At 39.6% G+C, this 72,089-nt stretch overlaps 2 protein-coding genes across 5 annotated transcripts; one reads left to right on the top strand and one right to left on the bottom strand.

The window, feature by feature from the left end:
* The first annotated feature begins 17,418 nt into the window (after positions 1–17,418).
* LOC138086243 (olfactory receptor 2H2-like) lies at positions 17,419–20,775 on the top strand. Its single transcript, XM_068981041.1, has 2 exons — positions 17,419–18,345; positions 20,572–20,775. Exons 1-2 carry the CDS (start codon positions 17,476–17,478, stop codon positions 20,773–20,775), a joined length of 1,074 nt encoding a protein of 357 aa, XP_068837142.1. The 5' UTR covers positions 17,419–17,475.
* Positions 20,776–26,583: 5,808 nt separating this feature from the next.
* Positions 26,584–71,086, bottom strand: NLRP3 (NLR family pyrin domain containing 3). Of its 4 annotated transcripts, XM_068981197.1 has the most exons (9): positions 70,786–71,086; positions 66,563–66,667; positions 64,302–66,057; positions 58,499–58,666; positions 52,549–52,719; positions 51,343–51,513; positions 30,247–30,417; positions 29,605–29,775; positions 26,584–26,699 (listed from the first exon to the last, which is right to left on the bottom strand). In XM_068981197.1, exons 1-9 carry the CDS (start codon positions 71,084–71,086, stop codon positions 26,600–26,602), a joined length of 3,114 nt encoding a protein of 1,037 aa, XP_068837298.1. In that variant the 3' UTR covers positions 26,584–26,599. The 4 variants fall into 4 exon arrangements, with proteins under 4 accessions (XP_068837298.1, XP_068837300.1, XP_068837299.1 ...); XM_068981199.1 differs by lacking the exon at positions 51,343–51,513 and having other exon boundaries at positions 70,786–71,080; XM_068981198.1 differs by lacking the exon at positions 58,499–58,666 and having other exon boundaries at positions 70,786–71,080.
* Between the last annotated feature and the right edge of the window lie 1,003 nt (positions 71,087–72,089).

The raw sequence follows: 72,089 nt of genomic DNA, 5'->3' as shown, positions 1-72,089 counted from the left end.
CTGGGTCGGGAAGATCCCCTGGAGAAGGAAATGGCAACCCACTCCACTATTCTTGCCTGGAGAATCCCATGGACAGAGGAGCCTGGTAGGTTACAGTCAATGGGATCACAAGAGCTGGACACAACTTAGCGCTAACTTTCTTAGGAAAAAAATATGTATATAGTTGGCTTTGCATTTGTCCTTATGTATATACATAAAACTATGATGGTGACTACTGCAGGAAAACAGAATGGAGTTAGAATGAGAAAGTTTAATGCTTCTTTTTACATAAACTCAGTATACATGAGGGGGCTTCCCAGGTGGCACTAGTAGTAAAGACCCCTCCTGCCAATGCAAATTATGTGGGTTCAGTGCCTGGGTCGGGAAGATCCCCTTCTCCCCCCCCCAGGAGAAGGACATGGTAACCCACTCCAGCATTCTTGCCTGGAGAATCCCACGAACAGAGGAGCCTGGCAGGCTGCAGTCCGTAGGGTCCCAAGAATAGGACACAGCTGAAGCAACTTAGCACACACACACGCAATATGTGAATTTTCTTCTATAAGGACATATATAATTTATTTGTGCATGTGTTCAACTGCTTTTCACATTTTTCAGTTTCCATATCAAAAATTTTAATTTACACTTATAAACAATTTTTAGTTGCAAAAAAAAAAAAAAAAATACTTGGTTGGCCAAAAAGTCATTTGAGTTTTTCCTTAACATCTTACAGAAAATCTAAACAAACTTTTTGGCCACAGTAGCACTTTTCAGCTGACAGAATTTTTAAAAATATTTGGGTCAGTATTATAAACACAAAGATGACCCACCAGTTGAAGGATACATATAATTTAGAATATATATATATATATATATATATATATATGAAATACTTTCTCCTGAATCCCAGAATCTTTTCTGAGTATCTTTACATTTTTGTCCGTGAGGAATAAATCACCAGATTCTGAATCCAAACACCAGGCTAGGGAAAGCATGAGAATGGGACCCAAACTGAGAAGGCCCAAAGGTCAATAGGATTTATTGAGTTTTCTGCTTACTGAATGGTTTAAAAACAGTAAAATCTAACTTAGGTGAACAGAAAGACAGGGGGAAATACCCTTAAGGTGGATACCTATAAATTTTCCATCTCTAATAACTAGGAGCAGATATGGTTAGGTCCCAAGGTGATGGAGAACTCACCATAGGAGACATTCAGACACAAAGCTGATTTTCTTCTGGGAAGGGAGTCCCAGTTGCCTCATCAGTCTCAGCAAGCTGAGACTTCTTGAAATAGGCAGAAATTTTCCACAGCACTAATATTGTCATCTCTTCATGATTCTGTGCCCAGGATGCTAATAAAGACAGGTCTCTAATTTCAACCCTTCTTCAATGACCGTGGTGTCCTGGAGGTAAGTCATTTATACCCCTGCTCAGGCTGTGATCAAACTTGGGCTGAAATACTATAAAATGCACATGAGAAGGGAAAAGGAACATATATGATGCCTTTGGGAATGGCTATGATTAGGTACATCGAGGGGAAAAGTAAACCTATTCCATGTACAAAGAACAATATGAGCAAATCACACTGGTAAAAATAAAAATAAGAAAACCAGAACTGTCTTATGAAGTTTGAGGATGTGAAGTTCAAACACAATAGGATATTACTGAGCTATGAGAAAGAAGGAAATCCTACCATTTGCAACAACATAGATAGAATATAAGGGCATTCAGTTCAGTTCAGTTCAGTCGCTCAGTCGTGTCCAACTCTTTGCGACCCCATGAATCGCAGCACGCCAGGCCGCATTATGTTAAATGAAATGTTAAGAAAAATAGGTAAATACTATACGATATCACACGTGTGGAATCTAGAAAAACTGAACTCACAGAAACAGAGTAGAGTGGTGGTTGCCATGAGCTGATGGGTGCAGAAATTAGGGAGATGATGATCAAAAGGTACAAACTTACAGTTAGAAGGTAAATGACATCTAGGAATCTAATTTATAGCATAATTATAGTTAAAAGTATCATATATGTACTTGTAAGTTACTAAGTCTGTAGATCTTAAATGTTCTCACTAAAACAAAAACAAAAATTAATTATGTGACATCAGTTCAGTTCAGTCACTCAGTCGTGTCTGACTCTTTGTGACCCCATGAATCACAGCACACCAGGCCTCCCTGTCCAGCACCAACTCCCGGAGTTCACTCAGACTCATGTCCATCGAGTCCGTGATGCCATCCAGCCATCTCATCCTCTGTCATCTCCTTCTTCTCCTGCCCCCAATCCCTCCCAGCATCAGAGACTTTTCCAATGAGTCAACTGTTCTCATGAGGTGGCCAAAGTACTAGAGTTTCAGCTTTAGCATCATTCCTTCCAAAGAAATCCCAGGGCTGATCTCCTTCAGAATGGACTGGTTGGATCTCCTTGCAGTCCAGGGACTCTCAAGAGTCATCTCCAACACCACAGTTCAAAAGTGTCAATTCTTCAGTGCTCAGCTTTCTTCACAGTCCAACTCTCAGATCCATACATGACCACTGGAAAAACCATAGCCTTGACTAGACAGAACTTTGTTGGCAAAGTAATGTCTCTGATGTAATGGACCTATTATTGATGCTTTGGTGGTAAAGATTTGCAATATGTCAGCATACCAAATCAACACATTGTACACTTTAAACTTATGCAATGTTATATGTCAATTAAATCTCAATAAAGCTGGAGGGGCAGGGAAAAGAAGCAACTTCATCTGAAAAAAAAATTATGCCCAGAGTACTTCAAGGCAGAACAATGAGTCAAAGGATAAAAGCAAGATTTCTCTTTCTAAAAGACTAATTAACCTGGATTTAACAGGAGGAGAAGGCAATGACAACCCACTCCAGTACTCTTGCCTGGAAAATCCCATGGACAGAGGAGCCTGGTGGGCTGCTGTCTATGGGGTCACACACAGTCGGACACAACTGAAGCGACTTAGCAGCAGCAGCAGCAGCAGCTGAATGAAACCCAATGAGAATGATTACCATTTTTTGTGTGTGAAAGATATCAGCATACAAATATTGGGGGGGATGCTATTTTTTAATTAATAAAATTCATTTTCAGAGAAATTTTAGGTTCATAGCAAGATTGAGGGTAAAAAATTCCCATATATTCACTCCCCCTATACATGAATAATCTCCCCACTATCAACATCCCACACAACATCATTGCTACAACTGATGAATCTACATTGATAAATCATTATCATCCAAACCCATAGTTTACCTTGAGATTCACTCTTGGTGTTGTATATTTTATAGATTTTGATAAATGTATAATGATGCATATCCACCATTATAGTATTGTACTATAATTCCACTGCCCTAAATATCCAATATGCTCTGCCTGATAAAAATGATCTTTGTTTGAAAATTCTGTCAGCGATTTGTCTATCTTTTCCTGGATTTATAAAGTGAGGAAAACATACAAACCAACATTTTCTATAATCATTTTGGACATTTTTACTACCAATTAGCTTGTGTTATAACCAGAAGTTTATCACAATAGATACAGTTTATCTGTGCCTCACAGCATTATGATTTTTGTGTAATGCTTTGTATTCATTTCACAGTAAATTATTTTCCAAATAAGTAGTAAAGATAGATGTGAATTCACCAAGGATGAGCCCAGTTCCACTCAAACCAATAGGTTTTAAGATTGATGCTTTTGCATTGCAGTATTCTGACAATTCTCCCCAGATGATCAGCTCTACTGGTCATGCAGAGTATGTGGTCCAGGATGGGTGAATTTCTCAAAACCAAGAAGGGCTAAGGAGAGTTCATGGAGAATGGCAAAAAGGGGGGGCTTCCAGGCTGCTAGGACACGGCAACTGAGAACCAGAAAGGTGATAAAGTCAATCGACATTTTCCACCTCCTAGGATCTGTTATTGCCCCTCACTCTCTATAATCTCTGCCCCAGTACATGCCAGCTTTCAGCATCAATGTTGTCATTACATAACGGGAATACTTTATGGCAAGTGGATCTACGTTTGTTCACTCAAGAGTGCTGGAAAAAACATAGGTGCTGGTAAGAACAAAACAAGGAAAAGAAGTTTCCACAAATTCTTGGGTCCTCAAGGATTTGCACTAACCAGCATTGGGAGGATTGACTTGAATAGCTGGAGCTTTGCTTAGAAGGGTCACAACAGCTGTGAAAATAAAGAGTTTCAGCAGTTTATCACTGATAGTCTAAACATTGTATGACTGAAGATTTGCCATTATAGAACAGGATGCTGCAACACAGATAACGGATGATGGTTTCTGAGATTCAAGTACAAGGACCAGGGTTTCTAGAACAATATAATCCTAGACCTGGAAATATTATATTCCATTTTTATAAATTATTAAATTAGAGGCTGCAGATAAAGTGAATATATTTCAAATAAACACATAGTAAGTAAGTGTTAGTGCCTTAGTCATGTCCGACTCTTTGAGATCCCAGGGACTGTCACCCACCAGGCTCCTCTGTCCATGGGATTTCCCAGGCCAGAATACTGGAGTAGATAGTCATTCCTTTCTCCAGGGAATCTTCCCAACCCAGGGATTGAACTAGTTCTCCTAAATTACAGGCAGATTCTTTACTGTCTGAGCCACTAGGGAAGCCCCAAAATAAATAAACCACAAATAAACACATAGTGGTGAACAAAATAAACTCCTCATGGAGCCATTAAGTGATAGCTGAGTACTCCCCTAGAAGATAAAGTAGGATTACCACACAAATCTCATGACACCTAACATTAGAGGCTTCCCCTATCAGGAGTGCAGGGCATTTATCAATAGCATGTTATGTTGGAAAAGAGAAACTTGGAGCTACAAGGGAACAGAGATCATTTAGATGAATATATATATTATATATATATATTAATATATATATATATATATATATAACTAAGGAGTCAAGGAATATGCAAAATGGAAGGCGGAATTCACCAGAAGGAAACTCAATCTACCTTTGCCACATCCCTACTATAGCATGGCCCAGAAACTACCTATTCCCTTCATACATTTCCATAGTGCCATGTTAAGCTAGCACATTCCAGATTCAGCTTCCAGCTCCAAGGAGGTATCTCCTGCCTGAATTGATTAGAGGGTGATTAGAAAGTAAATGAAATATAAATTCCTCCTTGAAGATAATGACATTGATACAAAATAAATGCATCATAAGGATTGTTTTGGGGTAACTGATATCAGTTAGAAAGTAAATAAATGTAGTCACAAATATTGAACAATAATTAATATCGGCATTATTACTGAAAAGTATTAATGAGAAACAGATACTGTTATGATGTCTGCTTTGAAAACCAATGGCCAGAAATGGATTGTTCTCCTAAGTGTTAAAAAATGGGCAAAAAAAAAAAAAGAAATGGCATTGTTCTAACTGAAGTTGCAAAGTGATAAACATGTATGAATGCTTCACTTTGAAAATCCCTTAGAGGGATGCTGAAATGAATTGAGTAAAGTTGTTGTCTCAGTACAGTTCAGTCGCTCAGTCGTGTCCGATTTTTATTCATCTACTTTCATACTAATTTCAAATAATGCATTTTTTAAAATTATCAACTATTAATGTAAAAGAACTACAGTAGGAGTGCTTAGGTGATACAAACTGAAATTGTCAGCAATCCAAGTATTTAAGATTTAGACCAGGATAGAAATGTAAATATATTAAAGTCTTTGATAGCAACCAAGGGAACATCTTCCTAGATTCCAAGTAGCTGAAATAAAAATAATCTCCATTTGGCCTCAGAGGTGGCAGGCACCATGATGATATGATCATCAGAGTAGCCAGAGGGCATCGGAAAGAAGCTCGCTGCACTTGTACAAGGACAGGTTCAGCATGATGTCAGCTAATGGCAGGGCTGTGGGGAGGTATCAGAAGATGTGAAATAATCAGAGATCCCTAGCAGGGTGAAGAGGGGACCTAGTTATGACTGTTCATCTACTTAATTAAATTTATGCTATGGGAAAGTGAAGATCCTAAGCAGATGGAAGAGGAGGAGGAGGATAGAACAGCTATTTCCCAGAGGACTGTGTGAGAAGTTCAGGACTTGCTGCAGCATCCTAGCATGAGAGAAGCTAGACCTGCACTGCTAGTAGTTAGTAATGAAGAGGAAAGGGCCAGGGAGCACTGCCAGTAACACAAGGGAAAGTTTGGGCATGCACTTAACTTATGTGTTTAGCAGGGAGTGGAAAAGAGGGTGTTCTCAGCTTCATTATTTCTCCTATGCCATGCTTCATATCATTATATTATATCTGACTCAGAAACACTTTATGATTCCCCAAAATATGCACAAAGTCCAGGTGAGACATTGCCCTTCCGTCAGTGACTATCTCTTTTGTTGTTAGTTTTCTCTTTTATGTTTTCCTGGAATTTAGGAGCATATACATGGATTCTCTATTCTTCTCCACCACCTGTAACTATGACTTCCTTTAGTTTAGACCGTGAATGGGGTTTTCATGAATTATCAAGACTAGACAAGTAGAAAGACAGGGGAGGAAAGGCAAGTTAGAGACCAGCATCTTGAGGAGGAACCACAAAGCCGGCACCTCAGGGTTTTGGCAGAGGTTACATCCTAAGTGCAGCCCATTAGACCACCCAGTGCTGGTTACAGAGCAAAGACATGCAGTGAAGAGTAGGATGTCCTTACCCTTTTTCTAACCCACCTCCCACAAGCAAAGCCATCAGTAAAATCAATGTAATAATAGTAATAATGCCTCATACCTATAGAAATTCTCACACAGGGTCACAGGACAAAATGGAATTTGCAAAATCATCAGGGTCATATGGGCAGTTTCAAAATGTCCCTGAGTCAATTTTGATATTTATTGCTTAAGTTTTGAGAAACATCAGTTCAGTTCAGTTCAGTTCAGTCATTCAGTCATGTCCGACTCTTTGCAACCCCATGAATTTAAGCACACCAGGCCTCTCTGTCCATCACCAACTTCCGGAGTTCACCCAAACTCATGTCCATCGAGTCAGTGATGCCATCCAGCCATCTCATCCTTTGTTGTCCCCTTCTCCTCCTGCCCCCAATCCCTCCCAGCATCAGTGTTTTCCAATGAGTCAACTCTTCACATGAGGTGGCCAAAGTATTGGACTTTCAGCTTTAGCATCAGTCCTTCCAAAGAACACCCAGGACTGATCTCCTTTAGAATGAGCTGGTTGGATCTCCTTGCAGCCCAAGGGACTCTCAAGAATCTTCTCCAACACCACAGTTCAAAAGCATCAATTCTTTGGCACTCAGCTTTCTTGACAGTCCAACTCTCGCATCCATACATGACCACTGGAAAAACCATAGCCTTGACTAGACGGACCTTAGTTGGCAAAGTAATGTCTCCGCTTTTGAATATGCTTTCTAGGTTGGTCATAACTTTCCTTCCAAGGAATAAGCATCTTTTAATTTCATAGCTGCACATAGACATGTATTATTAGGAAAAAATCACAGGCGGCTCCATGGAGTTGGGAGTAAAATGGGACAAACATATCTTATAAGCTAAAATGTTTTGGAAGGAAGATCAGCTAGCCAAGGCTTTTCCAGATGTGGGAAGAGAGTATCTTAAGAGGCTGCTTGTTGCCTGAGCACTTGAGCACACACTGACAAAAAGTACATATCAGCTCACAAAATCTTGGTGGCTTCGTTACTGCTTGATAGAAATGCCATTCAGTGACACAGCATTAGATGTTGAATTCTGCTCACTAGCAAAGAGGTAGATATGCCTCAGGATGAGTACAGAAATGGATTGCTTTTGGGGGTAGGGGGTGGTACAGGGAGTGGCATGGGGGCAGAGTTCCAGTTAGAGTAAACAAATTTTAACCAAAATCACTTACATAGAAGCTAAAGGGCAGCCTTGATTCCAAAGAAGAGATTAGAAGAATCACTTAATGCTACTACTGAAGGATGGCAAGGGTTGAGGTGTTTTGTGGAGGCTTTATTGAAGTTTTACTGAGTTATAGTTAACATATATCACTGTGTATTTGACAGACATACATTATAAAATGATTACATGCTTCATCTCATGTAGATATAGAAAGAAAAAGGGAGAAAAAAGTCCTATCCTTGTGATAAGAACTCTTAGGATCTGTTATTAGTAACTTTCATGTACATCATAAAGTGAGAGTCTAAGTTGCTCAGTCATGTCCTACTCTTTGCAACCCTATCGACTATAGCCCACCAGGCTCCTCTGTCCAAGCAATTCTCCAGGGAGTGGATAGCTATTCCCTTCTCCAAGGGATCTTCCAGACCCAGGGACTGAACCTGGGTCTTTTGCATTGCAGGCAGATTCTTTACCATCTGAGCCACCAAGGAAGCCCATCATAAAACAATGTTAACTATACTTATCATCCCTTACTATTCATTTATCTTATACTGGAAGTTGGTACATTTTGACAACCTTATTCCAATTCCTATTCCCCCAACCTCCACCTCTGATAACAACAAATCTGATCTCTTTTTATAGGAGCTGTGTTTTGTTCTTTTTGCATTCCACATTTAAATGATATCATACTGTATTTGTCTTTCTCTGTCTGACTTATTTCACTTAGCATAATGTCCTCAAGATACAATGAAATTGCTGCAAATGGTAGGATTTCCTCACTTTTTTTTTTGCTGAATAATGTTACTATATATATATATATATATATATATATATATATATATATATATATATATATATATATATATATCACAGTTTCTTTATCCATTCATTCAACAGAGAGGTTGTTTCTAGGTCTTGGCTATTGTAAACTCTGGTACTATTAACATAGGAGTGTAGATATCTTTTTGAGTTATTGCTTTCATTTCCTTTGGCTCTATTTCCAGAAGTGGATTTGCTGGATCATACAGTAGTTGTAATCTTAATTTTCTGAGGATCTTATATATGTTTTCCATTACATCTGCACCAGGTTACAATCACACCAACAGTGCACAAATGTTCCCGTTTCTCTATATCCTTGTCAGCATTTGTTATCACTTGTCTTTTTGTGATGGTCATTCTAATTGATGTAAGGGGATATATCATTGTAATTTTGATTTATATTTCCCTAATAGCTCGTGATGTTTAGCATTGTCTTGTGTTCCTATTGGCTTTTTGTATATCTTCTTTGAAAATATCTATTCAGGTTCATTACCTATTTTTAATTGGATTATTTGGTGTCTTTTTTTGTTTGATTGCTTGGTTGGGATTTTGGGCTGGGTGGGGTTTTTTTGTTTGTTTGTTTTTTGCTATTGAGTAGTATGAGTTCTTTATATATTTTGGATATTAACTTCTTATCAGATAAAGGATTTGCAAGTATTTTCTCCCATTTTGTTGGTTATCTTTTCATTTTGTTGAACATTTCTTTTTGCTGTGCTGAAGTATTTTAGTTTTATGTGGTCATGTTTATGTTTTATTTTGCTGTTTGTGCTTTAGGTGTCACATTTTTAATATTGCAAAGACCTATGCCGAGGTGTTTTCTTCCCTATGTTTTCCTCCAGGAGTTTTATGTTTCAAGTCTTACACTAAAGTCTTTAATCTATTTTGGATTAAGCTTTGTGAGCTGTATAAAAAAGTTTCATTCTTTTTACATGTGAATATTCAATTTTCACAGCACCATTTATTGAGCTCTCTTATTGTTGGCTGTCTTGGCAAATGTTAGTTAAAAGTATATACTAAGTTTATTTCTGGGCTCTATGTTCTGTTCCAATTATTCATTAGTCTGTTTTTCTGCCAGTGTCATACTGTTTAATTTCCTAATTTTATACTGTAGTTTGAAACGGAAGTGTGCCACCTCTCACTTTGCTCTTTTTCATCAAAATGAAAGTGAAAGTGATAGTTGCTCAGTTGTGTCCGTACATTAACTTTGTATCCTGAAACTTTAATGACTTTGTTAATTTGATTGAATAGTTTTTAGATGGAGTTTTTAGGGTTTTCTATACATAAAATTCCCCTTCGTGGATCACTGTCTTGTTGTAGCAAAGGATCAGGCATAACTCAATGAAGCTAAGAACCATGCTGTCATGCAGGGCCATTAGGATGGGTCAAGACGGATGGGTCATAGTGGAGAGTTCTGACAAAATATGATCCACTGGAGGAGGGAATGGCAAACCGCTCCAGTATACTTGCTGTGAGAACTCCATGAACTGTATAAAAAGGCAAAAGGGCATTGTTGTAGCCAAACAGCCCAGGAAACAAACTCACTCAGAAGGACAGTGGAGATAGTGGAGTGCAGTTTATTACACCAGCAGGTCCAAGGTAGAGTTTCCTCTTTAGCCAGGGACCCTGACAATTTTTTGCGTCTACCTTTTATACCTAGTGTGTATGTACCCAAGCCTACATTCCCAATTTTCTCAAGTCTGCTCTGGAAAATGTTACAAGGAGATATAATTAACTTACAGTCATGTTTCACATTCTGAAGGCCAACTAGCCATGCAGTGTAGCCCACATCAATAAGTACTATTAAGATTACAGAAGGTATTTGATAACATAGTGAGTTATCATTTTCTTCTTCTCCTAAGAAGTCTAGGTATGAGGTCAGCCTGGTCTGGTGTTAATCCATCCAGGAAGCCTGCTCGGCCACTGGTATGTTATCTCCATGGTTACCAGATATGTAGTCCAGAGTTCATTAAAAGTATAAGGTGGAGTTAGTTCAGTCTGAGCGATCTGCTTCTTCCCTTCTTCAATATGATACCGAAGGATGAGCCCTCCAGGTCAAAAGATGTCCAATATGCTACTGGGGAAGAATGGAGGACAAATACTGATAGCTCCAGAAAGAAGTGGCTGGGCCAAACTGGAAACGACACTCACTTGTGGATGTGCCTGGTGATGAAGGTAAAATCTGATGCTGTAAAGAACAGCATTGCAAAGGAACTTGGAATGTTCGGTCCATGAATCAAGGTAAACTGAACGTGGTCCAGCAAGAGATGGCAAGAGTAAAATGACATCTTAGAAATTAGTTAACTAAAATGGATGGGAATGGGTGAATTTAATTCAGATGACCATTATATCAACTACTGCAGGCATGAATCCCATAGAAGAAATGGAGTAGCAAGAATCTGAAATGAAGTGCTTGGGTGCAACCTCAAAAATGACAGAATGATCTTGTTTTGTTTCCAAGGCAAGCCATTCCACATTACAGTAATTCAAGTCTATGCCCGAACCACTGATGCTGAAAAAGCTGAAGTTGATCAGTTCTATGAAGACCTTGGGCTTCCCTGATAGCTCAGTTGGTAAAGAATCCACCTGTAATGCAGGAGACCCTGGTTTGATACCTGAGTCAGGAAGATCTGCTGGATAGGGGATAGGTTACCAACTCAAGTATTCTTGGGCTTCCTTAGTGGCTCAGCTGGTAAAGAATCTGCCTGCAATGTGGGAGACCTGAGTTCTATCCTTGGATTGGGAAGATCCCCCAGAGAAGGGAAAGACTTACCCACACCAGTATTCTGGCCTAGAGAATTCCATGGACTGTATAGTCCATAGGGTTGCAAAGAGTCAGACACGACTGAGTGACTTTCACTTCACTTCATGAAGACCTAGAAGACCTCCGTTAACAGCAAAAAAAAATGTCTTATTCATCATAGAGGATTGGAATGAAAAAGTAGGAAGTCAAGAGATACCTGGAGTAACGGGTAAGTGTGGCCTTGGAGTACAAAATTAAGCAGGGCAAAGGCTAACAGAATTCTGCCAAGAGAATGCACTGGTCATACCAAACACCATTTTTCAACAACAGAAGAGACGACGTTACACATGGACATCACCAAATGGTCAATACCAAAATCAGATCAATTACATTCTTTGTAGCCGAACATGGAGAAGCATCATACAGTCAGCAAAAACAAGACCGGAAGCTGACTATGGCTCAGATCATGAACTCCTTATTGCCAAATTCAGACTTAAATTGAAGAAAGTAGGGAAAACCACTAGACCATTCAGGTATAACCTAAATCAAATCCCTTACAATTATACAGTGGAAGTGACAAATAGATTCAAGATATTAGATCTGATAACCAGAGTGCCTGAAGAACTACAGACAGAGGTTCATAATATCGTACAGGAGGCAGTGAACAAAGCTACCCCAAAGAAAAAGAAAAGCAAGAAGACAAAGTGATTGTCTGAGGAGTCTTTACAAATAGCTGAAGAAAGAAGAGAAATGAAAAGCAAGGGGAAAAGGGAAAATACACCCAACTAAATGCAGTTTCAGAGAACAGCAAGGAGAGACAAGAAGGCCTTCCTCGATGAATAATGCAAAGAAATAGAGGAAAACAACAGAAGGAGAAAGACTAGAGACCTTTTTAAGAAAATTGGAAATATCAAAGGAATATTTCATCCAAAGATGGGCACAATAAGGGACAAAAAAGGTAAAGTCCTAATAGAAGAAGAAAAGATAAAGAAGAGATGGAAAGAATACACAGAAAAACTGTACAAAAAAAAACTTAATGACCTGGATAACCATGATGGTCTGGTCACTCACCCAGAACCAGACTTTCTGGAGTGTGAAGTCAAGTGAGCCTTAGGACACACTGCTGTCAATAAAGTTAATGGAGGTGATGGAATTCCAGCAGAGCTATTTAAAATCCTAAAAGATGGTGCTATCAAAGTGTTCCTCTCAATATGTCAGCAAATTTGGAAAACCTGGCAGTAGTCACGGAACTGGAAAAGATAAATCCTCATCCCAGTTCCAAGAAGAGCTGTATTAAAGAATATTCAAACCACCAGACACTTGCACTCATCTTCCATGCTTGTAAGGTTATACACAAAATCCTTCATGCTAAGCTTCAGCATTGCATGAACTGAGAACGTCCAGATATTCAAGCTGGGTTTATTTTTTTTCACCATATATTTAAGGTTTCTTTATTTAAAAACACATAGGGGAGGCAAATAAGAAGATATACTTTGAATCTAAGCTTGCAGATTACACCTTTTCTTTAATAGCCTGATTTGCCGAAAAAATATATGATAAATTGCTGAAAATGAAAGATGTTTTTTCAGTAGTTACTGAGTTTTAAGGTTTCCCTGGTGATGGTAAATAATCTGTCTGCAATTCAGGAGACCCAGGTTTTATCCCTGGGTGGGGAAAGATTCCATGGAAAGGAAATGGCTATGCATTCCAGTATTTTTGTCTGGAGAATTCTATGGCCAGAGGAGCCTGGTGGGCTGCAGTCCACGGAGTCGCACAGAGCTGGACATGACTGAGCAAACATACTTTTACTTTTTCACTGAGTTTTAAATTCTAAGACAGATATTAACACCTCATATACATACATACACATACATACACATACATATATATATATGATATTAAAATAACAATTGATTCAGACTCATCAGATTCATATGTACATATATTAAAATAACATTTGATTCAGTATATACATATTTATTAAAATAGCAATTGATTAAAATAACAATAGCTTAGACTCATTAAAACAACTTTCTTGTTAAGTAATAATTATTTTTCTTCCCTCACACAATTCATTTCTCATCTAGATTTTTCCAAAGAAGGCTATGTTATTGTCAAAAACCCTTCTGTTATTAGAACTTAGGGGATCATTTCTTACAGAGCAAAATATCTGATACTTACATGGAGATTTCCAAAGATTTAGCATCTTTATTAGTTCTTAAAATCTACTATGATATCATTGCACAGAAAGTCAACTTCTAGTCAACAATTTTAAAATAATCTGACTCTGGATGTTCAGAACTTTCGTTAGCTCTCATTTGCTGTAACTGTGGATTTTTTTTACTCCTCTCTTGAAAATACATATCAATAAAACCAGAAAGCAACAATCATTCATTAGCAAGTAAATAGCTGCCACATTGTATATGTTTTATTTAGAACACCAATGTTTCGGTCATTAAATGGAGGCAAAATGATTTGTAAATACTAAGTGCCCAGCAAACAGGTATTAGCATCTATGAATTTTGCATGCCACTTGGACTAGTCTGTTAAGCTGGATTTAGAAAAAGCAAAGGATCCAGAGATCCAATTGCCAATATTTGTTGGAACATAGAGAAAGCAAGGGAATTCCAGAAAGACATCTACCGTTCTTTCATTGACTACGCTAAAGCCTTTGTCTGTGTGGATCATAACAAACTGTGGAAAACACTTAAAGAAACAGGAATACCAGAACATCTTACCTGTCTCCTGAGAAACCTAAATATGGGTCAAGAAGCAACAGTTAGAACTTTGTATGGTGCAACTGACTGGTTTAGAATTAAGAAAGTAGTACAACAATGTTGTTCATTGTCACCCTGTCATTTAACTTATACTCAGAGCACATTGTGCAAAATGCTGGGATGAATGAAACACGAGATGGAATCAAGATTGCTCGGAGAAATATCAACAACCTTAGATATGTGGATTATACCACTTTAAAGACAGAAAATGAAAAGGAACTAAAGAACCTCTTGATGAGGATGAAGGAGGAGAGTGAAAAAGCAAGCTTAAAACTCAATATTAAAAAAGCCAAAGCCAGGACATGGAAACAACCTAGATGTCCATTAGCAGATGAATGGATAAGAAAGCTGTGGTTCATATACACAATGGAGTATTACTCAGCCATCAAAAAGAATACATTTGAATCAGTTCTAATGAGGTGGATGAAACTGGAGCCTATTATACAGAGTGAAGTAATCCAGAAAGAAAAACACCAATACAGCATGCTAACACATATATATGGAATTTAGAAAGATGGTAATGATAACCCTGTATGTGAGACAGCAAAAGAGACACAGATGTATAGAACGGACTTTTGGACTCTGTGGGAGAGGGAGAGGGTGGGATGATTTGGGAGAATGGCATTGAAACATGTATACTATCATGTAAGAAATGAATCGCCAGTCTATGTTTGATACAGGATGAATGCAAGTCTGAGTGAACTCTGGGAGTTGGTGATGGACAGGGAAGCCTGGTGTGCTATGATTCATGGGGTTGCAAAGAGTCGGACACAACTGAGTGACTGAACTGAACTGAACTGAACTGACAGGATGCTTGGGGCTGGTGCACGGGGATGATCCAGAGAGATGATATGCGGTGGGAGGTGGGAGGGGGATTCAGGATTGGGAACTCATGTACACCTGTGGCAGATTCATGTCAATGTATGGCAAAACCAATACAGTATTGTAAGGCAAAATAAAATAAAAATTAAAATTTAAAAAAAAAAAAGGCCAAGATCATGACTAGAGAAGGAAATGGCAACCCACTCCAGTATTCTTGCCTAGAGAACTCCATGGACAAAAGAACCTGGTGGGATACAGTCCACGGGGTCACAAAGAGTTGGACACAACTGAGCAACTAACACTGAAGATCATGGCATCCAGTCCCATCTCTTAATGGAAAATAGAAGGGGAAAGAGTAGAAGCAGTGCCAGATTTCCTCTTCCTGGGCTCTAAAATCACTGTGGATGGTGAGTGTAGCCATGAAATTAAACATGATTGATCCCTGGGAAAAAAGCTATGGCAAAACTAGATAGTATGTTAAAAGCAAAGACATCACTTTGTCAACAAAGGTCTGTATAATCCGGGCAATAGTCTTTCTAGTAGTCATGTATGGATGTGAGAGCTGGACCATAAAGAAAGCAGAGCACCAAAGAATTGATGGTTTTGAATTGTATGTTGGACAAGACTCTTGAGAGTCCCTTGGACAGAAAGGAGAACAAATGAGTCAATCCTAAATAAAATCAACCCTGAATACTCATCGGAAAGACTGATGCTGAAGCTGAAACTGCAATACTTTGGCCATGTGATGTGAAAAGCCAACTCTCTGGAAAAGACTCTGATGCCGGGAAAGATTGAAGACAAGAGAAGAGGATGACAGAGGATGAGATGGTTGGATGGCATCACTGATTCAATAGACATGAATTTGAGCAGCCTCCAAGAGATGGTGAGGGACAGGGAAGCTTGGCATGCTGCAGTCCATGGGGTTGTGAAGAGTCAGATATGACTTAGCAAATGAACAGCAACACAGAATTAAATCATCTGCAAATTGGAATCCTTTCCAATTCTATTGCCTTTCGTATATCTTTCATGCCTGATTCCTCTGGCTAGGACTTATAGAACTATGAGTGGTAAGTGAGTGAACCCTTGTATTATTCCTGATCTTAAAGAAAAAGCTTTCAAACTTTTCACCATTGAGTATGATGTTAGCTGTGGACTTGGCATATATGGCCTTTATTATGCTGAAATAGGCTTCCCTGGTAGCTCGCTGGTAACCAATCCACCTGCAATACAGGAAAAGACCCTGGCTCAATCTTCCTTGAGTCAGGAAGATCCCCTGGAAAAGGGATAGGCTACCCACTCCAGTATTCATAGGCTTCTCTGGTGGCTCAGATGGTAAAAACTCTGCCTGCAGTGTGGGAGACTTGGATTCGATCCCTGGGTTGGGAAGACCCCCTGGAGGAGGACCTGGCAACCTACTCCAGTGTTCTTGCCTGGAGAATTCCCGTGGACAGAGGGGCCTGGCAGGCTACAGTCCCTAGGGTTTCAAAGAGTTGGAAATGGCTGAGTGACTAAACACAGCACAGCATGCTGAGATACTTTCCTTCTATACCTAATTTGCTAAAAAGTTTTATCATGAACAGATGTTGAATTCTATCAAATGATTTTCTGTATCTATTGAGATTGTCATATGATTTATCATTTCATTTTATTAATGGGGTGTATAACACTGATTGATGTACCTATGTTGAGTTATCCTTGCATCCCAAAGCCAAATTCCTTTTCATCATAGTGCATGATTCTTTAATGTGCTGCTAAATTTGATTTACCAGCATTTTATTAAGAAATTTTTCACCTATAGGTATCAAGGATATTGGTTTTCATTTTCTCTTCTGGTAGCATATCTGAAATCTGACTTTGGTATCAGGGTAATGCTGGCCTCATAAAATGAGTATGGGAGTTTTCCTTCACCTTTGATTTTTTGGAAGAGTTTGAGAAGGTTTGGCATTATTTGTTCTTCAGGCATTTGATAAGATTCACCAGTGAAGCCATCTAATCTTCAGTATTTCTTAGTTGGGAAATTTTTGATTACTCATTCAATCTCCTGACTAGTAATTGGTCTATTTTGATTTTCCATTTCTTCCTGATTCAGTCTTGGTTGTTTGTATATTTCTAAGAATTTTTCCATTTCTTGTAGGTTCTCCAGTTTTCAGCATGTAGTTGATCATAGTGGCAAGGGTTAATTTTGAACATTCACTTACCATATTCTTGGCTTCTAGGAAAATGCTAGAAATATCCAAGCTTGAAGAAAGGAACAGATGAAAATATCCAAAAATTAACAGGATGAAAAAAAAGTCAGCAAAACACCAGAAAAATTATTAATATAAGATAATAGAGACAGTTTTCTAAAATTACAAATCACTTTTCTCTGCCACCTCTAGGTGATATTCTAATTGATGTCTTGCTTCTTGCAGTCCTAGGTGGGCACTAGATGGACATGTCAATGGCACCATCCCAGATGACTTCATCCTTTTGGGTTTTTCAGATAACCCCAGCCTTGAAATGACCCTTTTTGTGACTGTGTCTGTCTCTTACATGATCACCCTAGTGGGCAACACCACAATCATACTTCTGTTCCACCTAGACCCTCACCTCCACACCCCCATGTACTTCTTCCTCACCAACCTCTCCATCCTGGACCTCTGTTTCACCACCAGCTGCATTCCCCAGATGCTAGTCCATCTCGGGGGCCCAGACAAGACCATCAGCTACCTGGGATGTGCAGTCCAGCTCTGTATCTTCTTGGAACTGGGAGCTGCTGAGTGTGTGCTGCTGCTGGTCATGGCCTTCGACAGATATGTGGCAGTATGCCGACCCCTACACTACACAGTCATCATGCAGCCTCACGTGTGTCACAAGCTAGCATTTTTGGTCTGGTCAAGTGGGATATTTGGCACCTTGGTGCAGTCACCCACCACCATGAAGCTCCCCTTCTGCCATCATCACCGGGTGGACGACTTTGTCTGTGAAGTCCCTGCACTGATCCGTCTGGCCTGTGGGGATACACACTCCAATGAGCTCCAGATTTCTGTTATTGGCTCTGTTTTCCTGATGGTGCCACTCCTGCTCATCCTTATCTCCTACGGTCACATTGCCCGGACAGTGCTGGCCATCCAGTCCCATGAAGGGAGGAGGAAGTCCTTCCAAACCTGTTCCTCTCACCTGGTGGTTGTTTTCCTCTTCTACTGCACAGTCTCTGCTGTCTACATCCAGCCCCGAAGCCATTTTTCCCAGAAGGGAGGAAAGTTTCTAACTCTTTTCTACACTGTGGTGACCCCCACTCTCAATCCTCTCATCTATACCTTGAGGAACAAGGACATGAAGGGGGCTCTCAAGAGGCTATTTGGGAAAGACCAGAACATCCAATGTGTAGTAAGCAAACCAGCTCAGATTCATGAGCTAATTTGTCAGCCTTTGTCCAGTTCAGTTGCTCACAGCATTAAATATGTGGTATTTCTTTTGTGGGAACTCTCAATTATCAACAAGAATGGGAAAGGTCAAAAGCCTGATTTGTCCAGACAAAAGATCTGTCAATACTAAAATCTGATGCATCCTGCAATGTTGTTCTTAAATTTAAATGAAAGTGCAACATTGTTCCCATCAGGCTACCAGCACATAATAGACACCATATTTTTTTTTCAATTTTTATTGGAGTATAGTTGCTTTACAATGTTGTTAGTTTCTGCCATACAGCAAAGTGAATCTGTTATACATAGACATATACCCCTCATTTTTAGTTTTCCTTCCCATTTAGATCACCACAGAACATTGCGTAGAGTTCCCTGTTCTATAGAGTAGCTTCTTATTAGTTTTCTATTGTATATATAGTGGCGTATGTATGTTAATCCCGATCTTTCAATTCATCCCATTCCCTTCCTCCTTGGTATCCATAAGTTCGTTCTCTATGTCTGTGTCTCTATTAACAGAGAGAACTTATTATAAGGAATTATTAACTAGCTATTGAAGGAGGGAAAGGCAAAAGGAAGTAGCTACAACCCCTAGCACTGAGGGAACACGAGAAAATGACTGAAATGGCTAAATCGGACTATTGAGAAGAGCAACCTTAAGATGCCGCCAAGCAACAAGCAAGGTCACCTGGACAGGCTTTTTCTACCTGCGAAGGTTTTCTTTCAGTGGAGACCAGTTAGACCAACTCCCGCTCATTGTCAGCACCATTGGGTTTACCTTCTGTGCTGTTTCTTTCACTAGTACCTGGTTGGGAGACCGCCTTGGAAGGGATAGTATCTATAATAGTAAGTGGAATTCTTGACCAATTTTCACAGCTAATGACATCACCTCAGTTTTGGCCCTAAAATGGATCAGGCTGCATCAATTCTGGCTGATAGGTCTCTGGGCCAGATATTCCAGGACTAGGAACAATTTGAACAACAGGAATTAAGAAGGGAAAAACTTATTAAGTTATGTCACCCAGTTTGGCCACAATATCAGTTAGGAAATTGAAAGTGGAGTGAAGTACACTGTGTTCAAATTTTCATGGCCTTGCATTTAGGTAATAGAACCCAAAAAGAATTTAAGTCATGTGTAACTTGGAGGGATAAATCCAGGAAGTACATAGAGGACATTTTAATAGATCCACCCTACAGGACCATTCAGTATACTTAGTAAGGAATGAGGCCATCCATGAGGAAAACCCACAATGGAATTACTTGGTGATTTCAATTGATAGAAATAGATGGGACCATATGATTACCTTTTTAATAGAAGGTATGAAGAAACTTACAGTAAAACTTGTTAAATATGAAAAGGCAAAAGAGGTCCAATAGGGGTAGGATGAAAATCCTGTGGTATTCCAAAAGAGACAAGTGGAGATTTTTTAAAAGTATACAGACAGATTCCTCCTCTCCTGAAGGACAGGCCCTTTTGGATTCCATAGGCCAGTCTTCCCCAGACCTCAGGCACAAAACTCAGAAAGTGATTTCTGAATCACTTCAATGAATGAGTTGTTCCAATTAGCTTATTCAGTTTCAATAATAACCATATGGCCTTAAATGCTGAATGCACCCAGAAAAATATTTTAAAGGCCCAAATGTTGGCAGTGGCTTTTTCTGCTCAGAGAGCCACAAAAGGGAAGCTGATTTTTCTGATCCAATCTGGCCCTGGAAGACCAGTCGGCATACAGGTACCCAGGCAGGACTAGTGTACTCCATGCAGACAAAAAGGGCACTGGAGGAAGGATTGCGATCAAGGTGCCCCTGGCAAACAAGCAGCACATTGAAAGAAAGAATGCCCCAGATGCCAGAGAGTGATGGGTGGCCCCTGGGCCATTGATAGTTTTGCAAACAGAAGACTGAAGGAATCAAAAAGTGGCTCTGACTAAAGATACCACCTACCTAAGTAATGTCAAGCCTTGGATAGTCTTTGATGTGATGGACCGCCTGATAGAATTCCCTATAGATTCTGGAGCAACCTCTCAGAATTAACCCAAAGAACTGGAAACCTTAGTAATCACAATGAATATGTAATGAGGGTGTCAGGGAGAGGCAGGGGCACACTTTCCTGGAACCCTTTTGTGCAGCATCAATGGCTCATTGTTTCTAAATTTCTTTCTGTTTGTGTCTGGCTCTCCCATCCCTTTAGTGGGATGACACTATGTTAGGGGCCACTCTGTTTCTCAAGGGGCAAGGGAACCAACCTCATCACCAAATAGTTCTAACAGAAGATAAAAAGGAACAGACGAAATCTGAAGCTAAAATAGAAGCCTTAATGGACCCTGCACTGTGGAATATCAATGTTCTGGGCTTGGCTGAAGATATCCAGCCAATGATTGTCAAATCAAAATGATTATATAGAGTATCTAAATACAAGGTGCAAATTTCTTAAACTTAGAGAAGATCCACAAAAATGTTTGTAAATTGAGTACCAAAATGAGAGGTCACTAGTTTGACTAACAATAGTTGATATTTGGAGCCTGATGGAAGTTTGGAGGGGACGTTTTCTCCCCTAAGCTAAATGAGGGAATGTAAAATCTTACACCATAGATGAATGGGTGCATCAGTCCTTTGATAATCATTGAAGTGGCTATCCGATTCTTTGAAAAAGGAAAAGGAAAAAAAAAAAAAACTGTCCTTATTTTACAAATGCAGTGTTTATAGGACCAAAGGTATGGCTTCAAAAATAATCCACAGCCCATCAATCCTTTTACCACTCCCAAAATCTTCCCTATTTATCTTAAGAGGGTTCTAAGCATTAAACAAAAGGGAAATAAAGTAAACCAAGAAGAAATTTGCCTGTACCTTTGAGATGTAAATGTCCTACCTGGTCTTCCCAGGAACCTTTATCTCCAACACCTTTTCAAGACAAATTTTGAAAAGCAAGTAAAATAATTTAGAACTTGACTTGTCAAGGATAAATAGAAATCCTAAGAGTCTTTTCTGTTGTTTAATTGCTAAGTCGTGTCCAACTCTTTTGTGACCCTGGGGACTGTACCCCTCCAGGCTCCTCTGTCTATGGGATTTCCCAGGCAAAAATACTGGAGTGGGTTGCCATTTCCTCCTGCAACGGATCTTCCTGACCCAGAGATCAAACCCACCTCTCCTGCACTGGCAGGTGGATTCTTTACCACTGTACCATCAGGTAAGCCAGTCTTTTCTGTAAATATTAGTAAAAAGATTTAGCCATCTAGAAAAATGAGTTTGATTTGTTCCATCTGCCAGAAGCCTAATTGCAATCCAACAGTTTGTAACTGATGAGTTTTATGATATTGTACCTGACTCAAGGCTGAAATTTTGTAAGAGGGACTATGAGACCTCTGTGCGTGTGTGATTGTCAAGAATTTGTATGTGTGTTACAGCTGCATGGTATTGCCAAAAATTAATTCAAAAGAGTTCTATTTAATTGGCTTAAAGGAAATTGAGTGCTTATACAAATACTCAGAAACAGAAAATAATCTGGCCAGAATAAATTTCAGGTTCATGTCATCTGGAAAATATTCAGTACTAAACTCATATTTAGTACTAAATGTGGCTTAAGCTTGTTGGATTAATACAGACATGTCTTTAGAATAATCAATGTTAAGTACAGAACTTCTGTTGTACCAATATTTACTAGAGATCAAATAAGACCTTATTCTGTTACAAATTTGTTAACAGGAAAGGTGAACTTAATGTGGAAAAAACTTTTAAAGAAAGTAGAATGTGTGTTTTCAGTAAAGAAGATATAAGGAATCGAATTCTATTTTATTGAGGGAGAAGGAAGTAACTCTGTCTTAAAGCTGACTGTTTCTGAATAGAAAAAAAATAAGTGATGTATATAGAAAATGACGGGAAGGTTTTTGGAAAGTGGACCCTGAGAAAAGCGTTTTGTGCATTGTCAGGATTGACTGAGTTTGGAATAAATTTAACTGAGTAATGAATTTTATTTTTTTTTTTTTTTGATTTTTTATTTTTTATTTTTTTTTTTTAATCTTTAATTCTTACATGTGTTCCCAAACATGAAACCCCCTCCCACCTCCCTCCCCATAACATCTCTGTGGGTGATCCCCATGCACCAGCCCCAATCATGCTGTATCCTGCGTCAGACATAGACTGGCGATTCAATTCTTACATGATAGTATACATGATAGAATGCCATTCTCCCAAATCATCCCGCCCTCTCCCTCTCTCTCTGAGTCCAAAAGTCCGTTATACACAGCTGTGTCTTTTTTCCTGTCTTGCATACAGGGTCGTCATTGCCATCTTTCTAAATTCCATATATATGTGTTAGTATACTGTATTGGTGTTTTTCTTTCTGGCTTACTTCACTCTGTATAATCGGTTCCAGTTTCATCCATCTCATCAGAACTGATTCAAATGAATTCTTTTTAACGGCTGAGTAATACTCCATCGTGTATATTTTAAAAGTAAGCTGATGTAAGACTTGAATGGGCTTCCCTGGTAGCTCAGACAGTAAAGAATCTGTCTGCAAATGCAGACCAGGGTTCAATCCCTTGGTTGTGAAGATCCCCTGGAGAAGGAAATAGCAACCCACTCCAGTATTCTTGAATGTGGCTTTTCTCTCTGTTAAGAAGAAGGAGACCCAGGTTTGATCCCTAGATCAGGAAGATACCCTGGAGAAGGGAATGACTGCCTACTCCAGTATTCTTGCCTGGAGAATTCCGTGGACAGAGAAGCCTGGTGGGCTACAGTCCATGAGGTCACAAAGAGTCAGTTAGCAACTGAGCATGCCCACATACATACATTGTGAAACAATCATCCCAATCAAGCTAATTAATGTATTCATTATCTCACATAGTTGCACTTTTCCTTTTGTGTATATATGTGTATTTGTGTGAGATGAGAACATTTAAAACCTACCCTCTTAGCAAACTTCAAGGATACAATTCAGTATTGTTAACTGTAGTCACATTGTTGTACATATAGCTTTGTTTTTTAAATGTGTTTTCATTATATTTGTAATTTATTTATATTATATAAGGCAGAAATATAATGTTTCTATATACATGGCTGCTTGTCCCAGTCAGATTCATTGACTAGTCTTTGCTTTTCTCAACATTTTTGGTGTCATAAATCATATTTCCATGCATGCCTATGCTTGTGCATGAATTCTATCCTGTCTATATTACATCAATCAGTTATTAATCTCTAGTGTGGCAAGTTCTGCTATGTTGTTGAGTTTCTCCCAGATATGCTTTGATTCTTATTTTTCACATTCATTTAAACATTATCTTGCTCAATTCTGTGGAAATCTCTTGTCAGTATGTTAATAACACTTGCATTCAATTTTAGTTTGAGGGGAGGAATAATGAGCAGTGAATGCTGCTGAATCTTCCCATCCATGAATATGACATATCTCTCAATCTCTCCATTCATTCAGGTCTTCTTTTGTATGATTTTTACATAATTTTTAAGAAATTTATTCCAGGTGAATATTGACTGAAAGAAAAATGTACAAGTTAAATTTTATTCAAGACCTCACTGAGGACTTTAGTCCAGGAGATAGCCTCTCAGATACCTCTGAGGAACTGCTCCAAAGAGGTGGGGAAAAAGTCAGTATACATGAGATAAATCCAAGACAAATTCTTAAAACTGAAGGCCTTAGGGAATGAGTATAGCTAAGAATACATCTTGGTAAAAGATTATTGCTAGTCATAAAGAAAAAATATCTCAAGTTAATGATTACCATGCTTTTTTATGTAAGGTAAGATGAAAAAAACTGGGTTTATTAAAATTCTTCCTGAGATACATCTAACTAAGAAACCTGTTTGCCCACACGCAAAGCATCTTATAGTCATCTTTAATTTCCTCTGTCTGAATCACAGAGTGCACTGTTGGTCAATGACTACAGTGGATGAATCTTTGTAGATTTGGATGGTGACAAAAAATTATCTTTGCTTTTCTTTTGCCTGTACACTTAATAACTTTTATTGCTATGATTAATAGGATTTTGTTATATTTTAAGTTGCAGGTATTTAGAAATACCATTTTTTTAATTATTTAAACTTTTTATTTGGAAATAACATCATATGTACATAAAAGATGCATGAAAAAGAACAGTTTAAAAGATAATTTAATAACTCCCTCACTCCAACATCTACCCATTATTAACACTGACATTGACATTCTTGAAGAATATAGTCTCCTTTCCCTTTTCATAGAACTTCCTCATTTGGAGTTTGTATGGTGTTTGCTAATTAAATTTTGGGTTCTCAACCAGAAACACACAATAGTGATATCAGTTTCTCCTCAAGTCATCTTACCCAAAAGAAGGCATCCATCTGCCCTCCCTGATATTTGTTATTAGATGGTCAGGGTACTGTCTAGTTTCTGCTTTTTATATAGTTAGTATTTTTCTTCTGGAACTGATTAGCCAATTTAAAAAGATAATTTCAGACTACATAAGAATCCTGCTCATCATTTAAATTTCCTACTAGGTTTTAGCACCCATTGCTGCTTCATGCCTGACCTAATTTTTACTATAATGATTGGAAAGAATGATTTCTTTCCAACTGCTTGTGTTGATGTTTGCATACTGATTTTCTATCCATCATCTTTACTTATTTTTTAGCTCTCCTAGTGAGGAAAACTTCATGGATTTTTCCAAGTTAATAGTTATACTGTGGGGTCTTTATTCAGATATTTCTTTTGACCTTTTAGAGGTAAACTCTTAATTCAATTTTGAAATCCTATTGCACAGAAATTTTTCTATCTTTCCAGCTTAGCTGTGTGTTTCTAATTATATTTTATCCTGAATGTCAAGGTATTTTCAGCAGAGAGGCAGTCTGCAATACCTCACTTTACTAAGATGCAAAAATACAAATATTGAGACTAGAGTTACTCAAAAGTGCTGGTCCTACAGAAGACAAAGACAAAGACTTTGCATCAGAATATAAATTACATACTGCTTCCCTATTGAAAGAGTCTTAACATGAAAAATATTAGCTCATCTGGAAAAGCAGTTTTGATCCCTGTGTCTGAAAGATCCTCTGGAGAAGGAAATGGCAACCCACTCCAGTATTGTTGCCTGCAGAATTCCATGGACAAAGGAGCCTGGAGGTCTATACTCTACGGGGTTGCAAAGAGTTGGACATGATTGAGTGACTAAATTTCACTCTTTTCAGAAATCCATAGGCTACACTTTGACAAGCAAGGTCTAGATGACTCACTTGAAAAAGGAAGTAGTATTCCTATCTTGAACAATTCCATGTGGTTCGAGAGTTTCTCCATGTGTGGAAAAGTAATTAATCAATACGTATTAATGAGTTAATGCTATGTGAAGTGTGATAGATGAAATGCTCTTGTGATGAGATAAATCCAAGACAAATTCTTAAAACTGAAGGCAAAATGCATTTTCTACGTAATACTTCTATTTATGAATATAGGCTCCATCTACCCTAAAATTTTCCTTTGCATGATTTTCAACCTCCTGTCTTACCAGAACTGAAATTTCAACCATCAGAGTTACAGGGACTTTTTTCCCTCATTCATTACAATTGAATCATTTGGCAAAGAGATTTTTTAAATACATGAAGCAATTTAATTTATCTTTAGTGGTTTAGATAAATAAGTAAAAGGCTTTCTAGGCACCCTCTCTTAAAACCAAGGAAAGGAAACAATTTAACTCAATAAATACAATAAAGTTTTTTCTATTTTCAAAATTTCCAACCAGCTACAATATAATAAACATCAATTATTTTATTAGAATATATAACAGTTCAAAAAATAAAAATAAATAAGTTGCTGCCACAAAATTGCAGCATAATATATAGTTAACTCATTCTGTTATGGTCAGTTAAGAGAAAGATGGCAGGAAAGATGATATAGTCAAAGAAAAAAAGTGGGAGAGGTACAAAAGAAAGGAGAGTTAGAGTAAAAAGAGAAAAAGAAAGAAAAAGTGTTTTCCTGAATGAGTTAGATACATGAGGTCACCAAGAGGAGAACATCCTCTGACTGAGCCACTGCGGTCAGAACTGTATCATTTGATGATTTTACTGCACTGTGTCTTCAACCTAGGGGTAAAGGAGAGTCTCACATTCACCAGGCAGAAGGACCATCAGCAAGTTTTCACTCTTCCTCACTGGACCAGAAGAATTGCAGAGATGATCTTAATGCTGAAGGAGGAATGCTCACTACCACTTGTCTACACCCGAATGACAAGAGCGTTTCCGCCACTACCGAGAAGGCTCAAAGACAATGGTTAATTCAGGCTTTTCTTCTTGAAGTGTTTCTAGGGCACGCTTTGTATCATAGTTGAAATACATTTCACACAACCTATAAAAGCAAAAAGAGAGCCTTGGATTACACTCTTCAAATGAACACTTTCAGAGTTCATTTTTCCTTTAAAAATCTCGTCTCCTCTCTTAACCTCACACTTCTAAGCTTTCCAGTGCTGCACATCATGCCTAATGTGGTTTCTGTTACATTTTTAACCTTCAAGTTTGGAAATGTTTAAACATGCAAATATAAAGAGAATAGTATAATTAATCCTGCCATCTAACTTTGACAGTTAACAACTCATAGCCAGTCTTGTTTCATCTATTACCCACCCGACTCCTCACATCAGTGGATTATTGTAAGCACAGCAGTTCAAGTATCTATAAATATATCAATGTGTGAAATGAAACAACTTTTAAAAGAGAATTACAATGCAATTATCACACCCAAAACAGTTAACAATAACTTTCACATATTAATATATGTGAAATCAGTGTTTCAATTTCCTCAACGGTCAGATAAAATTTTTATATTATGTTAATTTAATCAGGAGCCATATAAAGCCCACACATTGAGAATTCCCTGATGGTCCAGTGGTTAAGATTTGGTGCTTTCACTCCTGTGGTCTAGGTTCAATTCCTTGTCAGAGAAACAAGTTCCCACAAGCCACAGCCCACCCCTCCACTCTGCCAAAAAAAAAATCCATATATTGTAATTGCTTGGTACACCTATCAATGATATGAGTTCTTCTTCCATCTCTCTTTGTTTTTTTTAATCTCCCTTACAACTTAAATTGTATTATGCTATTTGTCTTGTATCATTTCTAGCAATCTTGATTTGGGTGTGTTATGGATAGTTTATGTTCCTTCAAAATTCATGTGTTAAAGCCTTAACCCTCAATGTGATGGTATTTGGAAATGGAGCCTTCAGGATGTAATGAGGGTTACATGAGTTCATGGGGATGAGTCCTCACGATGGGATTAGAGCCCTTATAAGAAAAGACACCATAGCACATTCTCTCTCTCTCTCTCTCTCTCTCTCTGTCTCAGTCTGTCTTTCTCTCTGTGTACCACATGAGAATACAACAAGCCCAGAAGAAAGCTCTCACCAGAAACCAAATCAGCCAGCACCATGATCTTGGATGTTCCACCCTCCAGAACTATGAGAAATGAATGACTATAATTTGCTTAAGGCATATAGACTATTCTATTCTGTTATGGCAGCCTGAGTTCACAAGGCAGGTTGACTACATCCATGGATTCCCCAGTCTGTGTTGAGCTTGTCCCTCATCTCCAGAGTGTCCTAAAGATATAGATAATAAGTAAACAAGAAAATTATATAAGATGTTGCTCAACACAGTGGAGGGAAATAAGCAGAGAAGAGGAAAGGCATTGCTGGGTTGCTATTTTCAGTAGGATGGTTATAGTCAGACTCACAGAAAAGACCTTTGAGCAAATAATTTAAGGATTCACAGGAATAAGACATGTGGACATCAAAGTGTAAGAAGTCCCAGGCAGAGGGAACAGCAAGAGTATAGTGTCAGAGGTGACAGAGATTTTTGAAACAGCAAAGAGAACAGTGTGAATGGAGAAGGAACTAGGGTTAGAAGATGACTACAGAAATAGCAGGACTATGTAGGGCCTTAGACACTGCCATGAGTTTGTGGCTTTTGCTTTGTGAAACAAGCATGTTAGTAGGAGTGATATGCTCTGACTCACGTTTTAGCTATACCTTCCATCTGCAGTGGTAGATGCAGAATAGCCTAGTAGAATGCCACCAGGACAGTCCAGATAAGAGGTGACAATGGCTTGAGCCAGGAAAGGAGATGTGAAGCTGGCAAAAAGTGGTCAATGAGTGGGCATGCTGTGAAAACAGAGTTAAAAGGATATGCCAATGGACTGGATATTCACATAAAGAAAAAGTGTCAAAGACAACACAAGGCTTTCTGCACCTGAACAGTTCAGACTGAGCTGCCATTGACTGAGATGGGTGAGAAATGGATTTTACACAGAGGGGAACAGCACAGGTTTGGGTTTGGACATGTCAAGTTTGGGTGGCTTATTAGATATCTAAGCAGAAAGGTGAGACAAGCATTTAGACATGGAATTCAGAGAGATATGAACTGGAGGGAGGGGTACAGCACATATGTGGTCAAACCAGAAGACTAGATGATATTAAAAAAAAAAAAAAAAGCAGAAAGTATAGAGAAGAAAAATTAACTCAGAGATTGAGTTCTGGGTATTTGGCATGCAAAGGTCAGATGATGAAGAGAAACCAGAGGAGACTGAGCAGAAATAGCCAATGTAATAGGAGAAAATTCAGAGCAGAGTATGTTGTCCCTAAAACCAAGTGAAGGAAATGTCTTTAGTGAAGGATGTGATTACCAATGCTAGCAGAAGTTACGAAGAGTTAGGAAGCTCTTACTAGAGAGGTAATCAATGAGCGGCTTAGTGGTATCAGTGATGATGGAAGGGAGCAGATGGTCCCAAAACCCTGAAGATAGGCCAGATTTTACGAATTTATGATCTTGATGTTGCTGGAGCACTTTTCAACTAGAAATTCTCATAAACGAGATGCACAACACCCTACTATGCAAGGACTTTTACAATAGACGGGTCTAATTTTACAAAGTACAATACCTTGTATAGAAATATAATTCTATTTAGCTACTTTCATTGGAAATTGTGTTTCTTTCAAGAATATTTCACACCCAACTGAAATTTTATTATTCCAAACATCTGGACAAAGTTGAATATGGAGTTCATGACTCACACACAGTATATATTTAAAAAAAAAATCTGCAGTTGGACAAGGCTCAGCCTTCAGACTGAGCAACTAAACTGAACTGAACTGAACAACCTTGCCCAGAGTGCAAATGAAGCCGTCCTGGATTTTGGAAACTGCAGAAACTTTCTTTAGCACTGTGAGCCCTGCCATACAAATCTCTGCAGGGCACACTTACCTCAGGCTTTTCAGGAGGCAGCCCTGCTGTTTGAGCACTTCACAGAGAAGCATGACCCCCAGATCACCCAGGTCGTTGTTGCCTAGGCTCAGCTTTCGCAGGCTCTGGTTAGAAGTTAGAAGTGTGGAAAGATCCCAGCAGCAGTGTGATGTGAGGCTGCAGTTGTCTAACCTGCAAGAAAGAAGGTGACTTTTTAAAAATGTCCCCATAATTATCCTACACAGGTCTCACAGATCTTAGCCTGTAATGTTTCAAATGTAGGGAAAGCTCAGGATTAACAAGCTTTGAACTGCTTTATATGCCAAGAGTTATTCTCTTCTCTTCAAATGAGAGTATTTTTTCCAATCTACGAGGTTATGCAGATCAAATTAGTAAGAGCAGTTTGTGAAACAGTTCTTCCCAAATTCTGTGTCTCCCCACAAATTTTCCTAAAACAAAAGTGCATACCAACCCCAAGGAACTCTAGTATTTACCTTTACACTATCTAAAAGTACAACTCCTCCCAGTACCATAATCCTGTAATAATCCAAACCCTAGGAAGACATTATCATTTCTCAGGTATAGATTCATCATTCTCCCAAACTACCCCATTCCCTGGGGCCACTATGCATTCCCATCACCATAATAAGCTAAGAGACTTACTCCAACACTTGAAGCTTGCAGTTGTGGTGCAAGAGTCCCTCACAGAGTAGCTTGACCCCCATGTCTCCAAGAGCATTGCCCTGTAGGTAAAGGTGGGTGAGATTCTGATTTGTACTGAGCACTGAGGATAGGGCTGGACAACAACCTGACGTAAGGCCAGAATTCACCAACCTGTGGAAGGAATAAGGAAAAGAAAATTCAGTGTTGGATGGGGAGGATAAATCAGGAGCTTAGGATAAATATACACACACTACTATATATAAGATGATAACCAACAAGGGCTACATAGCACAAGGAATTCTACTCAATATTCTGTGACAATCTATATGAGAAAAGAATCTAAAAAAGAATGAATATATGTATATGTATAACTGAATCCCTTTGCTGTACACCTGAAGCTAACACATTGTAAATCAACTATATTCCAATAAAAGTAAAATAAATTTAAAAAGAAAACAGTCCTCAGTGCCCAACCTTTCTTGGACATCACACAGCTGTCTCAACATAAGAATGTCATCTTATCTGAAAAGTTTTACCCTCAACTTACAGGTCAGAAGCCAGCATCTTGAATATAATCTGTAGACAGTATGACTCCCTATCTCTGGCCTCATAAAAGATACAGATGATGTCTAAGCAGATGCTTTCCTGGGGTCAGTAGAAGAGACAAAGCAAAAGCAAACTGATTCACATTACCTCCACATTTCTCCTTCTTCCTACATATATTCCCTCTGGCTATACATGTGCCTCACAACCACTTCTTCAAGAAAGATATCCCAGATTATCTCTTACTATTAATACTGCTGCTGCTGCTGCTGCTGCTGCTGCTGCTAAGTCGCTTCAGTCGTATCCAACTCTGTGCTACCCCATAGACGGCAGCCCACCAGGCTCTGCTGTCCCTGGGATTCTCCAGGCAAGAACACTGGAGTGGGTTGCCATTTCCTTCTCCAATGCAGGAAAGTGAAAAGTTAAAGTGAAGTCGCTGAGTCATGTCCAACTCTCAGCGACCTCATGGACTGCAGTACACCAGGCTCCTCCGTCCATGGGATTTTCCAGGCAAGAGTACTGGAGTGGGGTGCCATTGCCTTCTCCAACTATTCTCATTATTTTTGTATTAACAGTGCAGAGACTACCTTATTTGATTTTTCTATCAACCGGGCAAGGGGGCAGTGTAGCTTTAACTATAGAATATTTTTTTACAGATGAGAAAGCTGAAGCTCATCAAATCATGTTCCCCTTAAGGTCAAAGAGAAAGTATTTGGAAGAGAAGGAACCTATACTAACACCTTCTAGAGTCATCCCCTGCTCTGTTGCCCCTTCTATCTACCTCATACTATGTTCTGCACTATAAAGGGCCTCTCAGAGCATAAACCCTAGTTTTGCATTATACTCAGTAAAATTAAGACCATTGATGTACTACTACTCTTGGGTCAAGTTGAGCATACACCATACATTTGTGAAACGTATACCATACGTTTGCGAAAAAGCATTTCATAAGCTGCTCAACTTTATAACTAGATCACCCAACAACAGCATGAGGGCTCTGAAATAGAGAGCTGTGTCACTCCTGAAAAGCTCAGAGGGTGGTATACAGCATACAGAAAGTCATAGTGTGAGACCTTAAACAAAGCCTTGATTTAAGAGTATCTCATGCAGGCACATTCCTTTCTGCCAGAACCCTTAACCATGATATGTTTTTAAATTCTAAGGTGTCTTGAAATCAGGAAAAATAGAAGGAAGTCATTGATAGTATAGCATGAACAGATGACCAAAAGGAAACAGAAGTACTTACCCACCCACTGGTCTCCATCTTCCTAGTCAAGGATGAATCACAACAAAAAGACTGAGCAAGCAAGACAAAGAGGGAAATGAAGCCCAAGAAGGATGAGCAAAAGAAACTGAGTGGTTTATAGCAAGTTTTTATCTCCAGCTAAGAAGAATTTTATCAGAGGATCTTTAGTGAACATGCAGAAGGGTTTTTCAGGACTCCTGGCTGTTAGTATGAATGTTTGTAGCCCCTACCCCCAAATTTCATACGTTGAAATCTTAACTCCCAATGTGATAGTACTAGAATGTGGGGCCTTTGAGATGTGATTAGGTCTTGAGGGTGGAGTCCTCATCATGGGATTAGCACCCTTATAAAAGAGACCCCAGAGATTTGCTTTGCTCCTAATACCATGTGAAAACACAAGAGTGGCTGTATGCAAGGCAGGAACAGAGTTCTTATCAGGAACCAGGTGATCTATAGACCTAACCCTAACCCTAACCCTAACCTTGGATTTCCAACCACCAGAACAGTGAGAAATAAATATTTGTTGTTTGAGCCATCCAGTCTGTAGTATTTTTGTTATTGCAGTCCAAATGGACTAAGATACTGGCAAAGATGAAGAATGCTCCAGAAGTCTAGAGGTAGTCATCAAAAAGGAAAGGAAAAATATTTTGAAAGTTACAGAATAGCAATTTTTACCACTGTTTCCAAAAAAGGGTTGGAAGGTATTATACAACAGATGTCTGAGGAGAAGTACACAATGAAGTTGCAGCAATTACCAGCAGATAGGGTGGTTTTGTTAAGATAAGTCACATCAGGCTTATCAAAACCACTGAGATTGACTGAAGGGTACACAGAGCATATAATGAAATGTTTAGAAAATCAAACCACCAAGACCTACCAAACAGTCTATTAGATTTGAGGAATGTAACCAACATCACATATCTTGGTTTCACCCAATCCATTCAACTCAGATCTACATTTACCTTTACTGAACATAGATATTTCACCATGTATTATATGGTAATTGATTTTTTTTTAATTAGTAATGATTTTGTGATTTATGTCACAAAAATGTCTCACAAAGAAAACTGAGGAAGAAGGTTTAACATCTACTGAGTATCTACTAAGTGCCTGGCTGTGTGATGATAAATTTAAATAGGATTATTTCATTGAAGTATTACAAAACCAAGATGCAGGTCTTATTTTTAGCTTTATTTTTAAATAGAAAAACTGAGAATCAGAGAAATTAATGGAAGAATAAGAAGGCATTTTCTAGATGGATGGTGGGAATTGGAGAGTAAGGGTAACCTTTCAGGAAAAAGGAAAATGTTACACAAGGGTGAGGAAGGGTGAAAAAGTGGCCAGATTCTTAGAATTAAAAATTAATTTAGTATGACTCAAAACAGAGTGAAGAGCCTGGTAGGCAAAAGGGAAGGAAGAGTGATCTAGGGCTGACTTCAAAGAAAAACTTCTGAAGGTTTTTTTGAGCAAAAGTCCAATATTAACCAATTTGCACTTTAGAAAATTCCCTGCAGTGTTATGTAAAAGAAAGATGAAAGGCAGAGGGGATTGAAAGTAAAAACAAAATAAAAATTATCCTCTGTTTACTTGTCAGCCCCTTGGAAAGTCCCACTATTCAACAACATGGAATAGACAGGGCAAGAAGAGGGCAAAGGAGAGGGATGAGAAATAAGTTACAAGAAATAAAGATTTGCAAATGCTTAGTATGTGATGTTTGTGTAACACTGTGGAGGGGGCAGGGGCAATATGCGGTCAGAAAGAAAGGTCTAAAGTTCAAAATAAGAAAACTTGACTGTATCTAACAGAATATAAAATGCCTATGTTTTGCCTTACTAATTTTACTTATAGGTTTCTGTCTAAAAAGAAATATGCTTACATAAAGTATATACAAATATGCTTTTTTCAGAGTTATTTGAAACAGTAAAAAAGAAACTCATCCAATAGTACATCATTCAATGAGAAGCTAACTACATTACTGTAATGTAATCTACAGAGCATTACCAAAATCTGTCGATTTGTATATAGCAGCATGGCAATGTGTCCACAATAAACGAAAAAAGCAAATCATGGAAAAGTATCCACATAATGATTTCTGTTTGGACAGATATAGTGTTATGGGTTGAACCATGTCCCCCAAAATTTCATATGTTGAAGTCTTATCCCCCAGTACTTCAGGATGTGACCTTATTTAAAAATATGGTTATTGAAGATGTAATTAGTTAAGATGAGGTAATTAAAGTAAGCTCTAGTCCAATAAGACTGATATCATTATAAAAGGGGGATATTCAAACACAGAGACAGAGACACATCAGCACAGTTAGAATACCATGTGCTGAAAAAACTAAGGTTGAAGTGATGTACCTACAAGGCAAGGAATGTCAGATTGCCAGCAAACAATGAGAAACTGGAAGAGAAGTATGGGATAGAGTCTTCCTCACAGCCATCAGAAGAAACCAACCCTGACAACACCTTGATCTTGGCCTTTTAGCTTCTGCTATTGAAATAAAATAAACTTTGGTTGGAACTATTTTAACAGCAGAATACACATTCATCTCAAGAGCACTTGAAACATTTTCTAGGATGGATCATATGTTAGGTCACAAAACAAATCTTAAAAAATTCAATAAGATTGAAATTATGCCAAGTATCTTCTCTGACCACAGTGGTACAAAACTAGAAATCAGTAACAGCAGGGTAACTGAGGAAACTCAAATACATGAAAATTTAAACAACGCTCCTCTAAACAATCAATGGGTCAAAGGAAAAATGTTACAGGAAATAAAAAATAGCTTGAGTTAGACAAAAATTAAAACACAATATACCAAAACTTTTAGGATGCAGCAAAATCATTTCTGATAGGGAAGTTTCTAGGTATAAATGCGCACATCAAGAAAATTGAGAGATCTTAATTAAGCAGCTGGACTTCCCTGATGGCTCAGAGCTAAAAAAAAATCTACCTGTCAATACAGGAAAAACAGGTTCAATCCCTGGGTCAGGAAGATCTCCTTAGAGAAGGAAATCCCAACCCACTCCAGAATTCTTGCTTGGGAAATCCCATGGACAGAGGAATTCAGCAGGCTACAGTCCATGGGATCCAAAAGAGTCAAACACAACTTAGCTACTAAACAACAGCAACAATTAAACAACTAACTTTACACCTCAAGGAACTAGAAGAAGGGGCATAAAGTAAGCCCCAACGTTAACAAAAGGAAGAAAATAAAAAAGATTATAGCAGAAATAAATAAAGAACAGGGAAATAATAGGAAAAATATTAGCCAATTAAGTTGGCCGTTAGAAAATTTACAAATGTTTAGCTAGGAAAAAATAAGAAAAAGAATAAAGAGAGAGAGAACCCAATCAATAAAATTATTAAAAAAGGTGAGACATTAAAACTTATATCGCAGAAATACAAAAGATCATAAGAACTGCTGTAAACAACTATAACCATCTGGACAATCTACAAAAAAACTGAAAAATTCTCAGAAACATGCTAAATACCATTGAATCAGAAATAGAAAATCTAAACAGACTAATCACTAACAAAGAGAATGAAGTAGCACTCAAAAAACTCACAACAAAGAAAAGCCCAGGACCAGATGACTTCACTGGTGAGTTTTAGCAAACATTTAAAGAAAAATTAATGCCAATTCTTCTCAAATTCTTCCCAAAATCAAAGAGAAAGGACAAATCAGACTCGTTTTATGAGACCAGTTACCTTGATACCAAAAAGGACACTATAAGAAAAGAAATCTAGAGGCCAATCTCTTCGATGAATATAAATTCTCAACAAAACACTAGTAAACTAAATTCAGCAACACATTATTAGGATCATGCACCATAATCAAGTGGAATTTATCCTCAAATGCAAGGACTGTTCAACATATGCAAATCAATCAATGTGGTATATCACATTGCTGCTTTTGCTGCTAAGCTGCTTCAGTCCTGTCTGACTCTTTGTGACCCTATGGACCATAGCCCTCCAGGTTTCTCTGTCTGTGGGATTCTCCAGGCAAGAATATTGGAGTGGATTGCCTTGCCCTCCTCCAGGGGATCTTCCCCACCCAGGGACTGAACTCACATCTCTTAGGTTTCCTGCATTGGCAGGGAGGTTCTTTACAAGTAGCACCACCTAGGAAGCCTGATGTATCACATTAATGAAACAAAATTTAAAAATTAAAACAGACTCGGGAGTTGGTGATGGACAGGGAGGCCTGGCATGCTGCGATTCATGGGGTTGCAGAGTCGGACACGACTGAGCAACTGAACTGAACTGAACTGAACTGACGGACATGGTAGAGGGGAGGAAGGAGAGGGTGGGGTATATGGAGAGAGTAACCTGGAAAACATACATTACATATTTAAAATAGATAGCCAACAGGAATTTGCTAGCCAATGGGAATTTGCTGTGTGACTCAGGGAACTCAAACTGGGGTTCTGTAACAACCTAAGGGGTGTGATAGGGAGGGGAGGTGGCAGGAAAGTTCAAGAGAGAGGGGTCATAGGTATACCTAATGCTGATTCAAAAAGTTTCATTCTTTTACATGTAAATATTCAATTTTCCTAGCACCATTTATTGAGAGACTGTCTCTTCTTCTTGAGTATTATTGGTTCTCTTGGCAAATTTTAGTTGAAAGTATATACTAACTTATTTCTGGGCTCTATATTCTGTTCCAATTATTCATTTGTCTGTTTTTTTTCACCAGTGTCATGCTGTTTAATTTCCCTAATTTTATACTATAGATTGAAATGAAGTGTAACTCCTCTCACTTTGTTCTTTTTCCTCAGAATGAAAGTGTAAGTGAAAGTTGCTCATTCATGTCTGACTCTTTGTGACTCCATGGACTATACAGTCCATGGAATTCTCCAGGCCAGAATACTGGAGAGGGTAGCTATTCCCTTCTCCAGGGGATCTTCCCAACCCAGGGATCAAACTTAGGTCTCCTGCATTGCAAGTGGATTCTTTACCAGCTGAGCCACAAGGGAAGCCCCCTAATTTCAAAGTACATTATAAAATCATAGTAATCAAAACAGTATGGCAGTGGCATAAAAACAGACAATAGGTCAATGTAACAGGATCAAGATCCCAGGAATAAATCCATAAATATGCAATCAACAGATATTTGACAAAGAAGCCAAGAATATTCAATGGTGAAGATAATCTCTTCAATAAATGGTGCTGGAGAAATAAGATATTCATAGTAAAGAGAATGAAGCTAGACCCCTGTCACACACTACTCCCCAAAATCAACTCAAAATGGATTAAATACTTAAATGTCAGGGTGTCCCTGGACTCAGTGGTAAAGAATCCACCTGCCAATGAAGGACGCAATGTTTTGATCCCTGACCTAGGAAGATCCCACATAACATGGAGCAACTAGATCTGTGTGTCACAACTATTGAGCTTGTGCTCTAGAACCCAGGAGCCACAGCTAGGGAAGCCCACATGCCCTAGAGCCCGAGCTCCACCACAAGAGGAACTACCACAATGAGAGGCCCATAAACCACAACTAGAGAGCAGCCCCCACTCACAGCAACTGGGCGAAGGCCCACACTCAGCAGCATAGACCCAGCACAGCCATAAATTAAAAAAAAAAAAAAAAAAAAGATTGAAAGGGACACAGGAGGGAGTTTAAAAAAAAAAAAAAAGAAGTAAATGTATGAAAGCATAGAACTCCTGCAAAACTCCTTGACATGGGATTAGTGATCATTTTCTTTAATATGACACCTAAAGCATTAGCAACAAAATTTAAAATAAACAAATGGGACCACATAAAACCAAAAGCTTTCACTTAGCAAAAGAGACAATTAACAGTGAAAAGACAACTTACAGAGTGGGAGGAAATATTTGCTAATCATGTATCTGATAAGAGGTTAATAGTTTATATCCAAAATGTATAAAGAACTTATACAACTGAATAGACAAAAACAAAACAATCCAATTTAAATGTGGGTAAAGGACCTGAATAGATATTTTCCCAAATATATTCAAATAGCCAATGGGTACATGTAAAGTCATTTGGAGAAGGGAATGGCAACCCGCTCCAGTATTCTTGCCTAGAAAATTCCATGGACAGAGCAGCCTGGAGGGCTACAGTCTATGGGGTCCTAAAGAGTTGGACTGGAGGAGGAAATGGCAACCCACTCCAGTATTCTTGCCTGGAGAATTCCATGGACAGAGAAGCCTGGCAGGCTGCAGTCTATGGGGTCGCAAGAGTCAGACACGACTGAGTGGACTAAGCACACACACATACATGCAAAGTCATATTGAGATATGACTACTCACCAGGGATATGTAAATTAAACCACAATGAGATATTACCTCATGCCTGTTAAAATGACCATCATCAAATGTGTGTGTGTGTGTGTGTGTGTCTGTGTGTGTGTGTGTGAAGCCACTCCAGTTGTGTCTGACTCTTTGTGACCCCATGGACTGTTGCCTGCCAGGTTCTTCTGTCCATGGAATTCTCCAAGCAAGAATACTGGAGTGAATTTCCATGCCCTCCTCCAGGCGATCTTCCACATCTCTTATGTGCCCTTCATTGGCAGGCGGGTTCTTTACCACTAGTGCCACCTGGGAAGCCTACCACCAAAGATGAGTGATAAGAAACACTAGGATGACTGTGCAGAAAGGGAACTCTTGTACACTGTTGACGGGATTGTAAACTGGTATAGCCACTATAGAAAACAGTATGAAAGATCCTGAAAACTTAAAAAATAGGACTACCATATGATCCAGCAGTTTTACTTCTGAGCATACATCCAAAGGAAATGAAACCACTATCTCTAAGGACTTGAAATTAGTATGTCAAAGAGATATGATAAAAGTATAGATATCTACAATGGAATGCTCATCAGCCATAAAGAAGAAAAAATGGTCACAATTTGCAACAATGTGGATGGATCTTGAGGCATCATGCTAAGTAAAATAAGTCAGACAGAGCAAGACAAATACTGTATGACCACATTTAAAACAGAATATTTTAGAATTTAAAACAGAAACTAAAACAAAAAACTGAAACAAAATTCATAGCAAAAGAGATCAGATTTGTGATTACCAGAGGCAGGGGAATGCAGGAGGGGCAGGAGGTGGGAACGTATAAGATAAATAAGTACTAGGGATATAATGTACAGCCTGATGACTAAAGGCAATGTTATCTGTATGGTGTATTTGAAAGTTGCTAAGAGAGTAATTCTAAAACATTTTTGTAGCTGAGGTGATAGATATTATCTATGTAATCATTTTGTAATATATGTATGTCAAGTCATTATGCTACACACCTTAAACTTACAGTGCTGTACATCAACTATATATCAAAAAACTTGAAAGAAAAAAAGTAAAAACAGAGACTTCTCTGGCAGTTCAGTGGTCAAAACTCCACACTTCCCCTGCAGGGGCTCAGGTTTGATCCCTGACTGGGGAACTAAGATCCCACATGCCTGGCAGCACAGACAAAAAAAAAAAAAGGTTGTTAATTTTAAAAAGAGAATTTAAAAAACGATGTCTGTTGTTTAAGTCACTCCCTTTGTCATACTTTGTTACAGTAGCCCTAGAAATCTAACACCCACAGTATATTAAAATAGGTGGGTAGATGGACAGATAAATGGATGGGTAATTGCTCATTCATAACAAAATGTCTGGAAGTTTGCTCATCAGCCTGTTGCAAATAGTTCTCTCAGGAAGTGAGCTGAAAAGGAGCTTTCACTTCTTACTTCACATATCTCTATTATTTAATATTTTACCCTAAGCATGTATTACTTTTGTAATTAAAAACTTTACAAGCAGGACTTTCAGTTTCCAGACCAGCATGTAGAAAGCTTAGAAGTTGCTGTTCCATCCTAACAATAAGTTAGAAGCTGAATAAGTTGACAAATCAATTCTTCTTAAATCCACAAGAGAAATGTGGTCACAGCACAACCCACTGACCCTAAAATGACACAGAGGCAAATACAAAGAATCACAACTTCCTGGATCAGAAACCAATGAGCTTAAACCTCCATGGGAATCACTGGCCAGGTAGGCTCAAACAGTAAAGAATCTGCTTCTAATGTGGGAAACCTGGGTTTGATTCCTGGCTCAAGAAGATCTCCTGAAGAAGGGAATAGCTACCCACTCCAGTGTTCTTGTCTAGAGAATTCCATGGACACAGGAGACTGGCAGGCTAGTGTCCATGGACTCACAAAGAGCCGGATACAACTGAGCAACTAACCGTTTCACTTTACTTCAAAGGCTAGTTGTGGACAAGTCTGAGAGATTAAAAACATTATGAGGACCCAGTCATAAAGGGATCTACATACTTCTGTGAGTTTTACTTCCAAGGGTGCTCAACCAGGTTCCCACACTAAATATAAGAGAAAAATCCCTCTGTGCTTCAGGGTAGTGGTTGCTGGTTATTTTACTTTGCCTTGCTTTGTTTTACTTTGCTTTATTTTTTAGAGAATGCTCAGTTTATTATTGGAAGGGAGTAGAGGAGAAGGACATGCACGTGAGAACCATCTGTGGCTCAGACCTGGGACTCTGAGGGTGGACAGAGTTGTTCAAGGGTCTGTAGTCCTGAGCGTCCTCTTGAGTTTGGTCTTGCAGGCAAGATGCTATGGCTCCAAGAATAAAAAGAATGGAGGAGAGAAGCCAGGTGCCCAGCCATAACTGATATGTAGAGCTGAGTGACAGGCACTGAAGGGCTTGGGATGGACTAGAAGCAATACACTTACGATAAATTCCTCCAACTTATTTTTCCTTTTTGGCTATGCCACGTGGCATGTAGGATGTTAGTTCCTCAACCAGGGATCACACCTGCACCCCCCGGCAGTGGAAGCACAGTGTCTTAACCACTAGACAGTCAAAGAAATCCCAGGAACCATTTAGAAATACAAACATACTTCAGAGATACTGTGAGTTCAGTTCCAGACTACCATAATAAAGGAAATATCTCAAAAAAGTGAGTCATATGAATTTTTTGGTTTCCCAGTCAGGAAGATCCCCTGGAGGAGGAAATGACAACCTGCTCCAATATTATTACCTAGGAAATCCCACAGGCAGAGGAACCTGCCAGGCTACAGTCTATGGGGCTGCAATGAGTGGAACATGACTGAGCAACTGAGCACAATAGTAAGTGCATGTAAAAGTTACTTTTACACTATCCTATAATTAAGTCTGCAATAGCATTATGTCTAAAAAAACAATGTGAATACTTTAATTAAAAACTACTTTATTACTGAAAAATGCTAACCATCATCTGAGCCTTCAGTGAGTCATAATCTTAGCTGGTAGGAGGCCTTGATTTAGTGTTGATGGCTGCTGACTGATCAGGGTAGTGGTTGCTGAGGGTTAGGGTGGCTGTGGCAATTTCCTGAAATAAGACAACAGTGAACAACAAGGTCCTACTCTATAGCACAGGGAACTATATTCAGTATTCTGTGATAAGCCATAATGGTAAAGAATATGAAAAAGAATGCATATATATATATAACTGAGTCACTTAGCTGTATGGCAGAAATGAAGACAACATTGTAAATCAATTATACTTCAATAAAATTTTTATAAAGAGATAACAATGAGGATTGCCACATCAATTGATTCTTTCTTTCACATGAACACTAAGAAGAACTGTATGGCTATTAATTGACCAATTTCAATATTGTGTCTCAGGCCCATTGACAGGGAGAGACATGGAAACAACCAGTTACTAGAGCAGTCAGAACACATACATTTATTGATTAAGTTCACTGACTTATACAGATGTAGTCTGTGGTGCCCCTAAAACATTTCTAACAGAAACATCAAAAATCTCTGATCACAGATCACTGTAACAAATATAACAATCAAAAAGTCTGAAATACTGAGAGAATTTCCACAATGTGACACAGAGACACAAAGTGAGGAAATGCTGTTGAAAAATGGTGTGAATAAGACTTACTCAATACAGGGTTGCCACAAACCTTCAATCTGTAAAAAATGCAATGTCTGTGAAGCATAATAAAGTGGAGATTAAAAAAACAGAGGCATGTCTATATACCAGAGTACTCTGTTCCTTTCACCTATACTTGTCCTCAGGAGAAACTAGTTACCCAAAGCCTAACCTGCTGGGATCATATTAGTCTAATTGATCTTAAGGAAGAGAAACATTCAGCTTCGGCCCTCTCTGGCCATCTTGTTCTGCTGAGAAGGGAGGAAAGAACTGAGATGCAGTTGAAAAACACTGAAAAGTCACAGTCCAGAGGTATAAATTCACTAAAACTGAGACCTAAGCACAAGACTGCTTCCTCTCTCCTCAGACTGCATTACCACATTATTCAAGCTCTATTTACAGTAGTTCCCTTTACCAGTACAACATGTTCAGTCTTCAAAATAAGTTACAGGACATTTTAAAAGGCGGAAAAATAAAGTTTGAAGAGACAGAGAAAACATCAGAACCAGAGTCTAAGATGGCAGGAATGTGAAACTATCAGACCAGGAATTTAAAATCATTATGATTAATACCCTAAGAGCTTTAGTGGATTAAGTAGGCAGTGTGGAAGAACAAACAGGCAAAGTAAGAGGAAAGATGGAAATTCCAAGAAGGAAACAAAAGGAAATACTAGTGATAAAACAAATAGTAAATTAAAAAAAAAAACTGTTAACAGAAAAAAGAATGTCTTTAATGGGATTGTTAGTAGTAGTAGACTGGACATAGCTGAGAAAAAAATCTCTGAGTATGAAGATATCTCAATAAACACCTCCAAAACTGAAAAGCAAACAGGAAAAAAAAAAAAAAAACAGAATATCCAAGAACTGTGAAATAACTATAAAAGATGTCATATGAGTATAAGATACACATAATGCGAATACTAGAAGAAGACAAGAAAGGAACAGAAGAATTACAGGCAAGGAGTATGACCAAGAATTTCCCCCAAATCACAGATCCAGGAAGTTTAGAGACTCCAAGTAAGATAAATACCAAAAAATGGGGAAAGAAAAAATCCTACAGATTGGCATATCACTTTCAGAACACAGAAGATCAAAGGTAAAGGAAAAATCCAGAAAGAAGCCAGAGTAGGGGAAAGTACTTTATCTGTTTAGGAGCAAAGATAAGAATTACAACTGACTTATTATCAGAACTATGTAAACAAGAAAAGAGTGGACTGAAATATTTAGTGTTGAGGGAAAAAAATTTCTAGAATTCTGTACCCTTTGAAATTAGCCATCAAAAGTGAAAGAGAAATAGTTTCTCAGACAAACAAAAATTAAGTGAATTTGTTGCCAATAGAACACCTCACAAGAAACGAAATTTTCATAAGTTTTTAGAGAGAAGAAACCATACACAAAAGATGTTCAAAAAAAAAAAAAGAGCACCAAAAAAGAAACAAGTGAAAGTGAAATAAAAATTTACTTTTCTTGTTTTTAACTGATCAAACAGATAGTATCATGTTCAAAATAATAGCAATAATGTATTCAATTATTTATATCTATGTGTATATATATACACACACGCATAAATTGACTGAATGACAGCAATTATATAAGGATAGAAAGAAGGAAGTAAAATTACTTTGTTATTATAAACTAGTTACATTGTAAATGTTGTTTAGGGTCATTTGAAAGTAGATTAGTCCTAGATATGTACTGCAAACTCTGGAGCAACCACTAAGAAAAGTTTTTTAAAAGTAGGATGGAGGGAATTTCCTGGCCTTCCAGTGATTAGGAAGGTGCTTTCACTGCCGTGGGCCAACTTCAATCCCTAGTTAGGGAACTAAGATCCCACAAGCTGGACAGCAAGGCCAAAAAAAAAAAGAGGCAAAATGGAATTATACTAAAGGTTCAGTTAAAGTCACAAAAGGCAGAAAAGGAGATGAAAACAACACTAAGATCAAAGAAAAAGAGCAACAAATGGAAAACAGGAACAAATATGACATACTAGTTCAATTAAGTCAATAATCAACTTGATTATCAATGATCTAAATGGATCAATTAAAAGCATATATCGGAGAGTGAACAAAAAAGTGAGACACAACAGTATATTGTGTATAAGAAATCTACTTTAAAAATAAACACATACAGTTTAAAAGCATAGGAATAGAAAATATAAAAAATAAAATAAACGTAAAGGGATAGAGAAGGATATACCATGCTAACACTAACCAAAAGAAAGCAGTGGGGAACAAAGGAACCAGAAACTATGTGGAGTATATACACATATATGCAATGTAATATTATTCAGCCTTAAAAAGAAAGAAAATCCTGCCATTTGTGACAGCAGAAATGAACCCAGAGGACATTATGCTAAGTGATAAAAGCCAAAGATCTTAAAAAAAAAAAAAAGTCAGACTCATAGTAAACAGAGTAGAATAGGGATTACTAGAGAATGGAGGGATGGGGGAAAAGGAAGATACTGATCAAAGGGGACAAACTTTCAGTCCTAAGATGAGTGAGTGCTGGAGACAATGTACAGCATGGTGACTGTAGTTAATATGTTGTGTATTTGATATTTGCCAAGAACAGATTCATACTGGGCTTCAGACCCAGGCTGTCCAACTTCAGAGCCCATACTCATAACCACTCTTATGCCAGGGTAAGGGGAGTATCATCCTTCTTGCCCTAATTTAACAATCCTGAATACTCATTGGAGGGACTGAAGCTGAAGCTGCAATACTTTAGCCACCTGATGCAAAGAGCCAGCTCACTGGAAAAGACCCTGGGAAAGATTGAGGGCAGGAGGAGAAGGGGGAAGCAGAGGATGAGATGGTTAGATAGCATCACCAACTCAACGGACGTGACTTTGAGCAAGCTCCGGGAGATAGTGAAGGACAGGAAAGCCTAGTGTGCTGCAGTCTTTGAGGTTACAAAGAGTTGGACATGACAGAGTGACTGAACAACAGCAACGGACTTCTTCATCCAACAGCAGAGGAATACACATTCTCTTCAGGTTCACGTGTAACATTTACCGAGACAGGCCACATTCTGGATTATAAAATCTATCTTAACAGCTTAAAAAACAGAAATCATACTGCAATCAAATGAAACTAGAAACAAATAACAGAAAAATAGCTGGAAAACTCCAAAACTTGTGGACACTAAGCAACACACTTTGAAATAATGTTTTCAATATTTAACACAGCATACAAAACAAAAAGTGAACCTTAATGTAAGCTATGGACTCTGGGTGATTATGATGTGTCAATGTAGGTTCATTAGTTGTAACAAACAGCCATTCTGGTGGGGCATGTCGATAATGGGGGAAATTAAGCACATGTGGTGTGGGGGCATATGGGAATTCTCTGCATCTTCCTTTAAATTTTCCTGTGAATATAAGTTGACTCTAAAAAAAATGTCTATTTAAAAAGAAAAAAGCACAAGAGCAATATCTCAGTTTGATGAGCTTTGCTTTCAAAGCTGAGGCTCATATGAGAATTCCCAAGGAGTATGGAAACATTTAGTGAAAAAGAAAACCAACAGTGAATTCCCCAGACCACAGGAAGAGAAGTCAAGGTGAACCCAGAGAAGCAGAAGCTATAAAATTAGCAGGAAGACTGCTGCTGCTGCTCAGTCAATTCAGTTGTGTCTGATGCTTTGTGACCCCATAGACCAGAGCCCATCAGGCTCCTCCGTCCATGGGATTTTCCCAGCAAGAATACTGGACTGCAAGTTCAATGCATGAAACAGGACACTCAAAGCCGATGCACTGGGACAACCCTAAGGGATGGGATGGGGAGGAAGGTGGCAGGGGTTTCAGGATGGAGGACACGTGTACACCCATGGCTGATTCATGTCAATGTATGGCAAAAATCACCACAATATTGTAAAGTAATTAGTTTCCAATTAAAATAAATTAACTAATTAAAAAAAAAAAAAAGAATACTGGACTGGGTTGCCATGACCCCTACTCCAGGAGATCTTCCCGACCCAGGGATCAAACCCACGTCTCCACAAGGGAAGTTCTAAGAACTTCCTAAAAATAAGAGCAAAGGATTTCAAGGAGGAGATAAACAGAATTAAAGGCAGCAGGTTTCAACTAGGATTAGGATTGTGAAGGATCTACAAGAGTCAGAAATAGGATCACTGAAGGTCAACTGAGAGTTTATGCGCTGAGCCTCTTCACTTCCATTTGCTTTGTATGGAGTGTTTTCCCCTGGCTTCTTCACGGACCCCATGTCACCTACATGAGAGGCATTTACTGAACACCTGGACAAAGATGTAGCTCTCTCTGCCACTCCAGTTTTTATTATACTATATATAATTGTGCTTGTCTATTGTCTAGTATCTATCACCATTCCATACGAGAATGTTTGTGAAAACAAGGTCTTGGTTTGTTTTAGTCACTGCTGCTGTCAGCACCCATGACTGAGCCCCTAGAGTACCTAGAAAATAAAGCAACCAAATCACATCTGTTGCACAAACCAAGAGTTGCAGAAGCCAAATTGTTGTGGCAGAACAATAATATAAGGGAAGGAAATGAAGGCATTGAATATAGACTCTTTTAGTAAATTGATGTGGCAATATCTGAGGAAGGGCAATGGGGAGAGGCTCAGGGAGGTAACGAGGCTTTGTTTTTATAGATTTTAATTATGGACTAACAGATTATTCCTCAGCAAAGACCTTTTCTGCTCCACTTAGTGATGATCTAGTTTGTATTTATGTCAGTAATGTGAATGAAGACATTTACAGTTTGCTTGTTATATTTCTAGGTAATATTGACAGGATCATGCTTCAAAAATGCCTAGACAATGAGTCAAAAGAAAGATAAGATGAAAATTAGCAGAGCTAAATGTGAGAACCCATATAGTTGGATAGAGCAGGATATAGAAGCCCTTTAGAGAGCCTATTGCTGCTGCTGCTACTGCTGCTAAGTTGCTTCAGTCGTGTCCGACTCTGTGCGACCCCATAGATGACAGCCCACCAGGCTCCCCGATCCCTGGGATTCTCCAGACAAGAACACTGGAGTGGGTTGCCATTTCCTTCTCCAATGCATGAAAGTAAAAAGTGAAAGTGAAGTCGCTCAGTTGCGTCTGACACTTAAGTGACCTCATAGACTGCAGCCTACCAGGCTCCTCCATCCACGGGATTTTCCAGGCAAGAGTACTGGAATGGGGTGCCATTGCCTTCTCCAGAGAGCCTATTAGCCAACTCACTATGAGGTTTTGCTGGAGTTAAGGGTGGATTTGATGGGTCACACTGGACTCTGTCTGCATTGGGTTCCACTGCCTTTTATCTGGGTGTCCTTGGACAAAGGTTTTAAACTCTTTGAGCCTCATTTTATCCTCTTTAAATTAGAGATACTGATATCTACTTGTCAGTTTTTATGAGGCCAATGGAGAATAAACCATGCAAAAAACACAGAAGGGCAGTGTTACATGGTCAAGTGCATGTAACAGAGGGTATTTCTGTGGTATAATAAGAAATATGTTTGGTCTTTGTCCCTCATTCCTATCTCAGAGGTCCTAAAAACCTTGGAATTTTGTGGGGGCTTTCCTGATAGCTCAGTTGGTAAAGGATCTGCCTGCAATGTGGGAGACCCTGCTTCAATTCCTGGGTCAGGAAGATCCACTGGAGAAGGGATAGGCTACCCTCTCCAGTATTCTTGGCCTTCCCTTGTGGCTCAGCTGGTAAAGAATCTGCCTGCAATGCAGGAGACCTGGGTCGATCCCTGGGTTGGGAAAAGCTCCTGGAGAAGGGAAAAGCTACCCACTCCAGTATTCTGGCCTGGAGAATTTCATGGACTGTATAGTCCATGGGGTCACAAAGAGTCAGACACAACTGGGCAACTTTCACTTTCAGGAGTGTCTATTGCTAATCAAAGGAGCCTCTTTCGATCACATTTGAGTTTATGTTAATGGGGTGACTTAAAGTGGGGCCCTTAGATTGGCTCAAGATAGGGCTAATCATCAGAAAGGCCAAGTGGTTAGAAAGTTGGAACTTTCAGCCCCACCCACTAACCTCCAGGCAGGAAAGGGAAGGAAGGCTGGAGATTAGGCTCTATAAAATCTCTTGAACAATGAGCTTTGGATACCTTCTGGGTTGGTGAATCTAACCAACATAGCATCTACATACCAGGAGGATGGAGCACCCCAACTCCATTGAGAGAGAAACCCCTGGGCTCCCGACTCTTCTTGACCTCATCCTATGTGTCTCTTCATCTGTTTGTATACCTTGTAACATCTTATATTTAAAACTGTAAACATAAGTATCTCCCTGATTTCTGTGAGTCAATCTAGCAAAGTTTCACACCTGAATAGGGGGTTGTGGGAATCCCCAATTTGTAACCAAGTCAGATAGAACTATGAGTAATCTTGGGACTCATTACTAAAAATTGATGTCTGGCATTGGCAGGGCTAAGGAGGCAATCTTGTAGGACTGAGCCCTTAGCTATGGGTTTAGTGTTGAAATCTAACTGACTTGCAAGACACCCAGTTCATGTCTGCAGAGAATTGGTTACTGGTATTACAAAATACTCCAGAGTTGTGTGTTACTATTTCCCACAGACTTCCAATAGAACTCATGATCTGATGTGACTGCCAAAAATGTAAGGAAACCTCAGTCCTCACCACTGACAACACAGTACCCTACCATAAGAGGTAAAAGTTCCACCACACATCATTAGGAGTGTCATGTTCAGATCTGAGTACTGCACTTCAAATAGGGACATTAAAAGACCAACTCTTACCTAGGAGAGCATAACTAAATAGGTGAAAGTACTAAGCCATGTCCTAGTTAAATATTTAGAGACATCCAAATAAAAGATGAGAACTAGAGTGTGAGTGTTGCCTCTAAGGAATCAAGATCAGCATCTCTTAGCAGATCCTGAGAAGCAGAACAAGGGCCAATGCACAAAACAATAGAAGGGCTGTATAGAAATAAGAACTACAGGCATTGCAGCAATGACTAGCATGCTTAGAAGTTTTCACACATAAAATGGGTGAATGTCTTAGAAGCAAGTGTTCGTTCAATGATGAACTGGACTGTACAATTCCTGAGGTTTCTTTTGACTCTGAGAGTCTCCAGACTCTATATGTAATAGGAAAGAACAAATCTGACTCCATATTAGACCTAGTTCTTTCATTTTAACCGTGGGCCCTGTTGACTGTGCTTAGTCATGCTGGCTCTGCACCCTTGTAAAAGAATGTTTCCTGGGTTTCCCTGGGTGGTCTAATGGTTAAGAATCTGCCTGGCAGTACAGGGGACGGGGGTTTGGTCCCTGGGCCAGGAAGATCTCACATGCCTCAGAGCAACTACTGAAGCCTGAGCACCTAGAGCCCATGCTCTGCAACAAAAGAAGCCACCACAGTGAGAAGTCCATGCACCACAGTGAAGTGCAGCTTCTGCTCCCCAAAGCAGAGAAAGCCCTCACAACAGCGAAGACCAGCATGACCAAAACAAACAAGAATCAGTTAATCCTAGCCATTTGCAGCGACATGGATGGACCTAACAGTGTCATACTGATTGAAGTCAGATAGAGAAGGAAAACATCATATGACATCCCTCATATGTGGAATCTAAAAAGAAGTGATGCAAATGAACTTACTTACAAAATAGAAAGAGACTCACAGACTCAGAAAACAACCTTATGGCTGCCAGGGGAAGGAGAAGCTAGGGACTTTGGGAAGGTCATGTACACACTGCTGCTGCTTCTGCTAAGTCGCTTCAGTCGTGTCCGACTCTGTGCGACCCCATAGATGTCAGCCCACCAGGCTCCCCCATCCCTGGGATTCTCCAGGCAAGAATACTGGATTGTGTTGCCATTTCCTTCTCCAATGCAGGAAAGTGAAAAGTGAAAGTGAAGTCACTCAGTCATGTCCGACTCTTAGCGACCCCATGGACTGCAGCCTACTAGGCTCCTCCATCCATGGTATTTTCCAGGCAAGAGTACTGGAGTAGGTTGCCATTGCCTTCTCCACATGTACACACTACTGTATTAAAAATGGATAACCACTAAGGACCCATTGTATAGCACATAGAACTCTGCTCAATGTTATGTGCCAGAATGTATGGAAGAGCGGTTTGGGGGAGAATGGATACATGTATCTGTATGGCTGAGTCCCTTCACTATTCACCTAAAACTACCCCAACATTGTTAATTGATTATACCTTAATACAAACTAAAAAGTTTTAAAAATAACAATAAATTAATTTTTTAAAATTATTGTTAAAAAATGTTTCCTTTCCCTGAAATATACAGAATAGCCTATTCTCAAGACTCTGATCTTTAAGAGTCATTTGGAGATAAAGAGTTGCAGAACAGAGAATAACATTTGTCTTAGGGGTTTACAAGAACAGCTTTACCTGCCCTTCATGGACAACTGTAAGAACAAAGGATTCTGACACTAAGGAGTTTGCAACAACCAACCGCATCCCTCCCTCAACTTGCCTTTAAAAGTGCTTTGCTGAAACCCTTAATGGAGTGCAGGGTTTTGGAGTGCAAGAGCCACCGATCTCCTTCATGGCCCTGCCATAAATCTTTCTCTGTTCCAAACTCCAACATTTCGATTTGTTTGGCCTCACTGTGCTTTGGGCATAGGAACTTGCATTCAGTAACATGTAGACATAACAATTTGGCTGGGGGGGCGGGAGGGGATCCAAAATCACTGCAGATGGTGACTCCAGCCACAAAATTAAAAGACGCTTGCTCCTTGGAAGAAAAGTTATGACCAACCTAGACAGCATATTAAAAAGCAAAGACATTACTTTGCCAACAAAGGTCTGTCTAGTCGAGGCTATGGTTTTTACAGTTGTCACGTATGTGAGAGCTAGACTATAAAGAAAGCTGAGAGCCAAAGAATTAATGCTTTTGAACTGTGGTGTTGGAGAAGACTCTTGAGACACCATTGGACTGCAAGGAGATCCAACCACTCCATCCTAAAGGAAATTAGTCCTGAATATTCATTGGAAGGACTGATGCTGAAGCTGAAACTCCAATACTTTGGCCACCTGATGTGAAGAACTGACTCATTTGAAAAGATCCTGATTCTGGGAAAGATTGAAGGCAGGAGGAGAAGGGGACGACAGAGGATAAGATGGTTGGATGGCATCATTGACTCAATGAACATGAGTTTGAGTATACTCCAGGAGTTGATGATAGACAGGGAGGCCTGGTGTGCTGCAGTCCATGGGGTCACAAAGAGTCAGACACGACTGAGTGACTGAACTGTATCGAGACATAACAAACTTATTAGCAGTAGGTAGTATCTAGTACTTCAAACTATTCAGATATTGTCTCTTCCATTCTCTACCCTCAACTCCATCTGATTAATCTTTTTTAGAGTAACCCCATTCATATTTTCCAAATAACGTGTCACTGAAAATAAGTTGCTTTATTGCTGAGACATTCATGAAGACTTACCCCAGTTTCTGCAAGTTACAGTGTGGATTCTTTACTTTTTCACACAAAATCCCAACTCCTGAGTCTCCCAGAGCATTTTCCCCCAGGTAGAGTCTGGTCAGGGAATGGTTGGTGCTTAGGACGGATGCAAGGTCCTCACAGCATGCCGATGTGAGACAGCAACTGACCAACCTTTCAGAGAGATGGCAGATGGTCACAACACCTCTCTCACCCTAGTCCACACACTGCTGTGAGTCAAGAAAGCACTTGTCCTGTCCTTGCCTATAGTCCAGTCCACACATGAGAAGAGTATATCCAAGCTCTTTACTAACTTTTTGTTTCTTTTTCTGTTTGGTGTAATAGCAAGAAAACACCCTCAAAGCCCATGCAATGTTACATCTTCCTACACCTCTACATTTATTTTTATTGAGGTAAAATATGTATAGCATAAACTGTACCATTGTAAACATGTGTTTATTTATAAGTGTTACAATTTAGTAGCACTTAAATACATTCACATAACTGTGCCACCATCACCAGAACTCTTTTCCATATTCCTAAACTGAAATTCTATACTCATTAAACAATAACTCCAAATTCCCTTCCCCCAAAACCCTGGAAATCACCATTCTACCTTTTGTCTCTATGAATTTGACTATTCTAGTTATTACATATAAATGGAATCATACAATATTTTCCCTTTTGCTTCTGGTTTATTTTACTGAATATATAGCCCTGTTGTGTTTTGCTTTTTTTATAATAGCCACCCTAACAAGTATAAACTAGCCCTACCATTTTCAAGTGATTTTTTGTCTTCTTCAAAATTCAAGTCTCCCACAAGCATTCAGAGAAGAGCTACATAGACTGTCTAGTGACTGTATTGCTTTAGCCCCATTTTTCCTATTTAATGTGAACCAAGGCCTTCTCATCAAGTCCCAAAACTCTTCTAAAGCAAAATACATTGGTTTTATTTTCTTAGCTAGGTTGTAAATACCTTAAAGGCAAGCATAATATTTCTGATTTTTTTTTTTAAGTTCCCCTCCAGGGCTGACTATGTGACTTTTCCCACCAAAAATGCTAACTAAATTAATTATTGACAAATATCCAGAGATAAACACAAGGAATCCTCTAAGTAGCCCAAGGCCATTTTCACATTAAAATTCTGACGCATCATGGCTTGTTAAAGCCACAGCTATTACTTCACGAGGGTAATTAGTTCAGCCTCACCAGAGCTTCTTCAGATTGCAGAACAGATGCCTCAGTCCCACACACAGGAGTCTGATCCCGAAGTCTCCCAGGGCGTTGTGGCTCAGGTCCAGTTCCACCAGCTTCTGGTTGTTGCTCAGGACTGACGAGATGCTGAAGCAGCACTGATGGGAAAGGCAGCACTGTCCCAACCTGCGTTACAAGCACAGAACAGAGAAACCTCAGAGCACAGGCTGATTTTCTGTCACTGTCTTCTGGTCTCTGCTGGGTTTTAGCACCAGGCAAGGGCAATGTGTTCTCATGCTACAAAGAGAATTAAACTCAATTTATAACTAAATTTTCGTGAAGGCAACTATCATATTGGGACTTCCCTTGTGGTCCAGTGGGTAAGGGGTCTGTGTTCCCAATGCTGGGGGTCTGGGTTTGATCGCTGGTCAGGAACTAGATCCCACATGCCACTCTGAATATCAAAGATCCTGAGTGCTGTAACTAAGACCTGATGTAGCCAAACACATAAATAATTTTTTTTTTTTAAAAGGAAAGTATCATGTTATCAGAAACTCCTGACTACAGCTCAAGACATATCGGGAAAACAAATTCGAGTCAGTTCTAGTGAAGTGGATGAACCTAGAGATTGTCCTACAGAGTGAAGTAAGTCAGAAAGAGAAAAACAAGTATTGTATATTAACACATATATATATAGAATCTAGAAAAATGGTATTGTTGAACCTATTTGCAGGGAAGGAATGGAGACACAGACATAGAGAGTAGACTTGCGGACACAGTGGGGGAGAGAGAGGGTGGGATGAATGGAGAAAGTAGCATTGACATATACACACTCTGTTAAAGTAAACAGCTGGTGGGAAGTTGCTGTGCAACACAAGGAGCCCAGCCTGGTGCTCTGTGATGACCTAGAGGGGTGGGTTGAGGGGAGGAGAGGGAGGCTCAAGAAGGAAGTGATATATGCATAATTATGAGTGATTTGCTTTGTAATATGGCATAAACCAATACATTATAAAGCAATTTCCCTTCAATTAAAAAATAAGTAAAAAAAAAAAAAAAAAGAAGAAGAAGAAGAAAACATTTGGGAAGATAGTTTTCAGGCTCTGTGGCTCACAATCTGTGACCACAGCTGCCAGGGAGTACCCTCTAAATAATGGGCAATTCTCAAGTATTTAAACGGCATGTTTCTGTTTCATAAATGAAAACAATGATTAGCCAATGAGCTCCACCTCTTTACCACATGTTCCTAACAGCTGAAACTCCCTCAGATGGATACTGTTCTCTCTAGGGCTGTATGCATCTTCCTTTTCTCTCAGAAAATCTTGTCCCTGCTGTTGTGTTTGATGTTTTAATCCCAGCCCTCCATCTACACTGAAGGAGTGAGCATCTCTGATTCTTGATTTGCTTTACACAGACACACACCATCACCATCATCACCACCATCAGCACCACCACCAAAACAATTATTGCACTCCGAGAAGCTTGTTGGATTACCTTTTCTGCCTCCATTTCCACACCAACTAGAAGCAAATAGATAACTAAGTCTTTATCTGCAGAACATCTCATTCTCACATGTCTCCCTGTTTGTGTCTCACTTTCTAGAATCACAGAGGGGAATCACATCCACAGGGGTGATGAAGAGAGTGGCATGGTATAGAGAGGAATGTTAAATGTTAAAATCAGCCAGAACCTCGAAGGCAAAAAGAACATTTTATAATTTATCAAAACAGGTAAGAAGAAACTCTTAAGCAAGGAAATGCCATGATCAAAGCATAATTTTTTAAATATTAAGTAACCCTCTGTCTTCTGTACAGAGAATGAATGGTGGGTGGCAAAAGTAGATGCAGGGACACCGAACAGACAACATTCACCTGATACATATTTTTGAGCACAAACAAATGATAAGAGCTTGTCCAGACATTATAGAGACAATTGCAGGACAAACATGAATCCTGTCATGAGAAGTTAATGGTCTTGGAGGGCATTGCAATATCTAAGCAGATAATTGTGGTTATCGGATCTGGGCTGCTGGAGTTGAGACAGGCTGGGGCCTGGGACCCTTTACTGCAGTGCTTGCACCTGGATGAAAGTCTCCTCGGGCAATAGAATACAAAAGAAACAATAAGAGAGGAATTCCCTGGTGGTCCAGTAGTTAGGACTCCACAATTCTTATGTAGGGGAAGGGGCCTGGCCACACAAGGTAGTGCAAGAAAAGGGATATTAAAAAGAAAGAAAGAAAGAAACTATAAGGGACTAAAAATAAATGCATGCATGCATAGTTGAGGCAAATTATGAATAAAAAGATACAAAAAGGCCAAAATCCCAACTGCCATTTCTGAAGTACCAGGAGCAAAGTAGGGTAACTGCACATGATCCCTGCACACAGTACCACTGAGGGGGTGAGCAGACCACCTAAGCCATTCCTCTGGTCCCACCCACTGATCTGCCCCTACCCTCACTGTGTTTAAGAAACTAACTCACCCCACCTGAGAGAGCCAGCAAGGGTACCTTTACTTGTTTTTGCTCCCTCATGCGGCAGCACTACCCCCAGTAAAGCCATGGCTTTACTTCCTTATTTACTTAACTTAAAGTTTCTTATCTGGCATTTTACTGATTTCTATTGATTAAAGAGTCTATGGGAGGACTTTCCTGGCAGTCAAGTGATTAAGACTCTGCACTTCCAATGCAGGGAACATGGGTTCAATTCCTGGTCAGGGAACTAAAATCCCACATGCCCAGTGGTGTAGCCAAACAAAAGGCAAAAAGAGTCTAAGTTAAGAAGACTGGTGATAGGGTGGCTATTAAGAGCAACACAGAAAGGTATGAAAATGTCCTGAGGTGATGGGCTTTATCACTGGCTGTGAAGTCCAGATTTGTGATGCAGGAGGGTTGAGGGATGGCCCGTACAACTATGTACTTGATTCAGGGCATGTGAGTCTAATTCACAGCATGGGCTCATCACTTCAGTTTCTCAGTCGTGTCCAACTCTTTGCTTCCCCATGGACTGCAGCACACCAGGCCTCCCTGTTCATCACCAACTCCTGGAGTTTATTCCAACTCATGTCCATCGAGCGGTGATGCAATCTCACCGATCTCATACTCTGTCGTCCCCTTCTCCTCCTGCCTTCAACCTTTCCCAACATCACGGTCTTTTCAAATGAGTCAGTTCTTTGCATCGGGTGGCCAAAGTATTGGAGTTTCAGCTTCAGCATCAGTCCTTCCAATGAATATTCAGGACTGATTTCCTTTAGGATGGACTGGTTGAATCTCCTTGCAGTTCAAGGGACACTCAAGAGTCTCCTCCAACACCACAGTTCGAAAGCATTAATTCTTTGCCACTCAGCTTTCTTTATAGTCCAACTCTCACATCCATACATGACTACTGGAAAACCATAGCTTGGACTAGACTGACATTTGTCACAAAGTAATGTCTCTGCTTTTTAATATCCTGTACCGATTGGTCATAGCTTTTCTCCAAGGAGCAAGCGTCTTTTAATTTCATGGCTGCAGTCACCATCTGCATTGATCTTGGAGCCCAAGAAAATAAAATCTGTCATATTTCCATTGTTTCCCCATCTATTTGCCATGAAGTGATGGGATCGGATGCCATGATCTTCAGTTTTTCAATGTTGAGTTTTAAACCAACTTTTTCACTGTCCTCTTTCACTTTCATCAAGAGGCTCTTTGAAGATCTTTAGTTCTTTGCTTTCTGCCATAAGGGTGGTGTCATCTGTGTATCTAGGGTTATGATATTTCTCCAAACACTCTTGATTCCAGCTTGTGCTTCATCCAGCCCAGCATTTCACATGATGTATTCTGCATAGATGTTAAATAAGCAGGGTGACAATATATAGCCTTGACTTACTCCTTTCCCAATTTGGAACCAGTCTGTTCCATGTGCGGTTCTAACTACTGCATCTTGACTTACATACAGATTTCTCAGGAGGTAGGTGAGGTGGTCTGGTATTCCCATCTCTTTAGGAATTTTACAGTTTGTTGTGATCCATACAGTCAAAGACTTTGGCATAGTCAATAGAACAGATGTTTTTCTGGAACTCTCTTGCTTTTTCTATGATCCAACAGATGTTGGCAATTTGATCTCTAGTTCCTCTGTATTTTCTAAATCCAGCTTGAACATCTGGAAGTTCATGGTTTACATACTGTTGAAGCCTGACTTGGAGAATTTTGAGCATTATTTTGCTAGCATGTGAGATGAGTGCAATTGTGCAGTAATTTGAACATTCTTTGGCATTGCCTTTCTTTGGGATTGGAATGAAAACTGACCTTTGCCAGTCCTGTGGCCCCTGTTGAGTTTTCCAAATTTGCTGGTATATCAAGTGCAGCACTTTCACAGCATCATCTTTTAGGATTTGAAATAGCTCAACAGTAATTCCATCACTTCCACTAGCTTTGTTTGTAGTGATGCTTTCTAAGGCCCACTTGACTTCACATTCCAGGATGTCTGGCTCTAGGTGAGTGATCACACCATTGTGATTATCTTGGTCATGAAGCTCTTTTTTGTACAGTTCTTCTGTGTATTCTTGCCACCTCTTCTTAATATCTTCTGCTTTTGTTAGGTCCATACCATTTCTGTCCTTTATTGAGCCCATCTTTGAATGAAATGTTCCCTTGGTATCTCTAATTTTCTTGAAGAGATCTCTAGTCTTTCCCATTCTATTGTTTTCCTCTATTTCTTTGCATTGATCACTGGAGAAGGCTTTCTTATCTCCCTTTGCTCTTCTTTAGAACTCTGCATTCAGATGGGTATATCTTTCCTTTTCTCCTTTGCCTTTAGCTTTTCTTCTTTTCTCAGCTATTTGTAAGGTCTCCTCAGACAACCATTTTGCCTTTTCGTGTTTCTTTTTCTTGGGAATGGTCTTGATAACTGCCTCCTGTACAATGTCACAAACCTCTGTCCATAGTTTTTCAGGCACTCTCTCTATCAGACCTAATCCCTTGAATCTATTTCTCACTTCCACTGTATAATCATAACGGATTTGATTTAGGCCACACCTGAACTGTCTAGTAGTTTTCCCTACTTTCTTCAATTTAAGTCTGAATTTGGCAATAAGGAGTTCATGTTCTGAGCCACAGTCAGCTCCTGGTCCTGTTTTTGCTGACTGTATAGTTTCTCCATCTGCAGCTACAAAGAATACAATCAATCTGATTTCAGTGTGGCCATCTGGTGATGTCCACGTGTAGAGTCATTTCTTGTGTTGTTAGGAGAGGGTGTTTGTCACAGTGTGGGCTCATAGCAAGCACTTTATTATAGACCCACAAGACATGCCCTGTGACAATTTAATCCATGCAAAATATTTTGATGGGTTCCAGCTCAGGTAGCCATTTCTATATTTCATGAAACTCTTCTATTCTCATCTATAACTGTGACTAATGAAGATATGAAGACACTAAAAGTCATGCCCTTTCCTACCACCAACAAATGACTTATTTTCAGTTCCCCTTTATTCTTCCCCATCCGAAACTTCTCAAATAACTGTCCTCCAAACCATTTGGCCTTCCCATCTGTAATAGGCTGAGCTGTGTCCCCCCAAAAAAGTTTATGTTGAAGTCTCAACCCTTAGCACCTTAGAACATAACTAAATTGGATTTTAAAAAGGTAATTAAGTTAAAATGAGGTCATTAGGGCAGGCCCTAACCCAGCATGACTGGTGTCCTTGTACGAGAAGAGATCAGACACACAGAGAGACCACGTGAAGACACAGGGAGAGGACAGTGATCTACAGCCAAGGAGAGAAGCAGCAGAAGAAACCAACACTTCTGACAACTTCCTCTTGGACTTCCAGCTCCCACGATTGTGAGAAAGTTAATTTCTATATTTAAGTCTCCCACTCTGTGGTGCTTGGTTATGCCAGCCTTAGAAAATTAATAAACTGCTAAAATGGTCCTTCTTCTCCCTTTGTCTCTTTCTCACATACACATACACACATATACACACACAGATTCTTACCACAATCTACGAATGTTACAGCCAGGTTGTTGGAGTGTTTCACATAACACCTTCATGCCTGGGTCTCCCAGGGTATTGCCACTGAGGTTCAGTTCAGTGAGATTCCAGTTATTGCTCAGGACTGAGAAGATGCCCCTGCAAATGCTGGAGGTCAAATAGTTCACCAATCTAGAAATTGGAAGGAAGGAAGAAGAGAAAACAAAGTGAATCTCTAAGAATAACAAACTGAAGTTGGGTCCAGGAGTGGCTGACACTACTGCAAAGGCATCCTAGGAATTAAGAGATGAGTCATAGAACCAAAGACTGGGCCTTGAGGAATGTAAAAGGCCAGAGGAGTCCTGGTAAGGCTGTTCTGCACATTTTATGATTAAAAGAGCCTGTGGTGCACCGAGGAAACCAGAATTGAAAGAGACACATGTACCCCAATGTTCATAGCAGCACTGTTTACAAAAGCCAGGACATGGAAGGAACCTAGCTGCCCACCGGCAGATGAATGGATAAGAAAGCTGTGGTGCATATACACAATGGAATATTACTCAGCCATTAAAAAGAATGCATTTGAATCAGTTCTAATGAAGTGGATGAAACTGGAACCTATTATACAGAACGAAGTAAGTCAGAAAGAAAAACACCAATACAGTATACTAACGCATATATATGGAATTTAGAAAGATGGTAACAATGACCCTATATGCGAGACAGCGAAAGAGACACAGATGTAAAGAACAGTCTTTTGGGGCTCTTTGGGAGAAGGCAAGGGTGGGATGATTTGAGAGGGCAGCGTTGAAACGTGTATATTATCATATGTGAAGCGGATCACCGGTTCAAGTTTGATACATGAGACAGGGTGTTCAGGGCTGGTGCACTGGGATGACCCTGGGGGATGGGATGAGGAGGGAGGTGAGAGAGGGGTTCAGCATGGGGAACACATGTGCACCCATGGCTGATTCATGTTGTTGTATGGCAAAAACCACTACAATATTGTAAAGTAATTAGCCTCCAATTAAAATAAATAAATTAATTTTGTAAAGAAAAAGCCTGTGATGAATAGATTAAAAAGGTGTGATATATACACACACAAACACACACACACAACAGAATACTACTCAGCCATGGAGACGCAGACATAGAGAATGGACTTGTGGACACAGCAGGAGGAGAGGGTGGGACAAATTGAGAAAGTAGCATTGACATATCGGTTCAGTTCAGTTCAGTTGCTTAGTCAGTCATGTCCGACTCTTTGTAACCCCATGGACTGCAGCACACTAGGCTTTCCTGTCCATCACCAACTCCCAGAGCTTGCTTTGACATATATACACTAACATGTGTCAAATAAATAACCAGTGGGAAATTGCTATCTAACACAGGGAGCCCAGCCTGGCACTCTGTGACAACCTAAAGGGTAGGATGGGAGTGAGGAGGCTCAAGAGAGAAGGGATGTATATATAGAGAGAGGCATGATTGATTCATGTTGATGTATGGCAGAAACCAACACAACATTGTAAAGCAATTATTTTCCAATTGAAAAATACAAAAATAATGAAAATTTATCATTTGCAACAACTTGGATGGACTTGAGGGTATTATAGTATATGATATCACTTATATGTGGAATCTAAAAAATAATACAAATAAACTTATTTACAAAACAGAAAAAGACCCACAGACATAGAAAACAAAATTAGAGTTATCAAAGGGGAAGGGGGAGGAGGGATAAATTAGGAGATTGAGATTAACATACACACACTACTATATACAGCTTCCCAGGTGGCGCAGTGGTGAAGAAGGCCCCTGTCAAGCAGGAGACGTGGGTTCAATCCCTGGGTCGGGAAGATCTCCTGGAGAAGGAACTGCCAACCCACTCCAGTATTCTTGCCTGGAAAATCCCATGGACAGAGGAGCCTGGTGGGCTAAAGTCCATGGAGTCACAAAGATCCAGACACAACAGTAACTAAGCCACCACCACTACTATATATAAAACAGATAACCAACAAGGATCTACTGTATAGCACAGGTATACAGTATTGTTACAATAATAACCTGTAACAACCTATTTGGAAAATAATCTGAAAAAGTATATGTATATACACATATATATAAAACATATATACATATATATATATATAACTGAATCACTGTGCAATAGATTTAAAACTAATATGGCATTGCAAATCAACTCTACTTCAATTTAAAAAACTAAAATGGGAAAAGGATGAGGGGAGAGAATAGTTTGGGAGTTTGAAACGGACATGTACACACTGTTATATTTAAAATGAATAACCAAGAAGGATCTACTTGCATGGCACATGAAACTGCTCAATGCTGTATGAAAGCCTGGATGGGAGGGGAGTTTGGGAGAAAATGGATACATGTATATATATGGCTGAGTCCCTTCTCTTTTGACCTGAAACTATCACAACATTGTTTGTTAATTAGCTATATCTCAATACAAAACAAAAAGTTTAAAAAAGAAGTACAAATTACTATGTGTAAAATAAATAAAATACAAGAATAAGTTGTACAACACAAGGAATATCACCAATAGCTATAAACTGAATGTAACCTTTAAAAATTATGAATCACTATATGTAAAATACGTAGCCAATGGGTATTTGCCGTATTACTCAGGGAACTCATACTGGGGGCTCTGTGACAACCTAGAGGGGTGGGATGGGGAGGGAGGTGGGAGGGAGGTTCAAGAGGGAGAGGACACATGTATACCTATGGCTGATTCATGTTGCTATATGGCAGAAACCAACACAATATTGTAAAGCAGTTATCCTTCAATTAAAATTTTTTTAATTTAAAAAAACAATTTTTAAAAAATTATGAATCACTATGTTATACACTGGAAACATTGTATATCAACTATATCTCAATGAAAAAAACAATAATATTTTTAAAAGTACAAAACAGCCTGTGACTTTGGCTGACTGTAAAGAGCCTCTGGTTCCTCCCTCAGGAATCCTTCTCCTCCTTCACCAATTGGCTGCCCTGCCCATGGCCCTGGACACTCTGCTAAATGACCCAGAGGCTGGTTCTTACATTAGCTGTATAATAGCAACAGTAGTGATCACAAAAATCCCTATGCCAGGCCACATCATAGGAATAAAGCCAGAATCTCTGAGGTAGGACCAAGCATATTGATATTTTTAAGACTTCCAGGTGATTCCAAAGTGCTACTCCTGTTAAAATGAAAATTCTGATTCCATGGGTCTAGGATCAGGGCTGCAATCCTTCACTTCTAATAGGCACCAGGGGGGTGCTCATGCTGCTGGTCCTTCGAAGGCTTTGCAACACACTAAGCAAGTTCCTGTCCTCCGAAGAAGGTAGCTGTCATCTACCATGATGGGCATCAGGCTTTTCTTCAAGGTTTTAGTCTGAGTTTCTGCCAGCCTTCTTCACAATCCTGTGATCTTAGTCAGGTCTTGTTTTCTGAGCCTCATTTTTAGTGCCCTAGTGAGATCTTCTCTCAAGACATGGTAGCAGATGGGGCTGTATAGTTTGAAAAAAAAAAAATCAATATGTAAAACAGCTAGAAGTCTGGGATCTTAAGGAATTCAGATTGTTCATGTCCAGGTTGTCCTCAGAACTGAGCCCCTGGTGGCACAGCACCAAATCTACCAAGTCTTCTTTCTCTCGACAGGTATCAATTGGTATGCTTCTAAGAATGAGATACTGTCAGAGATCCTTCACTTTCAGTTGCATTAACTGAGAGCACTGAAAGGCCATCTCTTGTAATAAGTGACAAGTGGAACATCTACGGAGATCTTATTTATAAGACTGAACAAACTAAGCGAAAATCTTTCTTGCAGTCATAACATACATGCTTCTTTCTAAAGACTGAAAATGAAAGTTCACAGAATTTGCAAACTATATTAGGCTCCTATATTAGGCACCTATATTTGTAGGTGCTGTAGTGCCCCCTGCTCTCGCTCTCTCCCTCTTCCATCTTCTCTCTAGCTATTCTGAACTATTTGCCATTGTTAAAATGTACCTTGCTTTCCCACCCCACTGTGAACCCACCGTCCCCTTGGTCTGGGCTACCCCTTGTGCATCCTTGGCTCTTTCATACTCCATTCTTCAGGATCCAGCTGGTCAAGTGCTCCCCCTGCGTGCTTCAGATGCATTGCACCAATATTCTTGCCAAAGCCCGCCCCCTCTACCAACAGCCCTGGTTTCCTGCCTGGCCCCACAACCCAACTGTAAGTTGTTGTGAACAGAACCTGGGTCTTAGCCAATACAGAAGCCTCAGCAGGTAGTCCTTGATGACCCAACAATAAATAGAAAAGTCATCCCTGTAGCAGTGCCAAGGAAAAGAGAGGGGGCTAAAAGCTTATTGCTGCCAGTAAAAGTGCCAGCTCCTTTTCTCCTTAATTTTATCCCATGTCAAGTATCCCCTATAGAGGTCAAACCCAAGCCTTCACAGAGCAGACACCTCCCCACAGCCACTGAAGCTGTGGTAGTTTCTGCCCAAAGATTTAGAAGTCAAGGAATTCAACCCTTCCAATGAACACACACAACTGACTTCCAACCCTCTAGCAACTGAGTAAACAGACCTTGAAGTGGGTGCTGTTGACAAATGAAAGTGTTAGTTCTTCAGCCATGTATAACTCTTTGTGATCCCATGGACTGTAGGTCACCAGGCTCCTCTGTCCATGGAACTCTACTGGCAAGAATAGTGGAGTGGGTTGCCATACCCTTCTTCAGGGGGTCTTTCTGACCCAGGGAACAAACCAGGGTCTCCTGCTTTGCAGACAGATTTTTTTGCCATCTGAGCCACCAGGGAAGCCCTAGCTGTTGACAAATGCCTGGCTGCAAGCACAAGGTGAGGGCCTTGGAGCACTCTCTCCTTTCCAGCCCTATTTCCCCTCATTGGTTGTTCCAGTGAAGCCATGTCCCTCCCCATTTTCTCCTACATAAATACTCTTCTTCAGACCACATTCATGTCTCCTTCATATAAGACCCCACTGCCAGGACTTTTCTGGTGATTCAGTGGTGAAGAATCTTCCTGCCAATGCAGGTGACATGAGTTCCATCCCTCTTCCTGAGAGATTCCATCTGTACAGGCCAATTAAGCCCACATGCCACAACTACTGAAGCCTGTATGCCTAGAACCTGTGCTCTATAATAAGAGAAGCCACCCCAATGAGGAGCCTGTGCACCACAATTAGAGATTGGCCTCTACTTGCAGCAACGAGAGAAACCCCACACACAGCAAGACCTAATGTAACCAAAAATAAATTAATTATTTTTTAAAAGAGATTGTCTAGGTAATAAAAGATTCCTTTTCCTTCTCTGCCACCCACCTACATTCTGTCAATCTTTCAAGGCAAGCTCAAACTTCACTCCTCTGAGAAATCTCCCCCAAGCATCCCACACTAAGGTCCTCTGTCCTCTGTGTTCCTGGACAGAGTCATACTGGTTGCTCTGCCCCTTAGGTGACAGGCTATTAAGCAATAAAGTCCCAAGTAAATTACAAGCAATTTGAGTTTATGAACATTTTCTTCCATTATTTTTTTTCACATAACACATTGTGCTAAATTGGCATCCACCAAACATTTGTTTATTGTTTCATTGGTTTTTTTCTCATGTCATTTGTCCACCTACTCTTCCTCTACTAGTCAATATCTGCCAATGAAGGGGTCTGGTAGAAATTAGCAGTGATCGCATTGTTTTGAAGCTGTGGAAACTGCATTTGCAAGACTGTTGAAAACAAAGGAGAGAGAGCAAGTGCCAAGAATCAGATGACTAGAAAGTAGAAGACATATAGTACCAATTGCCTGAAGCAAGATCTCCTTACCCCTGAGAATATGCAACCTCAGAATCAGAGAGAACAGAATGGTCCATATGAGAGTGTCTAACTTCCTCCTCTTCTTCTTCCTCCTTGGGCGAGTTATGGAGCAACCTCAGGGAAAGGGATTCCACATGGCGACAGTTCTCAATACAAAAAGAAGAAACCACATGGTCCATTCTAGTGGACAGCTTGATCTCAATTTTGGGGAAATGGCCCATGGCCCTTTGCACAAAGTCCTCCTCCTGCATCTCATACAAACAATAGAACAATTCCAGCTGGCTGGGCTCAGTCTGTAGTGTCTTGGCCTTGGCTTTTGCTTCAATCCATTTCAGCAGCTCTAGCCTGATTTTCTGAGAGATCTTACAACTCAGTTTTTTCTCTAAGTAGGAGGTCCTCTCCTGGTTTATAAGGCCAAAGAGGAAACGGACAACAAAAATCAGATATCCCTTTTCGAATTTGCCGTAGTTTTCGAGAAGGACCTTCACATCTCGGTTGGGAAGTTTTGAACAAGCCTGAGGCATGTTCCTCATCTCCCCATGATTATCTTCTTCTAGCAGGTAGTACATGGCAGCAAAGAACTCCTGGAAAGTCATGTGGATGAAGCTGTAGAATTTTTCGCAGTCCACTTCCTTTTGGAACAGGTTCATCCTCAAGAAGGCAGACACATCTGCCTTCTGCAGGCCATGATTTCTGAGATCGCACTCCTCAAATAGGATTTTTTGGTTCCAGATTCCATCTGCAGCCAACGAGCAGAGACCCCAGAGGGTAGCAGAGTTGTGGTTCTCCTGGCTCCCTCCCTGAGATTGCAACAAACTGGAGAGGAAGAAGATATACACTGCAGTGGTGGTCTTGGATGTCCGAGCAAGACTCTTGCCACTATCCATCTGCTGTTTCAGCCCAGTGCACACAATCCAGCAAACCAGAGGAATAAAGCACATGGTGAAGAGAATCTCATTCTCCTGAATCAGCCTGAAGGCTTCCCTTGCTTGCTGCTCATCTGAGAAATACTTTAAGAAATATTCCTTCCTCCTGGCCTCTGAGAAACCCAGGATCTCCACATGACGAGCCTGGCCCAGCAAGTGCTGAAGTTTCTCCAGGGCCACAGGTCTTGTGGTGATGAGAAGGGAGGCCTCAGGAAGCAGTCTTTTTCTGATGAGGCTGCTCAGGAGAATGTCTCCCCGCTCCACCTTCTGCCAGTTTGTGCAGAGTGCTTCTGTGTGCTCATCAAAGGCACCTTGCAGCTCGTCAAAGCCGTCCATGAGGAAGAGGATCCTGGAAGACTTGCTTACAATCTTGCCTATGGGTGGGTTTGGGCCAGGGCAGCAGCTGGCGATCAGGTCCCCCAGGCTCCTCTGAGTCCCAAGGCTCACCTCCCGGCAGTGAATGTAAAACAAATAGTCAAATCTATCCTGGTAAAGTTTCTCTGATGCCCAGTCCAACATGATCTTCCTGGCCAGTATTGTTTTCCCAATGCCCGCTGCTCCCTGGAATACCACCGTGTGCACAGGCTCAGAGTGCTGATCCTCAGGATCAAACAGCAATTCCAAGTTCACGGAACTCACAGGGCTATCCTGTATCTTGGCCCAGGTCCTACCAATGGCCAGGAGCTCATGCTCCCTCTCCTGTTGGCTCCTGTGTTCCTTGATGAGACGCAGCCTGGTGAAGCGTTTGTTGAGGTTCACACTCTCACCCAGACGGGCATTCCTGTCTTCAATACACTGGAATTTGCTTCTCACATATTTTCTGTACTTCTTACAGTAATCTATGTCAGAGACAGAAAGTTAGACTTCAGAAGAAGCTTGATCACATCAACAGAGACAAGCTATCATAGGGGCTGGTGGTCTCTAAGGAATGGAAACTGATATTGAAGAATGGGAGTTGCAATTTCTCGCCACTGCCTGGGGTATGGGTAGCCCCAGAAAATGTAGGGTGTCAAAATCTTCCTAGACACAGTTGAACAGAAGAACAGCAAAGTGCCATATGCATTGGCCCTGGCCAGAAAGTCCTTTTTCATTCAATCTTACTCCTTTACGTAGTCTGCAACTCATGCCCTATAAAGCCCGAAACATTCAGTTGCCCACCCATGGTTCTGGGACTGCAAGCAGTGAAACATGCATCTATTTCTTAAGCTAAATTGGATTTCCTAATACAGATCTTTTCACCCCAAGGAACATGTTAGGATCACCAAGTTATCCACCTTCTGAGCTTCAAGTACCTACAGAATCAGGTCTCTAAACCCAATCAGAAGTACCAACGAGATTGCTTACCTTTTTTTTTTCTACAAATAGAGATTCTGGAAAGGTATCCCAGTAAACCCATCCATTCTTCTTCAAGGCTTTCTTCCTGACTTAGCACAGAAACATTTGTATTCTCTGAGAAATAAAGGAAGAAAATACAAAGTGTTAAAAACCATGACTCCTGATTAAGGTTATGTCACTGACACCCAACGACAAAGGTCCATCTAGTCAAAGATGGTTTTTCCAGTTGCCATGTATGGATGTGAGAGTTGGACTATATAGAAGGCTGAGCACCAAAGAATTGAGGCTCTTGAACAGTGGTATTGGAGAAGACCCTTGAGAGTCTTGTGGACTGCAAGAAGTTCAAACCAGTCAATCCTAAAGGAAATTAACCCTGAATATTCATTGGAAGGACTGATTCTGAAGCTGAAACTCCAATACTTTGGCCACCTGATGCAAAGAGCCAACTCATTAGAAAAGACTCTGATGCTGGGAAAGATTGAAGGCAGGAGGAGAACGGGATGACAGAGGACAAGATGATTGGATGGTATCACAGACTCAATGGACATGAGACTGAGCAAGCTCTGGAAGATGGTGAAGGACAGGGAATCCTGGTGTGCTACAGTCCATGGGTCTCAGAGTCAGACACAACTGAGCGACTGAACAATAAAAACAATTGAAATCCAATAGCCAACACCTGGCACAGATCAAAGCCACCTGCCCTGAACATCTCCCAAACCAAAATACAGCTCAGTGGAATGTCCAGTTGGAGGCATTCCTATACTGATTTCAAAGCAATGGATGCCAACTAATATTGTGTCCTCATTGTATCCAGTCTTGGAATCTATCTCCCAAGCCTGGAAATCAGAAGGCAAACATCTGAGGCATCAAAGTTTCTCATCCTCATTTAGCTTTGGCAGACTCCCTCACTTGTGCTCTGGTTTTGAGACCATTCCCACACTCTCAGGTATCCCCAGGATGGCCAACGGCCAGCAGTATCATCTGCCCTTGAGCCCAAATGCCTGGAATTCATCTGACCCATATTTGGAATCTTCAAGAGCAAGAATAACCCATCTGACATATCTAATTCAGAATTCTGACTAACTTCAGATTCACTTTAAAAGTTTTTAAAGTATTGATTCTAGGACTCTACTCCCAATGATCCTTTTTCAGTTCTCTGAGGTGGAGCCCAGGCACCATTATATTTATCTATTTTTAAAATAATTTTTATTGGAGTACAGTTGATTTACAATACTGTGCTAGTTTTCTGCTGTACAGAAAAGTGAATCATATATATATATATATATATATATACATTCGTTTTTAGATTCTATTCCCATATAGCTCATTACAGAGTATCAAGTAGAAGGCACCTTTTTATTTTAAAAGCCCCACATGTATCCACAGTTGAGAATTATAGACCTAAACAATCAATAAATAACACATCCAAAAGAGGTATCTTATAGGAGAAACTAGACACAGCAGAACAAGAGATAGGTACCAGGGCAAATGCATAGGACAGATAAATTTAGCTGAGCAGGAACTCCAGAGCTATATAAAAGATTCTGAGGTATCTACTTATTCTGAATGCAAATGCTGTTAACCCCACACACACACAAAACCACAAAATAAAATCTAAACATTAACTCAAACCAAGAGCAAAACTTAATTTTTACCTAAAATATAACACTAGCCAGCCCCCTGAAACAAAAAACAAAGCCCACAAAACACAAAAACTTCTAACCCTAGGTATAATTCTTCCACCCCCAAAACCTACATGCATAAGCCAAATGGTATAATGGTTATTCCACCAAAGACTCTTGGCATTGAATCCAGGCTTGGCTCTGGTTAGAACAGAGCTATGGACAACTATAACTTTTTCCAGGCTCATTTCACATGGTTTTGCAATCATTCTCCAGAATTATTTTTCATCTGGTGAAAATGAAATTCTTTATATCCATTAAACAACAGTTCTCTATACCCCATTCCTTGCAGCCCCTGGAAACCACTACTTTGTCTCTATGAATTTGTCTACTCTAGGTACCTCTTATAATGGAATCACAGAATATTTGTCTTTTTGTGATTGGCTTATTTCACTTAGTATAATGAAATTGACAACTTATTTGAAAAAGCACAGGCCTCCAGGGGTTCTTGGGAGGAATAAATAAAATCCATAAAATCTGCTTAGTCAACTACTTCTGCAACCACGATTGCAAGTGAAAGTGTCAGTCCCTCAGTCTTGTCTGACTCTTTGTGACCCCATGAACTATATAGCCCGCCGTGCTCCTCTGTCCATGGAATTCTCCAAGCAAGAATACTGGAGTGGGTTGCCATTCCCTTCTCCAAGCAGTCTTCCCAACCCAGGGATCAAACTCAGGTCTCCCATACTGCAAAAAGATTCTTTACCATCTGAGCCACCAGAGAAGCAACCTTGATTATTACACTTTAAAATGGTTATTGAGAATGTCAGTACTGATACAATTATAATTATGCTATTATACACAATTTGTTTATAACATCACATAAACACACCTGCCTTCATGCCCCTATTTTTTATCTCCCTCATTAAATCCGTATTTCTTCCCCACCTCACTCTGCTTGTGATCTGATGATCTATTTTATATTTGGCAGTATAAATACTTTTTAATTAACTTTAGATATGCCAATGTGGGCAAAACAAGGTTAGAAGAAAAAATAGGGTAATCAGAAAATAATTCATTAGAAAACAGAAGTTTAAGTCTATAAAACTGACTTCAAATGGCATAGATGTACTACATATACACCATCATTTTTATCAGTTTCAGAAACACTGATTCATTTTTATTACTCTTTTTCACTAGCTCAACACCATCATCTTGTGATTTTCTAGGTTCCTCTGAGCCCTTTCTTGTACCCTTCCCCTGCTCAGAACACCAAGCCAGAAGGAAGAACCTCACCATATGTCCACAGAGATGAAAAGGATTTCTTTCACCAATCCCAATGCCCAAATTAGTGGCCATAGGAAAAGCTTTTCTGCAGAAATTACATACTTCTATAAGTTGAGAGATTGCCCCCAAGCCATAGGAAGCAGAGATCCAAGGCTGTTGACCATGCAGGTAGATACTTAGATGCTAGATGAAGACTTGGAGGAAGTCCAGGCCCAGGAGAAATATGAATAAAGTGTAACTAATTAAAGAAGGTTCTTATGGGTATGTGAGCCCTTAAAGGAGTTAGAAAAAAGAAAACTGCTTTCCTCCATCTTCTCATAGCACTATCATGAGAAGAAAAATTAGATGATAAAGCCAAGATAATAAGTGATTAAAAAACAAACATATCAGCTTGGATTTGTCAAAGGATACCATCAACAGAGTGAAAAGACAACCCTCAGAATGGGAGAAAATATTTGCAAATCATATGTTTGATAAGAGGTTAATATCTAGGATATATATATAAAGGACTCCTAAAGGTCAACAGCAAAAGACAAACAATCCATTTAAAACATGGGAAAAGAATTGAATAGACATTTCTCCAAAGATAAGCAAATGACTAACAAGCACATGAGAAGAGGTTCAATATCCCTAGTCAATCGGAAGATACAAATGAGATACCATCTCATGCCCATTAGGACGGCTACTATCAAAAAAAGAAAACATAAATGTTAGTAAGGATGTGAAGAAATTAGAACCCTTGTGCACTGTTACTGGAAATGTAAAATGGTGCATCTACTGTGGAAAACATGGCAATTCCTCAAAAAATTAAACTAGAATTATCATATAAGTCAGTAATTACACTTCTGGAAATAAACCCAAAAGAATTGAAAGCAAGATCTCAAAGAGATTTGTACAATCATGTTCATAGAAGCATTATTCACAATGGTCAAAAGCTAAAAGCAATTAGAAAGTCCATTGATGGATGAATGAATGAACACACCACAAAATACTATTCCACCTTAAAAAAGAATGAAATCCTGCCATATGAGACAATGTGCGTGAAGCTTGAGGAAGTTTATGCTGCTACACAAAAAGACAAATATTCTATGATTTCACTTATAAAAGGTACTAGAATAGTCAAATTCATAGAGACAGAAAGTGGTTGTCAGGGGCTGAGAGGTGGGTAGATTGTTTCTTGGGTACAGAGTTTTGCAAGATGAAAAAGAGTTCTGGAGATTGATTGAACAACTGTGTGAATGAGCTTACCAGCACTGCATCATACACTAAAACTTCTGATTGTAAATTTTATCTTATGCATATTTTATCATGATTTTTAAAAAGTACTGTCTTCATTCCACTCACCCCATTCTGGCTCATCCCTCTTAGCTTTCTCATAAAGGTCTCTCCTGTTGATTGCAGCAAAAATCCACTTGGCCATGGCCCATGCCTTCTCTTCCCCATTGAAATCAATCATCAGGGTAGCTATATCCACGTGATCTGCTTTTTCTGTCTGACCCCGAGGAATTGAGGTGCAGCCCTTCTGACTAGGATAGTCTTCTAAATGCATCTTGAATTTCTTAAAGTCTCTGTCTTCCAGGTCCTCCAGGTAACGAGCCAGCTTGCAGCGGACACTTGCCATGATCATCTGCAGACCTGGTCAGAGTCCTTGGGCATAAATCCACACTTGGAATTTAGGTGGTGCAAACAGCATATGGTTAAGATGTCTTTTCAGAAATTTACCCTCAGAGAGAACTAAAGTATCAAAAACCCAGAAAATTGAAAGGAAAAAAATATCACTGGATTCTAACAAGTTGCCATCTTTAGCTTTTAAAAGTGAGTCAAATTCTTACCAGAAAGTTTTCCTATTGGCTCGACCCAGGTGTGTGTCCTGAGCCATGGAAGAAAGGTGCTCCTATGGAGAGAAATAAAACCACCAACACAATCACATTAACAGTGCAGTGTAGTCTTAAACTGCTTCCTGATGCTATCTTGATGTATCATCAAGAGAACTTTGATCCCACTGATTACTGGCTATGTATGACCCTGGGCAATCTCTCCACTATTTTTCAACTTCAGGTTCCTCATCTATAAAATGGCAGAGTGGAAAGATTTTTTTAACCTTCCTTCCACCTGAAAGACTCTGGTTTCTTGTTTCTGTTTTGAACCAAGGAAAGATGAATGAGAGACAAGAGAAAAAAGGATGCCAGAAATGAGTAATTATGGTGATAACAGAACAGCATAGGTCTAGAGAGAAGGAAAGAGAACATAGAAGCATGCATAGGAAGGCATAATCTGCAACAAACCCTTTATCAACACATTGATTGATTAAAACTGAAATGAGATGGAACTTGGGGTGATAAGGAAGAATGATAAATATATACATTTCTTTAATGTCTCCTTGCAAAATTCACAATTATAATAATTATTAGAACTCACATTTATTGAGAGCTTCTCATGAGTTAGGTGCTATACTGATGCACAAAACTGAAAAATTATATTCCTAGTTCCGTGGTACGGAAGTAGAAACTGAGTCTTAGGCTAAGTGACTTGCCCAGAGTTTCACAGCCAGGATTTACACTAGGGTCACTGATTTCTGAGTCATGCCCCTAACATTGCATTTTTCTCGGCACTAAAAGTGTGAGAACATT

This window comes from Capricornis sumatraensis, chromosome 9, assembly GCF_032405125.1.
Source record: "Capricornis sumatraensis isolate serow.1 chromosome 9, serow.2, whole genome shotgun sequence".
NCBI lineage: Eukaryota > Metazoa > Chordata > Mammalia > Artiodactyla > Bovidae > Capricornis > Capricornis sumatraensis.
This window is presented reverse-complemented; position numbering and strand designations above follow the sequence as displayed.

Coding starts and splice junctions, on each gene's coding strand:
- LOC138086243 (XM_068981041.1), top strand. CDS start 17,476: ATGACCCTTTTTGTGACTGTGTCTGTCTCTTACATGATCACCCTAGTG. Junction 18,346..20,571: donor ACCAGAACATCCAATGTGTA/GTAAGCAAACCA, acceptor CCATCCCTTTAG/TGGGATGACACTATGTTAGG.
- NLRP3 (XM_068981197.1), bottom strand. CDS start 71,086: ATGATCATGGCAAGTGTCCGCTGCAAGCTGGCTCGTTACCTGGAGGAC. Junction 58,667..64,301: donor GAGGTTGCATATTCTCAGGG/GTAAGGAGATCT, acceptor TCCAATTTCTAG/ATTGGTGAACTATTTGACCT. Junction 26,700..29,604: donor TGCCTCCTGAAAAGCCTGAG/GTAAGTGTGCCC, acceptor TTGCTTTTATAG/GTTGTGTGAAATGTATTTCA.